The sequence below is a fragment of the Kogia breviceps genome, chromosome 5, assembly GCF_026419965.1.
Source record: "Kogia breviceps isolate mKogBre1 chromosome 5, mKogBre1 haplotype 1, whole genome shotgun sequence".
Taxonomy (NCBI): Eukaryota; Metazoa; Chordata; class Mammalia; order Artiodactyla; family Physeteridae; genus Kogia; species Kogia breviceps.
This window is the reverse complement of record NC_081314.1, coordinates 68,380,581-68,442,786: the sequence shown is the minus strand read 5'-3', so window position 1 is coordinate 68,442,786 and position 62,206 is coordinate 68,380,581. Positions and strand designations below refer to the sequence as shown.

Genomic DNA, 62,206 nt, shown 5'->3' with positions numbered 1-62,206 from the left:
TAACTCCTGGGTGGGTGACTCACAAACTGGAGAACATATTCCACAGAAGACCACCCACTAGATTAAAGGTTCTGAGCCCACATCAGGCTTCCGAACTTGGAGGTCTGGCAATGGGAGGAGGAATTCCTAGAGAATCAGACTTTGAAGGCTAGTGGGATTTGATTGTAGGACTATGACAGGACTGGGGGAAAGAGAGACTCCACTCTTGGAGGGCACACACAAAGTAATGTGTGCATTGGGACCCAGGGGAAGGAGCAGTGACCCCATAGAGACTGAACCAGACCTACCTGCTAATGTTGGAGGGTCTCCTGAAGAGGCGGGGTGTGGCTGTGTCTCACCGAGAAGACAAGGACACTGGCAGCAGAAGTTCTGGGAAGTACTCCTTGGTGTGAGCCCTCCCAGAGTCCTCCATTATCCCCACCAAAGAGCCCGGGTAGGCTCCAGTTTTGGGTCACCTCAGGCCAAACAACCAACAGGGAGGGGACCCACCCAGCCCCACCCATCAGCAGACAAGCAGATTAAAGTTTTACTGAGCTCTGCCAACCAGAGCAACACCCAGCTCTACCCACCACTGGTCCCTCCCATCAGGAAACTTTCATAAGTCTCTTAGATAACCTCATCCACAAGAGGGCAGACAGCAGAAGCAAGAAGAACTACAATCCTGGGCTTCCCTGGTGGCACAGTAGTTGAGAATCTGCCTGCCGGTGCAGGGGACATGGGTTCATGCCCCGGTCTGGGAAGATCCCACATGCTGCGGAGCGGCTGGGCCCATGAGCCATGGCCACTGAGCCTGTGTGTCCGGAGCGTGTGCTCCGCAACGGGAGAGGCCACAACAGTGAGAGGCCCGCGTACCACAAAAAATAAAATAAAATAAAAAGAACTACAATCCTGCAGTCTGTGGAACAAAAACCACATTCACAGAGAGATAGACAAGATGAAAAGGCAGAGGACTATGTACCAGATGAAGGAACAAGATAAAACCCCAGAAAAACAACAAAATGAAGTGGAGATAGGCAACATTCCAGAAAAAGAATTCAGAAAAGAGATAGCAAAGATGATCCAGGACCTTGGAAAAAGAATGGAGGCAAAGATCGAGAAGATGCAAGAAATGTTTAACAAAGATCTAGAAGAATTAAAGAACAAACAAACAGAGATGAACAATACAATAACAAATGAAAAATACACTAGAAGGAATCAATTGCAGAATAACTGTGGCAGAAGGACTGATAAGTGACTTGGAAGACAGAATGGTGGAATTCACTGCTGCGGAACAGAATACAGAAAAAAGAATGAAAAGACCTGAAGACAGCTTAAGAGACCTCTGGGAAAACATTTAAACACAACAACATTCGCATAATAGGTGTCCCAGAAGGAGAAGAGAGAGAGAAAGGACGTGAGAAATATTTGAAGAGATTATAGTTGAAAATTTCCCTAACGTGGGAAAAGAAATAGCTACCCAAGACCAGGAAGCACAGAGAGTCCCATACAGGAGAAACCCAAGGAGAAACACACCAAGACACATAGTAATCAAATTGGGAAAAATTAAAGACAAATAAAAATTATTGGGCTTCCCTGGTGGCGCAGTGGTTGAGAATCCGCCTGCCGATGCAGGAGACACGGATTCGTGCCCTGGTCCGGGAAGATCCCACATGCCGCGGAGCAACTAAGCCCGTGAGCTATGGCCGCTGAGCCTGTGCGTCCGGAGCCTGTGCTCCGCAACGGGAGAGGCCACAACAGTGAGAGGCCCGCATACCGCAAAAAAAAAAAAAAAAAAAATTATTGAAAGGAGCAAGGGAAAAATGACAAATAACATACAAGGGAACTCCCATTAAGTTAACAGCTGATTTCTCAGCAGAAACTCTACAGCCAAGAAGGTAGTGGCATGGTATACTTAAAGTGATGAAAGTGAAGACCCTACAGCCAAGATTACTCTACCCAGCAAGGATCTCATTCAGATTCGATGGAGAAAGCAAAAGCTTTACATTCAAGCAAAAGCTAAGAGAATTCAGCACCACCAAACCAGCTCTACAAGAAATGCTAAAGGAACTTCTCTAAGTGGGAAACACAAGAGAAGAAAAGGACCTACAATAAACCTCCAAAACAATTAAGAAAATGGTAATAGGAACATACATATCAATAATTACCTTAAACGTGAATGGCTTAAATATTCCAACCAAAAGACACAGGTTCACTGAATGGATACAAAAACAAGACCCATATATATGCTGTCTACAAGAGACCCACCTCAGACCTACAGACACATACAGACTGAAAGTGAGAGGATGGAAAAAGATATTCCACGCAAATGTAAATAAAAAGAAAACTGGAATAGCAATACTCATATCAGATAAAATAGACTTTAACATAAAGAATGTTATAAGCGACAAGGAAGGACATTACATAATGATCAAGGGATCAATCCAAGAAGATATAACAATTATAAATATATATGCACCCAACACAGGAGCACCGCAATACATAAGGCAACTGCTAACAGCTCTGAAAGAGGAAATCGATAGTAACACAATAATAGTGGGGAACTTTAACACCTCACTTACACCAATGGACAGATCATCCAGACAGAAAATTAATAAGGAAACACAAGCTTTAAATGACACAATAGACCAGATAGATTTAATTGATATTTATAGGACATTCCATCCCCAAACAGCAGATTACACTTGCTTTGAAGTACACATGGACCGTTCTCCAGGACAGATCACATCTTGGGTCACAAATCAAGCCTCAGTAAATTTAAGAAAATTGAAATCATATCCGGCATCTTTTCTGACCACAATGCTATGACATTAGAAATCAATTACAGGGAAAAAAATGTAAAAACACAAACACATTGTGGCTAAACAATACGTTACTAAATAACCAAGAGATCACTGAAGAAATCAAAGAGGAAATCAAAAAATACCTAGAGACAAATGACAATGAAAACATGATGATCCAAAACCTATGGGATGTAGCAAAAGCAGTTCTAAGAGGGAAGTTTATAGCTATACAGGCCTACGTCAAGAAACAAGAAAAATCTCAAATAAACAATCTAATGTTACACCTAAAGGAACTAGGGAAAGGAGAACAAACAAAAACCAAAATTAGTAGAAGGAAGGAAATCATAAAGATCAGAGCAGAAATAAATGAAATAGAAACAACAAAAACAATAGCAAAGATCAATAAAACTGAAAGCTGGTTCTTTGAGAAGATAAACAAAATTGATAAACCTTTAGCCAGACTCATCAAGAAAAAGAGGGAGAGGACTCAAATCAATAAAATTAGAAGTGAAAAAGGAGAAGTTACAATGGACACCGCAGAAATACAAAGCATCCTAAGAGACTACTACAAGCAACTCTATGCCAATGAAATGGACAACCTGGAAGAAATGGACAAATTCTTAGAAAGGTATAAATTTCCAAGACTGAACCAGGAAGAAATGGAAAATATGAACAGACAAATCACAAGTAATGAAATTGAAACTGTGATTTAAAATCTTCCAACAAACAAAAATCCAGGACCAGATGGCGTCACAGGTGAATTCTATCAGACATTTAGAGAAGAGCTAATACCCATCCTTCTCAAACTCTTCCAAAAAATTGCAGAGGAAGGAACACTCCCAAACTCATTCTATGAGGCCACCATCACCCTGATACCAAAACCAGACAAAGATACTACAAAAAAAGAAAATTATAGACCAATATCACTGATGAATATAGATGCAAAAATCCTCTACAAAATACTAGCATACAGAATCCAACAACACACAAAAAGGGATCATACAACATGATCAAGTAGGATTTATCCCAGGGACGGAAGGATTCTTCAATATATGCAAATCAATCAATGTGATACACCATAGTAACAAATTGAAGAATAAAAACCATATATGATCATCTCAATAGATGCAGAAAAAGCTTTTGACAAAATTCAACACCCATATATGACAAAAAACTCTCCAGAAAGTGGGCATAGAGAGAACCTACCTCAACATAATAAAAGCCATATACAACAAACCCACAGCAACCATCATTCTCAATGGTGAAAAACTGAAAGCATTTCCTCTAAGGTCAGGAACAGGATAAGGATGTTCACTCTCGCCACTATTATTCAACATAATTTTGGAAGTCCTCGCCATGGCAATCAGAGAAGAAAAAGAAATAAAAGGCATACAGGTTGGAAAAGAAGAAGTGAAACTGTCACTGTTTGCGGATGACATGATACTATACATAGAGAATCCTAAAGATGCCACCAGAAAACTACTAGAGCTAATCAATGAATTTGGTAAAGTAGCAGGATACAAAATTAATGCACAGAAATCTCTTGCATTCCTATACACTAATGATGAAAAATCTGAAAGAGAAATTAAGTAAATACTCCCATTTACCATTGCAACAAAACGAATAAAATACCTAGGAATAAACCTACCTAGGGAGACAAAAGACCTGTATGCAGAAAACTATAAGACACTGATGAAAGAAATTAAAGATGATACCAACAAATCAAGAGATATACCATGTTCTTGGATTGGAAGAATCAATATTGTGAAAATGACTATACTATCCAATGCAATCTACAGATTCAATGCAATCCCTATCAAATTACCAATGGCATTTTCTGCAGAACTAGAACAAAAAGTCTTAAAATTTATATGGAGACACAAAAGACCCTGAATAGCCAAAGCAATATTTTATTTTTTTAAATTTTTGGCTGCATTGGGTCTTCGTTGCTGTGCGCGTGCTTTCTCTGGTTGTGGCGAGTGGGAGCTACTCTTTGTTGCAGTGTGCGGGCTTCTCATTGTAGTGGCCTCTCTTGTTGCAGAGGACAGGCTCTAGGCACACGGGCCTCAGTAGTTGTGGCATGTAGGCTCACTAGTTGTGTCACGTGAACTCTAGAGCACAGGCTCAGTAGCTGTGTTGCACGGGCTTACTCGCTCCACGGCATGTGTGATCTTCCTGGTCCAGGGTGCGAACCCATGTCCCCTGTATGGGCAGGCAGATTCTTAACCACTGTGCCACCAGGGAAGCCCCGCCAAAGCAATCTTGAGGGAAAAAAAATGGAGCTGGAGGAATCAGACTCCCTGACTTCATACTATACTACAAAGCTACAGTAATCAAGACAATGTACTGGCACAAAAACTGAAATATAGATCAATGGAATAGGATAGAAAACCCAGAGAGAAACCCATGCACCTATGGTCGACTAATCTATGACAAAGTAGGCAAGGATATACAATGTAGAAAAGACAGTCTCTTCAATAAGTGGTGCTGGGAAAACTGGACAGCTACATGTAAAAGAATGAAATTAGAACACTCCCTAACACCATACACAAAAATAAACTCCACATGGATGAAGGACCTAAGTGTAAGACTGGACACCATAAAACTCTTAGAGGGGACACAGCGGTGAGTCGGAATCTGTTTGCAAGCACAGAGAAGTTTCTCCATGTTACGTGGGTACAACAATGGACACCCAGAAGGACGTTCAACTCCCAAAGCAGCAGCCAGTGATATATATCTGTGGAGAATGTCACACAGAAAATGAAGTAAAATCAAGGGATCCAATCCGATACATAGAATGTGGATACAGAATAATGTACAAGAAAAGGACTAAAAGATTGTTGGTTTTTGATGCTTAATGAAACATGAAATTCAGAGGAATATCTTCATTTGTATTTGGATTTGCTGTTAATGTAGTATAGCTTTTGATTAGTATACTTTATGAATACAACTATACACACATGTTTTCATTTTAAAAGCCATATTGTATTTAGGTATCTACTAATAGTTTATATAATGATATTTTTTGTTCAGTTACATGGTTTGTAATTTAATTTTATCGTATATATAATCTGACACACAATGAAGGTTAAAAGTGCTTCCCCAAACTACACTTTAATCAAAATCTAGAATCATCTGGGACCCTTGCTAAAAATGAAGTTTGCTAGGGCCCTCTAAAGGTCTGATTAAGTAAGTTCTTAGGAAACCACTGTTTTACATCACCAATTGTTTGTATACTCTCCAGCATCATTTTGTATAGAGTATACCAACGCACTTACTGTCAGTGTGCATATCTCATTTTGAGTTATAATTTTCATTTGTTAACTTGGCATAGGCCTTTCTGTATTTGTATATAATGCTCGACTATTTTTAAAATCTTTGGCAAGGGAAAAGAAACTTTAATGGTTGCTTTCTGTAAGGCAAAGTCAACCCGAAGTAAAGTGGATGAAGCAGACTATTAAGGCAGGTGCAATTTCCCAGGTGTAATCATTCATTAAGGTAAAAAACTCTGCTTTCAGGATATTAAAAAAATGAGTTGGTTTACACTGAATTGTTGGATGACTGTTTAAAGCTTTTGCCTTGATCTTAGGTATATGGATGCTCAGATACTCCATCTGTTCCAGGATTCGATTAGATATATTTCAACTTTGTTAATAGCTTTGTATGTCTCTCACATTCAAAGTATTAACTGCACCATTTTTAAAAAAAGAGGTATTTCTACTACCATCCTCAAATAGTAAGTTCTATAAATTTATTATGTGCTATACAAAGTACTACCATACTCAAGATTTTTAAAGAGTGCTTCCTTGGTCCAGGTTTTCCTGAACCGTGGCTTTCATAATCTTGTAATTCTGCCATGTTCCTTCTTGAGCTTGTCCTTTCTATACAAAAGAGTCCCAGTAAATATCTCTTTACAACCACAACCACAACAACAACAAAACTCTTAGAGGAAAACATAGGAAGAACATTCTTTGACATAAATCACAGCAAGATCTTTTTTGACCCATCTTCTAGAGTAAGGGAAATAAAAAACAAAAATAAACCAATGGGACCTAATGAAACTTAAAAGCTTTTGCACAGCAAAGGAAACAGTAAACAAGATGAAAAGACAACCCTCAGAATGGGAGAAAATATTTACAAACGAAGCAACTGACAAAGGATTAATCTCCAAAATATACAAACAGCTCATTCAGCTCAATATGAAAAAAACAAACAACCCAATCAAAAAATGGGCAGAAGACCTAAATAGACATTTCTCCAAAGAAGACATACAGATGGCCAAGAGACACATGAAAAGCTGCTCAACATCACTAATTATTAGAGAAATGCAAATTAAAGCTACAATGAGGTATCACCTCACACTGGTTAGAATGGCATCATCAGCAAATCTATAAACAAGAAATGCTGGAGAGGGTGTGGAGAAAAGGCAACCCTCTTGCCCTGTTGGTGGGAATATAAATTGATACAGCCACTATGGAGAACAGTGTGGAAGTTCCCTAGAAAGTAAAAATATGACCCAGCAATCCCACTACTGGGCATATACCCAGAGAAAACCATAATTCAAAAAGACACATGCACCCCAGTGTTCATTGCAGCACTATTTACAATAGCCAGGTCATGGAAGCAACCTAAATGCCCATTTACAGATGAATGGATAAAGAAGATGTGGTTCATATATACAATGGAATATTATTCAGCCATAAAAAAGGAAAAAAACTGGGTCATTTGTAGAGACATGGATGGACCTAGAGACTGTCATACAGAGTGAAGTAAGTCAGAAAGAGGAAAACAAATATTGTATATTAACGCATATATGTGGAATCTAGAAAAATGGTACAGATGAACCAGTTTGCAAGAAATAGAGACACAGATGTAGAGAACAAACATGGATGCCAAGGAGGGAAAGTGGTGGGGTGGGGGTGGCGGTGGGGGTGGGATGAATTGGGAGATTGGGACTGACATGTATACACTAATGTGTATTAAATGGATGACTAATAAGAACCTGCTGTATAAATAAAATAAAATTCAAAAAATAAAACATTTCTATACAAAAACAATAATAAATATATTTTTTTAAAGTTGTGCACACATGTTGGGGAGGGGCCTGGGACCAGTCAGGTGTGAAAAAAGAAACAAGATAATTAGTCAAAGGTAAACAAAGACCTGGAAGGACTGTCCTATTTAAATATTAATTTAAATCACCTCTTTACTGCACTCTTTGTTCAGGGTGCCCATAAGCTTTCTCTCTGGGTATGTATTTCTGCCTAGTTTCTGTCTTAAATAAACAAACTGTTTATGGTCTGTGTGCTCTCCCTTGTACTGTGTCTCTAATAATAAACTTTGTACCTATTTTTACAGTTTTTGCCTCCTTGAAACATTCTTGCTTTCAACTGGGGGAAGGGGCCAGGGCCACTTTCTTCTAGCCTCTAGTCCCTGGTGGTCTAGTGGCTAGGATACCTGCTTTTCATCCAGTCTACCCAGGTCCAATTCCTGGGCAGGGAACTAAGATGTCTCTTTAGGACTGCTCACTGCTGACTCTCCAAGATCAATTAGACCAACTCAGTAACACAAACCCATCAAAATCATTGTCTTTCAGGGCCTGATCATTTTTCACACCGTTGCAATAGCTGCCTCTTCTTCTACCCTGTCCTTCTTCTATGTATTTTCAGGATGTCTCTTTTTCTGTTTTGTTTTTATTGTCATTGTTGTTCTTTTGTTGCCTTTTGTTGTTGTTGTTAAGAAAGGTAAATTTATATTGTTGTTTTAAAAAATTTTTTGTCTATTTATTTATTTATTTATTTATTTATTTATTTTTGGCCGCGTTGGGTCTTCATTGCTGCCCTCAGGCTTTCTCTAGTTTTGGCGAGCAGGGGCTACTCTTCGTTGGTGGTGCAGGCTTCTCATTGCAGTGGCTTCTCTTGTTGTTCAGCATGGGCTCTAGGCATGCAGGCTTCAGTAGTTGTAGCACGCAGGCTCAGTAGTTGTGGCTCGTGGGCTCTAGAGCACCGGCTCAGTAGTTGTGGCTCACAGGCTTAGTTGCTCCGTGGCATGTGGGATCTTCCCAGACCAGGGCTCAAACCCATGTCCCCTGTATTGGCAGGCGGATTCCTAACCACTGTGCCACCAGGGGAGCCCTGTTGTTCGTGTTTATTAAGGAAAGTAATTTATAAGTTACATTTCTAGTTTTCTGTTACTGAATCACTAAAAATGGTTTGGTTGACTTTCACCAAATTTGAGAGGTTTGTTTGGAGTAAGTCTGACTTAAAATATGTGGCAACGCTAAAATTTACTTTGGATGGCCTTAGGGAGAACCTGAAAAAGAGAGACAGGTATCTCTGGGAGCAGCTGAAACTGAGGTGCAGGCAGAAGAGGAGGAAACCACCTAGTAAGAAATACTCTCCTAATTTAGACAGCGTGAGCCCCTCAAATGGTTCACAATGGTTACAAATGGATGCCCAAGCCAAAAGTCACAAGAATAGACCTTCCAAATGCCAGGGGTGGACTTTTCCATAGAGTCTTGCACAGACAATTTTGTGTGCATGCTCCAGGGAAAAATTGTCCAATGAAGGTGCAGGATTCTCATGATGAATGCTTGGGAAGCCAGCTGAATAAAAGTAAAAACCTGACTCTAATATCAGTATTTTAAAACAAGTTTAAGGTCCAAGTAAATCTAAAAAACATGGTACCAATGGACTTTAAGTATTGAACATTCCCCTGAAATTTTTGTTGATCTTTTTTTTAAATGAAATTTTAGTAAGTAAAAAGCATTTTGCCTCTGTCTTGCCATTGTGCAAGGCCTTGCTAGAGCAGTCTCTCTTTGAAATGTTCTGAGCAGCACTCCAAAAACAAGCAGTTACTGAGAGCAGTGGACTTGCACTGATTTTGTTCAATACATTGTAAGGAAGTCATGCTTTCTAAAACAAAGTAGCTCTATTCAATGAAAAATACTTCTTAGGCCAGAAAAGTAGTATGTATACATTTTCTTTCTTGTTTTGTAATGAACTACCAAAAAAATTATTCACATAATAATGTTAATAAGTCAGCATAAATATATTATTTTATATTTATATTATTTATTACATTTATTATATATGATCATATAATATTTGTATTTGTATTATTATGTAATAGTAATACATTAACATATAAATAGGTGAACAAGAAAAAAATCTAGTTCCCATTGTCTTGAAGATAAAAAGCCAATATCCTAAGCATGACATAAAGTTCTTCACAACCTGTCTTCAAATTACTTTATCATTTTCTATTCATACACACTGAACTCTCAATCCACACTTCTTTTATGTCTCCAAGTTCATTCCCTCTGCCTGGAATGCCTTGCTTCCTCCTTCTTCACCTTGTAAACTGCTGCCTAGTCTTTGAAACTCAGCTCAAAAGGCTCTTCCTATGTGAAGCTTTTCCAATGGCTCCTCCCTAGGATTCCTAGCACCTCACTGCTTTCTCCTCATCAGTTCCCCTATGGAATGTATACCCAAATCTCTATATTATATTGCATTGTAGTAGTAATAGCAGCAGTGGTAGTAATAGCAGTAGAAGTAGTAGTAGTGGTAGTACTGTGTCTGTCTCCTTGAGGGAAGGAGCCATCTCCTACGTTTTCCTTATTTTATATATATATATATAAAATAAGGAAAACAGTGAGAGGCCCGCGCACTGCGTGCACACACACACACACGCAAATATATATATTATAATTTTTGTGTGTGCGGTGCGCGGGCCTCTCACTGTTGTGGCCTCTCCCGTTGCGGAGCACGGGCTCCGGACGCGTAGGCTCAGCGGCCATGGCTCACGGGCCCAGCCGCTCCGCGGCATGTGGGATCTTCCCGGACCGGGGCACGAACCCACGTCCCCTGAATCGGCAGGCGGACTCTCAACCACTGCACCACCAGGGAAGCCCTCCTTATTATATTTTTAATGTAAGCTCAAGAAATGTTCAATAAATGAAGGAATGAAGAAATGAAACAGGGACTTCCCTGATGGTCCAGCGTTTAAGACTCCGTGCTTTCAATGCAGGGGGCCCGGGTTCGATCCCTGGTCAGGGAACTAGATCCTACATCCACAACGAAAATCCTGCATGCTGCTACTAAGACTCAGTGCAGCCAAACAAATAAGCAAATGAATATATATATTTTTAATGAAATGAAACAAATACATAGATTTGGAGAAAGTTACCCTGATCTCCTTATAGACTATGACTCAAGGAAACAGACCTATCTTTCCAAACCTGGACCTCAAGTGAGAAATTGCAGGGTCACTGATGCAGATGAAAAGACAAAAGGACATTATAGTGAGTCATATACCAGCTTGGAGCCCTAGACCAGGGCGGGAGGGGACACAGTTCAACTTTTCTGACTGTTGCAGTCAAGGAGAGTTATAAAACCACCTCCCCTCAGTTCCATTACACTTCCATACCTGTTTTTCCTGTCCCTCCGTTTGGAAGCTTGCCTGCCTCTTTCTACTCTGCTCTCTGTAGCAAGTGATTTCTAGGTTAAAAAAAAAAAAAAAAAAAAAAAAGCCAGTACATAATACTAAACTGGAAATGAGGAAAATTCTAATGTTCTTGAGTTGTCATCAGGGTCATAGTACTCAGAAAACTGACCATTATTCATTCTTATCTAGCTGATAAGAAATGAAGAAATGGTTTTCCTTAGAATATCTTTGAATAAATAAATAAATAAATAAATAAATAAATAAATAAATAAATAAATAAATAATTCAAATGGTTGGGAGTTGGCAGATCATTTGGAATTTTTAAAACCTTTTATTTGGAAATAATTATCGGTTCATAGGAAGTTGAAAAATAGTATAGGGATGTCCCTTGTACACTCACCCAGTTTCCCACAATTGTAACATCTTATGTAAGATGTTACAAAACCAGAAAATCAAACTATCAAAAAACTATCAGAAATTGCACTATCAAAACCAGAAAATCGACTTTGGTACAATTCATAGACCTTACTTAGATTTTTACCACTTTTATATGCACTCATTTGTGTGTGTGTATTGGGGGGGGAGGGGTTCTAAGCAACCTTATCACACGTGTAGATTCCTGTAATCACCACTACAGTCAAGGGAAGGAAGTAATCCACCTCTCAAAGACTCCTTGTGCTACCCCTTTATCACACATTTTCTGTTCAGCCCTTCCTCACTCCTCCCCCAATCCTTTAGAATGTTTTACGTTTTTTTATATTTGATATTTTTCACTACCCAAAAAAGAGGGGATGAATTCTCCCACTGACTCTTGTGCTGTCCTGAATGCTGGAAGTAGAAGGGAGCACACAGCTAGGAAGTTAGGGGACTTTCTGTGCCCCCAGCAGGACAATCATTAATAGTAACACAAAGAGGCCTCCCAACGGAAATGATTCTTATTCCTATAATTGGCTAGTTTCCAGAAAAAATGTACATTGGCTCTGTCTAGATAAACACTTGGCATGGTACTAAAACTGATAGGAATTCAACAAATTTTATCAGGCAAGTACACTGAGCCAACAGGGGCAATGCATTCCATAACACGTTCCTAAGAGAATGTGAAACAATTCTCCATTTGTTCCAGAGGGCAGTTGTTTTCAAATTAGTAAAGCTTACTGCAAATGGAAAAAAAAAACAAACTAACAGGCCACCTATTTGTTTTTCTTATTTATGTATCCTTAATTTATTTCTCCAAGCAGAAGACAAAATACCAAAACAGACAAGTGCTGGCTAAAATTATTCACCTGAAACATCACTGCTAAAAGGTCCTCTCCATTCCTACATTCCCACAAAGCTTGTCCACCTAATCCTCCTTAGTACTGTGTGGCTCACCTTCTGAGGGGAGGGAAAGGTGCAGACTGTGTGACCAGTTAGGTAATAACAATAGTTACCAAGTGGTGAGTGCACTTACCCTTGGTAGTAGGCACAGTGCCAAGAACTTGACTTACAATATCTCATTTAATCCATACAACAACCTGGTGAGATGTGTAGTTTTATCATCTTCATTCTACAGTGGAGAAAACGAAGAGTTAGAGAACTTAAATGTTTTGGTTAAGGCCACTCAACTAGTGAGTAGAAGACATGGGATTTGAACCCAGGTCAGTGGACCACTGGTAGGGAGTCTTGGCATTCATTAGGTCTGAGGTGTGACATAGAAATCCATATACGATATTTTTAAAGTTCCCCCAGTGATTCTGATGTACTGATTACTTGGAGAGCATTGCTAGAATTTACTTTCTACAAGGAATGGGGTCAGGCGCAGAGAATGTTATGAGTATAATTTCTCAAACTTATATGAAAAAACTGATAAACTTACATGAGAGATGCTGTCACTTCATAAACAATGCTAAATGACTAGTGAATTTTGCCTATGCTTTGGATGAAAATGTATTCTTAAGTTGTTTCTGTATTTCTTCATCTATTTTTCAGCTCTTCGGACCATCATCACAAGCCTGAGTAAGTGTTGCAAGTACTTCTACCAGAGAGAGAATTAAATTACCATGTAGCTATGGAGTACAAATTTAGTTACTTCCAAATCTGAGGTGGATGGATTCTGGCCTAGTTCTCTATTTAAAGCTTTTTCATCTATTTTTCCTTGAAGAAGAAGAAGAAGAATGAGAAGGAGAAGAAGGGGAGGAGGAAGAGGGAGGGGAGGGGGAGGGAAGGGGGATGGGAGGGGGAGGGGAGGGGGAGAAAGGGGAGGGGGAGGAGGAAGAAGAAGGAAGAACAAAGAGAGAGATGGGAAAAAATAAAGATATATAGTACCATTTTAAAAGTTGCCTTTAATCTGAAGCATATTTTTACAAATATAGGTACTTGATTAGACTTAAAATGCTCTTAATAAAACCTGAAGACTGCCCTCTGAGAAATAAGTGTGTAAATAAACACAAAAAGTAGTTTTGTATATACAGGTCAACAGAAGACTAACTGGATTTGTTTCATTCACAAAAACAAGAGGGGAAAATATCTCAAATCACACTTGATTTCAACACACCAAGCCAAACGGCTAATAAACCGCCCACAATGAATGAAACTATTTTGAACTCATCGTTCTGCACATACATAATATCAAGATACGCATAAAATTGTGTAAGCAGAAATGTACCTGACCTTTTATTGAAAAGGGGAGGAGTCACAAATCCTGAAAGGGTTGGGACCCGCCTGCAGTCTCTTGGGAGCTTCCTGTTGTCACCACACCTCTGGCTTAGTTATCTGAGCTCTCTCTGAGGGAAAAGTCTAAGACTGTGGGAAGGAAATCATTCTTCTTGTGAATGCGACACACACTGTCTCCAGTTTCCATATGCTGAGATTATACTTCATCATCAGTTTGATGCGCTTGGTGAGATCAGGTTGGTCATTTATTGCATGGTTTTCTTAATTATTTAAAAAATATTTAGTATAACTGTCATTTTATCATCCCAGTTCCTTCACTGGACTTTTTAAGTTTCACACAGCGATTTTTCAGGAAAGAAGATATGGATTAAATGAAGTTTTGAATTCTGAAAAAACTTTATTTTTCCTCAGTGTAAAAGAAACTATTATTCCTTTGAATTAACCTGTTCTTCTGATGTACAAAACTTAAATATGCTGAAAAATCTAGTATTTTTTCTTTCATAGTTCATTTTTCTGTGCCGTTCCACTTCTATGAAATAAGATCATTTATTTTCTGAGAATTTAAAATTTTATTTTACTATAATATCTAATACAGAGAGGACAGGTTTTTACAGCTTTCATGCATCGTGTTTCTTTAAATTATTTTTATTTAAAAAACCATGATTTTATATGTGTAAACCTCTTGGAATGGTGCCTGGCATATTGATTACTTAAAGTTGTTAATCATAATGAGGAAATAAAAATTAAAACTAATGTACACAGCAAGGTAATAAAAATAATATGAAATGCTTTTTTTTTTTTTTAAAGAAAAGCTCAACACTTCTCAGCTTTTTAGGAATCCAGTACTTTTTCACATAGTTTATTGTAATGAAGACTGGTACAATTTTTCTGAAGGGAAGTATGTTATATATTAGGACCCATAAAAATGTTCATGCCCTTTGAAACTAGTAAAACCATTGCTAGGAATTTGTTCTAAAGAAATATCTTGCAAAAGATAAACAAAGAACCTATATACAAAGAATGATTCTAACTCTTATTTATAATAAGTTAAAACTAGATACAGCAGAAATGTTCCTACATACAGGAATGGATCAAGTACAGTGTAACAACTTTTAAAAATATGTAGCCTTTAAAATAATTCTGAACTATGCAGAAATGTGCAAACATGTTTATAACATAATGCAAAGTCAAAAAATCAGAACTCAGTTTTGTAGATAAACTAAGATTACACCTATGCAAAAATCACGTGTGTATGCCTGTAAATAAAGTTTAGAAGGGAAATGGAAAATTAATATAGTTGTATTAGGATTTCCGGCTTATAAATAACTTTTTCTTAATTTGTGCTTTTGAAGTTGATTTAATAGTAAGTTAAAATTAAACTAGTGATGATATTTTAAATTGAGTATTCAACGTTTTAAAAATGTGTGTATTATCACTTAAAAAAATTTTTTTAAGGGAGGGAGACGCAAGAGGGAAGAGATATGGGAACATATGTATATATATAACTGATTCACTTTGTTGTAAAGCGGAAACTGACACACCATTGTAAAGCAATTATATTACAATAAAGATGTTTAAAAAAAAGGTTTTTTTTGGTCACGAGGCATGGGGGATCCCCGGCCCCTGAGGGGACCAGGGATCGAACCCTTGTCCCCTGCAGTGGAAGCACGGAGTCTTAACTACTGGACTGCCAGGGAAGTCCCTAAAATTTTAAAAAAGAAAATAAATTTAGAGATAGCTTAAGGGGAGTGGGAACTAACCTTAACACAAAAACCTGATGGTAATTTGTGAGTACTTTCTTCCAGTCTCCCATTATATATCTCACTTTACAAAGCTGGAACTTAATTTTTTGTGACCCGCCTTTTTAAAAAAAATGTATTTTAAAATTAATTTAAAAATTTGAAGTATAGTTGATTTACAATGATTCAGGTGTACAGCAAAGTGATTGAGTTCATATATATATATATACATATATATGTGTATATATATATGTATATATATATATTCTTTTTCAGATTCTTTTCCATTGTAGGTTATTACAAGATACTGAATATAGTTCCCTGTGCTATACAATAGATCCTTGTTTATCTATTTTATATATAGTAGTGTGTATCAGTTAATCTCAAATTCCCAATTTATCCCTCCCCAACCTTTCCCATGGTAACCATTGACCTGCCTTTTTACTTAATGTTATCTCATCAGTAAAGTCGTGTTTTAAGTCATTCCATAGACCCACTGCTGCATGATAGAATCTAAGCAGATAGATATACATCACAATAAACTTCCATAGCTAGAAAGAAAAAATATAAAAAACATAATTATAGCTGTAAGCTAAATCCGTACTTCTCAGTATCTGCAAAACCGTGAACTGAGAACTTTCTTGGGTGAGGGTGTTGAATAATATGCAGAAATTATCGATCACAAATACATTGACTTTTTTTGTTTTTCCCTTCCTTGGCTTGCAGTCCAAAAATTAGCAAGTGATTAAGATGTGACTCTGAAATCCCAAGAATACAAGTCACTTACTTTCAGAGATTTTAATTTTGTTGTTCTAACCTTTGTGAAATCATGATAGGAACGTTTGCCGTACTCTTACTAGTGTACAAAGCAATGGCTAGCAAACTCTAGTGTGCCCTGGAATCATTTGGGAAATTTGCTAAAAATGCAGAGACTCTCTCTCCAGAGATACAAACTCTGGGTCTGGGGTGAGGTCCTGGAATCTGCATTTCAAACAAACTCGCAAGGTTTTTCAGTTTGTAGGTGGTTCAAGGAACACAGGCTGATAAGTATTCTTCTAAATTAAGGCTGCTTGTCATACGTATTTTATTTATTTATTTAAATTTTATTTATTTATTTTCGGCTGCGTTGGGTCTTCGTTGCTGCGTGCGGGCTTTCTCTAGTTGCAGCAAGCGGGGGCTATTCTTCGTTGCAGTGTGTGGGCTTCTCATTGCGGTGGCTTCCCTTGTTGCGGAGCACGGGCTCTAGGCGTGCGGGCTTCAGTAGTTGTGGCACGCGGGCTCAGTAGCTGTGGCTTGTGGGCTCTAGAGTGCAGGCTCAGTAGTTGTGGTGCGCGGGCTTAGTTGCTCTGAGGCTTGAACTGGTGTCCCCTGCATTGGCAGGTGAATTCTTAACCACTGCATCACCAGGGTAGTCCCTGTCATAAGTATTTTTAAAAGTTACTCTGCCATCGATATTTTGTCCTGTGGCAACTTATATAAAACTAGGTAGATATTTTCCTAGAGAAAATAGCTCAGTGTCAAAATTAGAGAGAGAATTGTTTCCTCGGATATTGGAAGCTCTCTTCAGATTGATTTATAACTCTGTGTGTGTGTGTGTGTGACTCATCCTTCTCCAACACAGAGGAGACAAAGGTGAGTGAGGGAGTGGAGTGTGAATGTGCATATTTATGCACATGATTAAGAGGTGAGAGTGAGGAAATCAGGCATCTCATTTGTTTTCTGGGTTATATCCTAAAGAAATACAAGCTGGTGGTTAAAAGCAAAGATGTCCTTCCAACCAAGAGGGCATTTGGCTCATACGCTTCTTGCCTGTCTCTGCCTTGGGTAAAAGAGAAACAAAGATATTCCAGCAGTTTTGGCTCTGGCCAACTGTGAACCTGTCACAATCTGGCTCAGGATGGATTTTTAGTGCCAAATTCAGTGTGGTTCTCTGCATTAAAAAAATAAACTTTTCAGATTAAAAAAAAAATCAGTAGAATTTCATTGTAGGGACATGTCACCTCCCCCTTCTCCTTCTCTCTTCAAAGTAGGAGTCTAGCTCATTTTCTAATCTCTCCAAGTCAAAGTTTCTGGGCTAAAGAGATGTTTATTTCCGAGACTTTTGCAATTTCCTGCAGAACAGTGTTTTCAGGCAAGCCTAAGAGTGTGCTCAAACGTGGGTTTCTGGAAAGCTCCTAACTCCATCAGTTAACATGTGGTGAGCTGTGTGTCCTGGACACTGACTTGCATCCACCACTCAGCAGGCAAAATACTCAACAGTGTATCCCTTAATCTAGGTCTGAATCTCAGTAAATATATTCAGGCTGCATCAAGTCAATATACCTGTCTGTGGACCTCTGTTCTAAAGAAGTTATTCATACACATTTGCGTCATGTTTGGAGGTGGGGAGAATGAAAGCTTGAGCCCGCCTCGGAGTCCAAAACTTGACATGAAAGAAGTGTGAGTCAGGGCCCCACCTGTTTTACTTCCTGACTGGATACCAGGCAGCAAGATGAAATTAGGTGGAATTTCACCGCTGTCACTGGGGGTTGGAGATTAGTAGACTAAACTTCACCAGCCATGGGTCTGACAGAAACTGATACTTTCATTTTTAATAAACGGACTCGGCCATATTGAGAGGTTTTCCTCATTGACTCTCATAGAATCTCAGAACCATCTCTCTTCTTGCCCCACTCACAATTGCTTCATTGGTGGCTTACTTCTATCTACAATTCCATCTTCTCTCTTCACAGACACCTCTTTGGATATGAATGAGGAGTTCCCTCTTTCTGCAGGAGTTTTCCCCCAATCAGAGTTGTGGGAGCTGAAATCAGTTCCTCCAAAGGCAGGTAGAAGCTAAAAAGCCAGAACTGAGCATGACTCTGAGATAGCATGGGCAGCTTTATTTAGCTGCAGGGCAGTGTGTCTTGCGAATACAGAGCCAAAGGATCCCTTGGAAGTTTCATCAGAAAGGAAGGAGGTTGTCAGTGATCAGTCTGAGGAAATCACACTTTTCTATCCAACTGGGACTCATTAAAATAAGTCAGTCTAAGGAAACAAATGCCTCCCTGTTTTCTTGGTTGTAGCCTAAAGAAACAGCTAGTGGATAAGAGCTAGGGATAATCTTTCCAACCAAGAGGGCATTTTGTCTAACCAACCCAATTTTATGTGGTAAAGGTAAAACAAAATAACAGCTATATTAATCCTTAAGTCTGAGAATAAGGGTGATTTGTTTTGCACAGGAACAGCTACAATCCCCTCCCTCACAGCCAATAGATTTACCAGAGTGGGTGGCGGAGGGGCAGGGGTGCTTTATTTAGCCTGCAGTGGTAGAAAATGAAGGTCTATCAACCTCAGTTTCCAAGGGGAAAGAAAAAAATTGGAAAACTGGGAGCCTGATTTGACTACGACAGAAAAAGGGAAACTTCAGCCCAGTCACCTCCAAAAGATTTTTCGTCCTTTTTTTTTCACTCTTTCCATGAAAGCATGAAATTACAAGAGCCATTTGTAAGAAACAGTTTTATTGAGATATAATACACATACCATACAATTCACCCACTTAAAGTGTTTTTTAATATATTCACAGATATGTGCAACTGTCACCAATTTTAGAACACATTTATGACTCCAAAAAGGAACCCAGTAACCTTTGACTATTGTACCCCATCTCTCCATCTCCTCCCATCCCCCAGCCCTAAGCAACCACTAATCTACTTTCTGTCTCTATAGATTTCCCTATTCTGGACATTTCATATGAATAGAGTCATATAATATGTGGTCTTTTGTGACTGGCATCTTTCATTTATTGTATTGTTTTCAAGACTCATCCTTACTGTAGCATGTGGAACCATGTTTGTTAACTAACAGGTATTTAATAGCAAAAAAACCCTGCTTGATATAAAGGTGAGAAAACACCTATCTGACCAACATTCTAATTACAAGAGTAAAGTATGGTTATTTTCAGGTCTTTTAATTAAAATTTAAGAAAAAGGAAATTTCTTGATATATTAATTTTTTTAGATTAGGTTGTCTTTGGTTCATAAGAAAGTCCTGGAAATTTGTTTTCTTAAGTAGATGCAAGAGGCATCCTTTCAAATAAGTTAGTTTTCAGATCTTAGAATTTCATTTCTAAAAGGAATGCTAGAGTTAGCTAAATGGCTAAGGAATGAGGAACCAACATCTCATTTTAATATGAGAAAACTGATGACCCAAATAGATTGTTTTACCTTGTTAATGACACAGACAGAAACAAACACAGTTCTTTGGCCAGGGAGAAGCACTGTCACCTGTATACTGGCTAATAAAGCTTCCCTTTTCCAAATCCTTCGTTGGATTAAGGAAACTAAAATGTTGGAAGGGGGACTTCCCTGGTGGCACAGCGGTTAAGAATCCACCTGCCAATGCAGGGAACATGGGTTCAGGCCCTGGTCCAGGAAGATCCCACATGCCACAGAGCAATTAAGCCCGTGTGCCACAACTACTGAGCCTGCGCTCTAGAGCCCATGAGCCACAACTACTGAAGCCCACGTGCCTAGAGCCCATGCTTCGCAACAAGAGAAGTCACCACAATGAGAAGCCCGAAGCCCGTGCACTGCAGCAGAGTAATCCCCTGCTCTCTGCAACTAGAGAAAGTCCACGCGCAGCAACAAAGACCCAACACAACCAAAAAAAAAATGATGGAAGGAAGGAATTTATTGAGCACTTATTTTATATCAAATCCCACACTGTGATTTACTTATTTTATTTAGTCTTCATAACAACCCCATAAGATCGATACTATTAACCCAATTTATTATCAACATCATCATCAATTACTAGTTTTTTGGCATCTATTATGCATCATGTAATGCTTTAGATACTTCACAGGCATTTTCTCTCATTCTCACATCAGTCCTGACGGCAGGGCTGGGATTACAGTGAGGCGAGTGAGGCACTCACTAGGTGCAAAATTTAAGGGTGGAAGGGACACCAAAGTAGTCATCAAAATCAGTAATATTTATGATTTTTTTTTTTTTTTTTTTTTTTTGCGGTATGCGGGCCTCTCACTGTTGTGGCCTCTCCCGTTGCAGAGCACAGGCTCCGGATGCACAGGCTCAGCGGCCATGGCTCACGGGCCTAGCTGCTCTGCGGCATGTGGGATCTTCCCGGACCGGGGCACGAACCCGCGTCCCCTGCATCGGCAGGCGGACTCTCAACCACTGTGCCACCAGGGAAGCCCATTTATGACTTTTTAATGCAATAAAAATATTTTATTTTTGTGATATTTTAATGCAACATTTAAGTGATATTTTAATATATAAATAATATTTTACTATCATTTAATGTTTAATGCAAACAATAATCTGCATATCATTAATAATGCATATTATAATGCATAGATGATATTTTAATGCAATATTTTTAAGAGATCAAAAATCAATGCAAATATATGATGAACAAAATGTCAAAAATTTTAATAAGATATACTATTGATTGTTTTACAAGTCTGTGTTATTGTACAACAGGAAAAATCATCTCCACTTGGCTGGAATTCCTGGGTCCATGACAACTCACTTCGTTGCTAGGTGGTTTATAAGGGTTGACAATGGTGTATGAACAGATTAAATAATGAAGGTCTATTTTTCACTTGTTTCAAAATATGGGAGGATATTTTGATAAATATATATTTATGTAAATATGTATATTTATATGGTGTGGTTTTTCTTTTGCCTTGGGCTCAATATGGCTCTGCAAAGCACTGCCTGACAGATTGGCACTATTATGATCATTTTACACATGCAAAACTGAGACCTAGAGAGGCTGGGTAATTAATTACCAGAGGTCACATAGCTAGTAGGCAGTAGAATTGAACCACAAACCTAGGTCTGTCTCCAAAACCCAAGCTCTTTCCAAAATTGTGTTGTGTTTTTGTTTATGACATTAGACCAGGGTTGGCAAACTTCTTCTGTAGAGAGCCGGATAGTAAATATTTTCAGCTTTGTGGACCAGTGGTCACTGTTAAACTACTCATCTTTGCCTTATAGTAGGAAAAGCGCTATAGGCAATACGCTAATGAGCATGGCTGGATTTGGCCTGTGGGCAGTCATGCATTGCATTATAAGAAAATATCTCAGGCAAAAATATGTTATATCTGAAGATGCTATAGCCAGATTTCCCTGACATCCTACTTGAATATGTTTCTTTTAATTTAACAGAGGGAAGACAGTAAATGATAATCAGGCCTGCCCTACATAGGGGTCTGAATTCATCACTGGATGGCAGACATCACCCATCCAATTGTAATTTTCCAGTTGTCAACAGGAAACAGCATTTCAGAGGGATTGAATTTCAAAGTAGTCTGAAGAAGAAAGGCAGAGTTTCTCCTGTTTCAAATAAACTCTAGTAGAAGAGGTTAAGGATTAGAAACCAGTTTAACACGTTCTGTGGTTCTTGATTGGGCTGTTAATACTACCTCTAAGCAAACTTGACTTTGTAACAAAACAACAAAATAACCAACAAGAGGTTTGCTTTCTGAAGGCATACATAGTAGTTAATCATTTTAGTAATACCAACATAAAGTAAAATGTAAAGAACTATATTTACGAGGGTGAAGCAATTTAACAAATTTGCTACTCACATATATCTAGTCCTTGCATGTTCTCCAAATTGCCTGAGAATTTCAGGCCCAAGACAAGACAAGTTCCTAAGCTTGGTGCTGAGGACGCAATACTAGACTAAAAACAATACAGTGCTTGCCCTCAGAGGAGCTTAAACTAACTTGTAGCATGGTCCAAAATAAGATAAATGTAATGTTTTCTTTTTAAAATGTTATTAATTCTGAGAGGAAAAGGGTTAATAACCTGAGGCAATTTTAAACAAAGAACATTGGAAGTGGAGTGTATGACCCATTGTTGTTTGCATATGATTTTCCAGGCCTTGTCACCTGCAGATATATTTTTACATAGTTTCAGTCATAATGCATGTGTCATTTCATACTTCATTTATTTTATAAACATTACATCATACACTCCTTGTAGTATTTATATGGCTCATTCTTTTTTTTTCTTTTTGTGGTACGTGGGCCTCTCACTGTTGTGGCCTCTCCCATTGCGGAGCACAGGCTCCAGACGCGCAGGCTCAGCGGCCATGGCGCACGGGCCCAGGAGCTCCGCGGCATGAACCCGTGTCCCCTGCATTGGCAGACGGACTCTCAACCACTGCGCCACCAGGGAAGCCCTATATGGCTCATTCTGAATGGCTGAATAATATGTTAACAGGTTGAGATTCATTTATTCAGGAAACATTTATTGAAGCCAACTCTGAGCCAGGTCCTGTTCTTGGCACTGGGAACATAAGAATGGATAAATGGACAAATAGATCAGACATCTTGGAGCTTCTGTGCTAGTGGGGGAAGTTATTTCAGAAAAGGAAAGAATGCTTCAAGTTTGTGGTAGGAAAAAGACAAGTAACATTTAAGGGGAAAAGTTCTCTGGAGTGGAATTCAACACAAGAAGGAAGTAGGAAAGCATATTATTTAAAGCCAGGCCATCATTTAGGCCAAGGAATTCATTTACAGATAAGAATAAACTTAGCAACTATATTACCCACTAACTGCTTTTTTTTTAATTGAAGAAAAAAGAAAAGAGTCAACTTTAATTATAACTAACCAAACTGCATCCAGGAATGTCTCCAAACAATCAAACAAAAGAAAAATGATAAAACTGTCCTACTGAAGAAACCAAGAGTTTCTACCAGCCCCAGAGCTTCTGAGGGTTAAGCCAAGAGCAGCTCATTCCTGAGGCTGGTTCTGTCCCCCACTCAAGTTTCTCATCCCATGAGCAGAGTTGGGGATGGGTGAAGGACCATCCACTAGCCCATCTTGAAAAGACAACAAGAGCCCAGGGGTGAATGGAGAAGGCTAGGAAAAGGACTCACTGTGAGCAATAATCTCGTATATTATAGAACTAAAACTACATAGCCAGGGAAATATGGGCCCAGAAGATAATTTTTATATACACTTCATCTTTATTCATAGTAGTTCATGTTCTGTAAAGGCACTACAAGCACTGAAGTAGCAGTTACTGAAGCATTGCTCTTAGAGGGAATATAGGGTTAGGTTCCTGTGAGCCTCTGCTTATGACATTTTAGTTGACTGATCAATATATAATCTTATTTTATGTGTGTTTCTGTTTAAAGATACCTTATTTAATATATATTGTTTTTGTTTTGTTTTTTTAAATATTTATTTATTTATTTATTCATTTATCTACTTAATTTATTTATTTTGGTTGTTCCGGGTCTTAGTTGTGGCTCACGGGATCTTTGCTGCAGCATGCGGGCCCTTAGTTGTGGCATGCGAACTCTTAGTTGCGGCATGCATGCAGGATCTTGTTCCCTGACCAGGGATCAAACCAGAGCCCCCTGCATTGGGAGCATGGAGTCCTACCCACTGGACCACCAGGAAAGTCCCAATACATAGTGTTGATTTGCTAACATTGAACTCATGGCCAGCACTATAACTCATACCTGAACAAAGCTTATCTCACACTCACATTTTCTCTGTAAGGTACATCACAGCCTTCATGAGTTTAGAAATGCCAGCCAGCACTTGAGGACTATGTCTGGGGGATTTTGAACAGTGAAATCACCAAGAAAATGCGCAACAAGCAAAAAACATGGCAGTAAGAGGCCAGGTAAAGGACATTTGCTATGAGAGCTGAAACAAGAAGGCAGAGTGTCGCCGTGTTTGACCTCAGCTGAGAGTGATGTGTGGGGCAACTCAGATTTTTGCCACTCAGCACCTAGCCATGAATAACTGCAAAAGCCCCTCAAGTATTGATTTTGGGGGTTACAAATACATTTGGGTTTTATTTTAGTTCTAAGGTAGAGTGTTTATTGCTGTGCTTTATCACAGATATTCTGCATTCTTCTTTTAATGTATTAAATATTATGTAATTTTTTTATTTATTAAAAATAAGAAAGGTTTGGCCTTCAAGGGCTCCCAGTCTGCTGCTGAGGTCTGAGTGGCAATCACACTCCTCTTCCATCTGGGTTTCAACCAATTGAGAAATTGACCCAGGGCTAAAAGTATCGGCTTTATTGTTGGCATAGTTGGATTTGAGAAAAGTGGAGGTCAAATCAGTTTTCTCCTCCTAATGCAAACCAGAGATCCCCTGCTGACCTCTCCCCAAGTGGCAGGGTGTACCTGCCACCAGAGAGGAAGAGGAGGGAGAGAAACCACAGAAGGCAAAAGGAGAGAGGGGGCGGCCCTCCTTCCTGGGGAGTGGAGTGGATGTCCCTTGGATGAGGCTCACCCAAACTACCGGGATGCCGAGCAGGGGTGACAAATTCTTGTTTGGGGGTGTTACAAATAAATTTTAATGAGTAGGTGAATTCACAAGTATGAAATTCACGAATAAAGAGGATTGACTGTATTTTGACAGTGTTTGTGTGAGTGTGTGTGTATGTATGTGTTCTGAAGAAGAGGTGAAGGAGGATAAACAATACAGGAGGCAATACAAGTGCAGTGACTTTCTTGTCTTTCTTGGCAGGGAATGAGGAACTAGAAGAGATACAGTAAATAGAATAGAAGCTCTCTGTGATTGATACACTAGGAAATAGAGGCTTAAATTTTATTTTTAAACTAAAAAAGGAATCACCAGATGAACTAAAAGTAATTTTATAACTAATAAAAATCAGGAGGTAGAGGAGAGAAGTATTGAGTGTGCCAATGCCCTCATCATTTATAACAGAGGGTCATTAGATACTGTCTCAAGTTACTAAAGCAAGGACTAGAGCAGAATAAGGAAAGACAACTGTTCTGACAAAGGTCAGCAGCAGGACACATGGCAGAAGTTAAAAATATGCCCTACAACAGTCTGAAATACAGTTTCCAGGTGCCCAAAACTCCTTTCCAGGAGTTTACGTTGGAGGATAAATAAATCTGAATAAATATTGCTAAGTCTGGAGCACTTCTGCATGTAGTCTATTTCTGACCTACAGGATACACATTGACATCCCATGAAATAGAGATTTAAGTGTTTCATATAAAGTTATAAAGGTCAATGCCAGAAAAAATTAAAGCGGGCTATAAACATCCCAGTATGAGAAAGAAAATATAAACAGAATAAAACAAAGAAAAGAGAGACAGGGCAATCCGCATAGCAAAAGCAATGGCCTTTTCCAGAGCACAATGCTGTTATAAAAATAACTAAGAAAGGGGGCTTCCCTGGTGGTGCAGTGGTTGGGGGTCCGCCTGCCGATGTAGGGGACGCGGGTTTGTGCCCGGGTCCAGGAAGATGCCACATGCCTCAGAGCGGCTGGGCCCGTGAGCCGTGGCCACTGGGCCTGCGCGTCCGGAGCCTGTGCTCTGTGGTGGGAGGGGCCACGGCAGTGAGAGGCCCGCGTAGCGAAAAAAACAAAACACAAAACAAAACAAAAAACTAAGACATTTACAAACACTTGAAGTCACATTGGTTCTTTCAAATGAAAAATAAAAATCCATTTGTTCTGTTCTCTTGCCTTTCTGTAACTGTCAATTTTAAGGGCTTCTAGTAAGGACTCAGCAAGCCAAAAAGATCGGTTGAACCATTCCATAGTCATTAAAGTTGGCAGTTTCTGCCGAAAAATAGCTCTGGCCCCAAACTTCAGGATGCATCTCTGAGCCTTCCAAGTACTCAGACACATGGTTTATGACACATTGACATAATATTGCTGAATTGGCTCAAAATGAACAAACCCTAGTAATTAAGCAGTCCCCCTCTTTGGAAAGGGATCTCTGTCTTTTCCAGTACGACCTCATTCATAATTAATCTCCGCTGCATAAATTTCTTGGGCAGGTAGGTAGCAAGTGAAAGATGAAATAATTTTCCCAGGCCACCTTGTGAGTCAGTCACACAACCAGGAACAAGACCCAGTTTTACTGATGGCCAAGACCTAGAGGCTCAGCCCTACCCTGTGACTCTTCCTGTCCAATAAAATGACTAATTGAACAGTCAATTATTTACTCTGGGACTTGCTCTACAAGCACCAGATAAGTTTCAGTCCGTGTTCACCTGGGGCAAGTGATCTACAGGAAGAGAAAAATGAAAGGGGCCAACAGATGGAGAAAACATTTACATAGCTGAATAAGTCCTGGGCATCTAATGCACAGCATGGTGACTATAGTTAACAATACTGTATTGTATATTTGAAATTTGCTAAGGCAGTAGATCTTAAATGTTCTCCTCTCACACACATAGACATACACACACACACACACACACACACACAAGTTAACTATGTGAGGTGAATGTGTTAACTAACCTTGTTGTAATCATTTCTTAATATATATATAAAATCATCACATTGTACACCGTAAACTTACACAATTTATTTGTCAATTATATCTCAATAAAGCTGGGGAGAAAAAGACAGTATTTACATTGTGAGCATGCTTTACTGCACAATCTACTGGACAGTACAGAGTAAAAGGAGGAATGTATGACTTTGGGGCTCAATTTTTAGCCACATCTTTTCTAGGGTGAGGCATTTCAAAGCCTCCTTAATTTCTAACCTTCTATTTGAGCTTCTTTTGCTCATTCTATTTTGGAAGTTCACTCACTCCTAAGTACCAGAGCCTTTGCAAGAAGTTTCAAGTAAAAGTATCCATGAATGGACCCAGGTTGTGAAGGAAAGGCAGAGCCCCCAGGATGAAGGCCACTCTGAGGCTCAGAATAAGGGAGGAGTGATTCCTGGGTGTGCAAGTGCAGATTCACTGAGAATAGGGGCCCAGGGCAAATGGTCCCTAAATTCTTATTGGAAGAAGTCAGAACAGATGTTTCCCAAGGCACTCTTGTCTTTTTTTGGGCCAGTTGCAAGTCAACTGTCTTCCCAGTCTGTTCCCTCTCCTGAAGAATGGTCATGGTTAGGGCCTTGCCCCCTCTCCTGAAAATCCTAAAAGGCCATTTCCAGCTTGGAGCTAGGGATTGTCTGCTGCTCCAGTTCACCTCATACTTGGCTGTTCTCGCTCAATCAAGCAGGATGTGTGTGTGTGTGGGGGGGGGTGGTGTCACAATAATAGTAATAATAATAATTATTATTAAAAAAATAGTCCTCTCAATCATCATATTATTGTGTCTGGATACCAATGTCGATCAGAGGTTTACTTTTTTTTTTTCATTTATTTTTAGCTGCGTTGGGTCTTCCTTGCTGCACACATACTTTCTCTAGTTGTGGTGAGCGGAAGCTATTCTTTGTTGCAGTGGGCAGGCTTCTCACTGTGGTGGCTTCTCTTGTTGCGGAGCATGGGCTCTAGGCGTGCAAGCTTCTGTGGTTGCAGCACACGGGCTCTAGAGCGCAGGTTCAGTAGTTGTGGCCCGTGGGCTTAGCTGCTCTGCAGCATGTGGGATCTCCCTGGACCAGGGCTCGAACCTGTGTCCCTTGCATTGGCAGGCGGATTCTTAACCACTGCACCACCAAGGAAGCCTTAGTCTCCTTTAATGTAGAACATTTCTGGTCTTTCTTTGTCATTTATGACATTTACTTTTTTTTTTTTTTAAGAATACAGGTTCTTTTTTTAAAATAGAATATTCCTCATTTTATGTTTGTCTGATTTTTCCTCATGGTTAGATTCCAGCTATGCATTCCCTACTAGAACACTTCACAGGTGAAGCTGTGTCCTTCCCAGTGCATTACAGCTATAGGCACATGATATCCATCTGTTCCTCATTGGTGATGTCAAGTTTGATAACCTTGTCAAGGTATTGTTCACTTTCTCAATCTTACAGTTACTATTTCTTCCCTAATCTCTAATGAGCAATCTGTGGGAGACACTTTATTTTTTTAAAATATTTATTTATTTATTTATTTTGGTTGTGCTGGGTCTTAGTTGCAGCATGTGGGATCTTTAGTTGTCGCGTGAGGACTTCCTAGTTGTGGTATGCGTGTGGGATCTAGTTCCCCGACAAGGGAACGAACCTGGGCCCCCTGCATTGGGAGCAGGGAGTTTTACCCACTGAACCACCAGGGAAGTCCCTGTGGGAGACACTTTAAAACCGTACAAATACCATGCTCCTCCTCAAGATCCACATCCCCACCCCAACCTCAGTTTAGCATCCATTGATGATTCTTGCCTAACCAATCTTTGTTATGATGGTTGCAAAATGATGAATTTCAACTCCAGCATGCATTCCACATTTATCAGTTTGCATTCAGCATTATATTGAAGAGTCCTCCTCTCTTCTCCATTTAGGTATTGTTTCTTTGTTTATTTATGTATTTATTTGTTATGGAATCATGGATTCCTGGTTTTCAAAGGCCTATCATTTATTACTCTCCTTAATTATTTTGTCCTCAAGTTATCCCAAATCTGGCCAGCAGAAGCCCCTTCAAGCTGGTTCCTGTGTCCCTATAACATGTTTTTAAACACTCTCTTACTTTCTGCCATAAAACATTCTCTTACTTTCAGCTCATCTTAAGCTGTTCCCATTACATCCCCAGCCTTTCCATTCTTAGAGCCTGGTCAGCAGGACATATGCTTGAAGGTGGTGCTTGAGCAAAGAAGGAGAGAGAGAGAGAGAGAGCCCAAGAAAGGCCACCATGGTTAACAGTTTCAGATGCTTCTGAAAGGTGCAGGGCAAGGCACATCATGTTCTCTACCACCGTCCCAGGTGGGTGCTATAGACAAGGAAGGAGATGCTTGGACCCCACAGATTCTGTTATTGAGTCCTCTACCATATGCTGGGCCCTGTGAGGGATACACAAGATTATAAGACACCATTTCAAGGAGACTGTGGTCTAGTGGGATAGACACATATGTACAGAAATACCCATAATACATCCCTGAAAATGCTGTCAGTGTGGCACATAAAGGGGTTTGGGGAGTTCTGGGTTGAAAGACAGACAGTAATTATGGCTGGGACAGTCGGAGAAGGCTTCGTTGAGGTGACTTTTGGGTTAGACCTTGAAAGAGGGTAGGATTTGGAAAAATGGTTTTATTAGTGAAAAAGAAGTTACTACTTATGAACTCTGAATCAGGTCTGACTTTGCAACTTCATTCAACTAGATTCAGCCTCTTGCTAGGTGCCGTGAGGCACAAAGAAAGAACTCCAAAGAGTGTAGGACAGCACTTTTGCTTGATGCCCACCTAAGGAAAGAACTGTCACAATGCCATCTAATTTTTATTTTCAGACACAGATGAAACATGTCCTTCATTTACCAAACTGAGTTTTCACAGTGCAGTGGTTGGAACGGGACTAAATGTGAAGCTGATGCTCTACACAAGGAGAAACCCGACCTGCGCAGAAGCCATCAACTCCACAGTTTTGGGGAACTTGAACGTGACCAAGAAAACCATCTTCGCTGTCCATGGATTCAGGCCGACAGGCTCTACTCCAGTTTGGATGGAGGACTTAGTAGAGGGTTTGCTCTCTGTAGATGACATGAATGTGGTTGTTGTTGATTGGAATCAAGGAGCTACAACTGTAATATACAACCATGCCTCTAGAAAGACCAGAAAAGTAGCAATAGTCTTGAAGGAATTTATCGACCAAATGCTGGTAAGGGAGAATTCTCTTAGATGATTCAGGGCCAAATTGAGACTGGCTCATTATCTGGATATTTAAAGCCAAGAGATAACTACAGTGACCAGAAAGACTATTGCAATGTTTTGCAAATCTGAATAAGCCCCAGCGAAGGTGAAGGGACGGGCCCGAGGCAACGCCCATGCGCGTGGTTGTGCAGGTTGTGCACTGCACAGGGCACCCATCTAAGAGAGCACCGTTGTCATTGTAGACATTGTAGATTTATATATCTATTATGATAATGTTCTAGTGAATGACAGCAAAGTGTCCTGAGGAAGGGGCAGCTTTTTCTAACTCACATAAAGGTGTCTAATGGGTATGAGAGGTTCTGTCTAGGGGTTTCCTGGCTTCAATGCCTAGAGTTTCCTCAATTTCTATAGCTCTTCCTTTTCTTAGAAATGCCAAAAGTTTAGTGACCAGATTATCCAAAACCAAAACTGATACACATGGTCTGATGAACGATTTGTGTGTATGATTTATGTTTTCAGAAGACTTACAAAGATGAAATAAATCTTAAATTTAATTTAATTTAATCTATCTCATGAACTGTCCTTTTTATGAAAAAAAAAGTGACTTGACATCAGGACACTTCAGAGAGTCACATCTGGTGGCCACTGTGGCCAGGGGTGACATAAATTTTACATGAGCTTCCTACTTAAGCCACAGACTTTGGGAAAGTGAATATTAAAATGACTCATGACTGGCTGGCCCAGGACTATGGTCAGTGTGCCCCGCCCCTTTCTTTCCTTCCTTCCCTTTCCATGGTGACTTCATTAACTGAGCCAGCATGGACATAAAGGAGTTCATCAAAATGTTTGGTTGCCCTTCTCAGATGGGAAGGTTGTAAGGATGTCTCAGCTTGTTTTCTAGCAGAAGCATGAATGGAGACACCACAGCATAAAGGTGAAGGCATAAGTGTGGAGTTGGACAGACAGGTTTGAATTCTGCCCTGTGCCCTCCCTGCCTGACCTTTTGGGCAGATGACTTCAACCCTGGGCTCAGTCTCCTCATCTGTATAATCAAAGGAATAGCATTTAGTTTGTCGGGGTGTTGTGATATTTCAATAAGATAATGGATATAAGGTGCCTAGAAATGTTTCTCCAAAGTCAACAGTTAGGAAATTTCTCCAGATGTTGTCAACTCCTTGGCCCCTCATAATTTATAATGATGGACCTCTTGAAATTGCAGGCAAAAGGAGCTTCTCTGGATGACATTTACGTGATTGGAGTAAGTCTAGGAGCCCACGTAGCTGGGTTTGTTGGAAAGATGTACCATGGCCAGCTGGGAAGAATTACAGGTAAGGCTTCCTGTGAATGGGCACAGGGTAACCAGACTGCTCAGGGCGTTCCCTGGGGGAGCATATGATGCAGGCAATCCTAGTCCTTGGGTTCAAAGGCAGCTCTTCCAATTACTTAACCTCTCTGAGCAAATGTCCTCTTGGGCAAAGGGAAGACCATAGTAGTAATTGACCTTAGCAATATTAATTTTATTATTTAATAAAATAGGTGCAAAGCACTTCGTAAATTGTATATGCCATAGGAAAGATTGGTGGTGACTTTATTTCTCTTATGGCTAGAAAAACAGCTACATCCCATGGGGATTTTGCCCCAAGCAGATAGCCTTCTTCCTTTCATTTAATCCAAGATAGTTTGAACTATACACCTAATATATCCCCAGGCATAGCTGGAGCCTCATGATAGGAAAATGAGATGGGATTACTTGTCTGGAGTTTACTCTGTGAATATCGGCTTTCAGGCCAAAGCTGAATAAAAACCCTCAGAAACAATAGCAGGTGAAACTCCAAACAAAGATTCCATTGCTGGGTTCATTTGCCTAGTGTTCTGTAACTTTCCATAGATACAGATGAAGGGCTGATGGAGGCTTTCTCTTTCAGAGACTCAAGGCTTCCATACCTTTCCCAGAATCGATCCTTGCATTGAGATAGCCATTCCAAATCTAGGAAATCTGGAAGGTAGATGTGAACAGAGGGAGGGAGGGGAGAGGTAAATGATTCAAACCAACTACATTTGGGAGGTAACCTTTTAGAGCCACAGGTCTGAATGTGCTACTTAATTTGACATGTGGCCCTGGGCATGTCCCCACCACCACCCCCTGCCCTAAATCTCTCTGTCACTCTTACATACACACACACACACACACACACACACACACACACACACACACACACACACACACACACACACACACACACTGGCCGGTGTCTCTTCTAACCCTGGTACTTGAGGTCACATTCTTTTTCCTGGCTATTTTTTTTCTCACTTTCACCCCAAAGGCCAAGGTTGCCCTTATCTTATTTACTTGCTTTCCTAGGGAAGCAAAGCTCTTTTTCAATTTTTAAAAATTATTACTATAATGTTTTAGAAAGCAGTATGTATTTACTTTTTAAAAATTCATTTTCCCTTATGGGTACAAAGGACAGATGGCTCAAATGTGCTTGTTTTCCTTGTCTATTGGGAACTTCTCCTCTGGGAGCTGGGACTTTTCCCAGTGGTGTGTTTAGAAGCTGATCAGCTCTCAAAAAAAAAAAAAAGATTTATAGCATTTGCTGATTTCCACGATGTAAATGCTCCCACTGTGGCTGATTTCAAGCTACTGACCTGACATCACTGACCACACAGTTTGGGAAGAGATAAGAAAAATGTGCTCCCCAGTGCTGGTGCTGGGGGGCTCTAGCCCACCACTGCCTTATTCTATCTACCCCCTAATTTTGCTCCTCAGCCTCCCAGTGAAATTGTTCCCACGGCTACTTTGGATGGGAATGCAGTGTAACCTGGCCTCTGATCCTGGAAATTCCCTGAGCCAACCTCCCTTTCACCCTGGGCCCACGTGGCCCTGCTCTGTGACCTGGACTCAGCCAACGGTCTGCAGCTCAATTTTCTGTCTCCTCTGACGAACCCATGTTCTCCCAACTCCTCATCCTCTCTGAGCCCCAAGGTCAATCTCACCTGTTACTGAGAGCTATTTCAGGGGTAAAGCATTTCCCTTCTTCACTCACCTTCCACTGCCCTGCCAGAGTGGGATCACTGGATTGAGAGGTGGGAATTTGGCCTGTTACCCAAGGCCATAATTCACTCCCAACTCCCAAGAACTGGGTGATTCTGCTTGTTAATTATCTAGACCAGAATGGCTGCTTCATCTCTTCCATTTCCCTTTTCTTCTTCTGCTCTTCCTTCTCCTTTTGCTCTCCAGGCACATCTCCTGGTATTACTTTTCATTAATTTCTTCAACAGAAGATGGCAGAAATGAATGGGTTTAAAAACATTTCAAGTACCTACATCGCTTGATAATACATTAAATTTGATTCTTGCAAAAATCACCTTGGGGTGCTGGATACAAAGCCGACTTGCTGAATTGGAATCTCTGGGCTTCGGGTCCAGGAGTCTGTACCTCCCTTATTATTATTATTTTTTCGGCCATGCTGCGGGGCATGTGGGATCTTAGTTCCCCAACCAGGGATCAAACCCATGCCCCCTGTACTGGAAGCGTGGAGTCCTAACCACTGGAGCACCAGGGAATTCCTGGCGGTCTGTACTTTTAACCAGAAGATGCAGGTGGTCTGAACACCATACTTTAAGAAATGACCACAAAGCTGTGTTGTCCAATATAGTAGCCACAAGCCGCATGTGCCACTGAGCACCTGAAATGTTGTTAATGCAAATCGAGATGTGCTGTAAATGCAAAACACACACTGGAATTTGAAGACTAGGTACAAAAGAAGGGTACTAAAAATTTTCAAATTTTTTTTATTGACTACATGTTGAAATAATTTTCTGCTATACTGGGTTAAATAAAATGTATTATTAAAGTCAATTTTTCTTGTTTCTTTTTACTTTTTAAAGTGGTTGCTAGAAAATTTTAAATTATATATGTGGCTCACATTATATTTCTATTGGACAGCACTGCCTTGGAGAGTTAGTTCATGGTGACCTTGGGAATGGGAGTAAGAGGCCCCTGAAAACGCATGCAAAATGTTTGATGGCTGTCCTGGGGAGAGGTCCAGAGCTTTTATCGAATTCTCAAAATGGTTAATCTTGTAATCAAAGCCAGGGATCACTAGCTAGACACTTTTCTGGCGATCACAGAGCAACAAGAGCTCCATTTTGTCATTTTTGTTTCTATTCTATAATAATTTCAATATTCTGGATTCAGACCCCAGAGTGCTTTGGTAAGTCTTCTGAAGTAGCAATTAATTCTACCTCTATTTTTCAGATAAGGAAACTGAGGTTCAGAGAAGTAAAGTAACTTGCTTAAGATCACACAGCTGGTTAATGCTAGGTTTAGGGTTTCATGTCACATCCATCTGACTCCAATGGTCTCTGCTCACACAAAATATGCAGCTTTTTTTAGGGCAGTTTGTGATTTTTGGCTGACAGTTTAAGCTGATCTTTTGCTATGACTTATCTCTAAGGAGATCATATGTCCAAGTTTACTGTGACAGTCATTTGTGTCTTCTGCCCTGGCATAATTATTAATAGCAGCCTTATCACTTTCAAAATTGCCCTGGTTTGGATTTTATATGGTAAGCCAATATATCTGCTGTGGATCTGGAGGTTGCTATAAACTGAGGCTCTCACTGTTCATTTTTTCAGACTGGAAATGGTGCTGTTTCATGTGAGGAGGGGGAGGCTTCCACAGCAAGGTCTTTCCAAGGTTATGAGTTTCTCATTCTGTGCAGAGAATATCCTGTGGAATTGGGTACCTGGGTGTTGATCCACCTCCTCCCCACATCAGTTTCAGTTGGGAGCAGACAGAAGAGAAAGAAAAGCTGGGGGGTGGGGTGGGTAGGGGAAACAGAGGGAGATAAAATAAGGAGGCAGATAAAGACGTGCCTCAAGGAAGCAAGGGTGTTGGCCAGGGAGAAATGGAGAGATTGGGGCTAGAACTCGGACTGCTGAGGCAAAGATGCTATCTCTTGGATTTTATACCACGGAGTGGGGGCGGGGGGTATAGGGGATGTCATTTAAAATGATCTTCATAGATTAAAAACTCGGAGACATCCCTTGAAACCTTTTTCACTCCAGGTAAGTTAGCAAGGTCTTTGGGATCTTCTGGTGTTTTGTTTTTAGTTTGTGGTTACATCATCATAGGAGCTGCTCTCTTGGTTTTTTTTTTTTTTTGCGGTATGCGGGCCTCTCACTGTTGTGGCCTCTCGCGCAGCGGAGCACAGGCTCCGGACGCGCAGGCTAAGTGGCCATGGCTCACGGGCCCAGCAGCCCCGCGGCACGTGGGATCCTCCCAGACCCGGGCACGAACTCCCAACCACTGCGCCACCAGGGAAGCCCTGCTCTCTTGTTTTTGCAGATGTTTCATAATAATGGTGAAGAATGTCCAGCTAACAGACCAAGAGCAAGAAATCAGTTCAGGCATTTATGGGGTGGGTTAATTCTGCAGGAACTGGCACCCACTTAATTTCCCTCTTTCATACCTAGTCTAATACCTGGCCTGACCAGTGAGTCTCACACTTTCCCACTCAGTTTGCCAAACCCAGTTCAATGAAACCAAAAGCTTAACAGAGAGAGGTGGTTGCATTGCGAGGCTGTGGTTGCATTGTGAGGCTGTGGCCCTGGCTAAGACACTTGACCTCCCTGAACCTCAGTTCATTCATCTGTAAAATGAGAATGACAATAGCTTCCTTTCCTCCTTTGTGATGTGGACCAGGTGAGCTGGTACATGTGAATAAAAATGGAAACAATAAAGGAGTTTTTTTAAATAACAAGAAAGAAAAGTTGAGTGAAGTTTCTGGATTATTTAAACTGAGATAAAGATAAGTACAGTGTCTGCTTTTTATATGTACCCTTAGATACTTTTTTCCTGAGGAACCAGTTTATCCCTGTCCCTGGTCCCCACATGTCTGTGCACTCCCTGCCGTGGAGCCCTGCACAAGGTATAGAACACCTCCAGATGGAGTCTGGATGAGTTCTCAGGGGGCGCTGTGAGGGTAACCACCTTTAGCGTGGGAAAAGACTATACAGGGCTGTGGAAAGGAGCCGGACACAGCAGGATGGGAATGTGAGTGCTTGCCCACTCGAGGATGCCCCACAGCCTGTGAGCCATCTTCGTGGGGAGGGATCCAAAGCCCGGCTGCAGGTGACTCATGGCGTGGGGCTGCCAAGCCGACTCTGTTTTCCTTCCAGGTCTGGACCCTGCAGGCCCTTTATTCAATGGGAGACCTCCAGAGGACAGATTAGATCCTGGTGACGCACAGTTCGTTGACGTGATCCATTCTGACATTGATGGTAACATTCCTTATGGGTCAGTGACCACCCACACCCTCAACCCCAGACTCCCAAAGAGTCTCCCCCTAGGGGGATCGTCATGCAGGGGTGGATCGGGTTCCTCTAGATTCCCTCTTTTCCTACCGGGCAAGTTTCCAAATCCACAAGAATACTGAAGGGAAGCTGCTTTAATGCAGGCACCCAGGATCTCCTGATGGAGTAGAGGTACGTTTCCCATTATCTCCTATTATTTTAAAAGTGATCATCTTGACCGGTCAAGGACAGGCTGATTTGCACACCATGTGGACAAATGTTTCCTTAAGTACAACTGAGTTTGGATGCATGATTCCCTGTTTTTGTTGGTTCTTTGTCATTACTTCCTTAAGCTGAAAGATACGTTTAAGTGTTGTATCTCTCCACACAGAGCATTTCTGAACCACCTATAGGTCTCTAGCTCTCTGTGGATCTTCCTGGCTATTTCTATGTTTCATGGTGTTGATTTCATTTCTGGGATTGGGTACATGGCTTGGGGGTTGGGCTGATGTTACAGATGGGTCTTTATATCCAGATGTCTGGGAGAAGAGCTAGAGTAGGAACTTGGGGGAAGGCTGAGGGGACAGACCATAGCGGACATTTAACAGTACATCTCCTTTGTGATACAACCACCTGAAACACCCTTGACTGCCTATTGTGGGCACTCTGGTGTGGTATTCAGCAATTGTTTGCCTTAGAAGAAGTGTCTCTGTGAAATAGCTGTGTTCTTACCATGCAGTTTGCAAAGTATTACCTTATGTAGGTGCAGTACCTCAATGCTATTTTAATGCCTGATGGCATAGAGTAATTTATTTTTTTGTTCTTGGATAGGGCAAATTTTGAAGGAAAAATATAAGCTTTGCAGTCAAGGCAGAGGTGGACTCAAATCTCAGGTTTGGTTCTTTCTGGTGGTATCATGTTTGGTCCATAAGTCCTCCAAGCCGTAGAATCTTCATCTGTAACTTACTTCATCTGAATTTACCAATGGCTAGTTTTCAGACATTGTGAAAATTAGAAGAAATCTGTGTAAAACCCCTAGTGTCACACCCCCAGACACATGTATTTTCCTGAACATATAATAGCTATTATCATTATTGCAATGATATACTATATATGTGTGTATACATATATATACATACATACATATGTATAATCTTTTTTTTTTTGGCCACACTATACAGCATGTGGGATCTTAGTTCCCTGACCAGGGATTGAACCAATGCTCCCTGCAGTGGAAGCACAGAGTCTTAACCATTGGACCACCAGGGAAGTCCCTGTATAGTCTTTTAATCAAGCATTTTACTGATTACTTTGGAGTTACAAGGTTAAAGAGAATAAGCAATTATTAAATCTATAATTTTCTAGGTCCCCATTTTCTAGAAGAGTTTCCAACCTTTTAACCATCCTAGATCCCCAAATTTTAAAGGTTTCTCCTACTAAGTAAAGGTTCATTTTTTCCTGTTTCTTATTCATTAAAGACTTACACAAATGTAATTAGAGGCTCAGGAAGCACCTAGCAATGAGTGTTCCAGCCAAATATAAACATGAAACATGTCATTTTATCAGCCATGCAGTGAATGAGAGACCAAACTCTCTCACATTTTCAGAAATATGGGAAATAAATTCTGTTACCAGCTTCATGGTTTCCTACTTAGAAATCACTGCTTTCTAACTAACTATCTGGCTAACTTTGGACAAAATATTTAAATAGGTTTAACGACAACAACAGCAGCAAAGACAAGAATGAGACAATCTCTGCCTATATCCTAAACAGGCAAATGAGCTATGAGATGGGAAAAGTTCAAAGCAGTATAAAAGCATAGCATATTGTCTTTTAGCACTGGGCTACAGGGAACCATTAGGAAACATAGACTTCTACCCAAATGGAGGATTGGATCAACCTGGTTGCCCCCAAACAATATTTGGAGGTAAGTGTAGATACTTTATATTTTGTAAAATAGTGGTTTAAAAAAGGCATATTTAAAAAATCTGATATTATTCTATGTGAAAGCGTTTTTAATCATATACACACTACCAAATGTAAATTAGATAGCTAGTGGGAAGCTACAGCATAGCACAGGGAGTTCACCTCTGTGCTTTGTGACCACCTAGAGGGGTGGGATAGGGAGGGTGGGAGGGAGGGTGACAAAAGAGGGAAGAGTTATGGGAACATATGTATATGTATAACTGATTCACTTTGTTGTAAAGGAGAAACTAACACACTATTGTAAAACAGTTATACTCAAATAAAGATGTTAAAAAAAAAAAGATTAAAAAAAAAAAAAACAACAAATTTCCTGAGAAGATAGAGGTGGTATAAATATAAATTAAACATTATTACTCAAATATACTATTTAAAAAAATAACCATATGATTAAAAGCGATTTTGAATTATTTCTTTCTCTTGAAAAGGTGTGTCTTTGGCCTAGAAATTACACATTTGGAAATCTCTCCTAGAGAAATAATGGAAAATGTAGACAAAAATCAGAGTGAAGATATTCAACATGGCATTGTTTATAACAGTTAAATTTTTAGAAATAATCTAAATGTCCAACATAGGAAAATTATTAAATAGTATGGTGCATCCTACACAAAGGAATGTAATTCTTAAAAACCATATTGTCAGATTAATGAAAATGCTTACAATATGATGTTAAGTGAAAAATACACAAATTATACAGTATAATCCCAATTTTTTTAAAATGTATATTTGTACATGTGTAAGTGTAGAAAAAAACACTAAACATAAGTGTTCCAAATAATTATTAGTGGTGATCTCTGAATGTTGGATTTCTAGGTAATTTTTGCATCATAATTTGCTGTTATTTTTTATTTTCTAAATGAGCATGCATTAGTTTTATAACGAGAAAAAACTCACAAAACAAAAATGGGTAGTTGGAGGGCAACATTAAAGTGTGGTGCGGGACAGAATTTAAAAAACGCACCCTGGGCTTGCTTCCCTGGTGGTGCAGTGGTTAAGAATCCGCCTGCCAATGCAGGGGACACGGGTTCGAGCCTTGGTCCGGGAAGATCCCACATGCTGCAGAGCAACTAAGTCTGTGAGCCACAACTACTGAGCCCGTGTATCACAACTACTGAGCCCACGTGCCACAACTGCTTAAGTCTGTGCGCCTAGAGCCCAGGCTCCGCAACAAGAGAAGCCACTGCAATGAGAAGCCTGCGCACCGCAACAAAGAGTAGCCCCCACTCGCCCAAACTAGAGAAGGCCTGTGCGCAGCAACAAAAACACAACGCAGCCAAAAATTTAAAAAAACCCCAAAACAACCTCCACCAAGTGCTCTGAATCTGTATTTCACCATTGTTAGAGAAAATTAAACAATCATGGAAATAATTCTAGAAAAAGATGATCTTGTTACAAAATGGTAGCTGTATATGGCTCCATGGGAATGATGTAGTGTTTGAAAATGATCCAGATGAAATGGCATAAGTAGGGCCAATCGTATTGTACCATAAACGGGGTGTATTCAAATCCCATCCTGTGTGCTGTAATGTAACTACATCCATGAGCAGCCAAAGATAATGTGCTTTGCTTACAAAGGACATCCTCTGTAATATTATTAACTTCACTGTTTCTGCAAATGGAAGTTCCAGGAACAATAATTAAATGTCGACTTGTCAGATTTTACTCCAGTCCGGCTTGGACTCCTCTTCTCCTCTCTTGCCCAGTTTATTTCTTTATGTCCTCCACTGATTTCTTCTATGGGCATATGTGGACTCCGGAGAAAGAAGAAACATTGATCTGACTCCAGCTCCCAAGTGCCTCTCCAAACTACTAGCTCATAATCACAACTTCTCTTTCCATGGGGTTCAATGTCTGCTATTGAGATCCTTACCTCCTTTGATTACCCATCTTTGGGACCCAGCTCCTGTTTCTGAATGACTTCATTGTCTGACCCATCAACCTTCTGATGAACCTCTCTGATGTTTTGTACTGTAGTCCTTCATCAGCTCCAACTCTTCTGATGGCCACCTCTGTGCCTCATCAGCCTCCTCTCTCACCATCACATCACATGGCACCCACCAAGAATTAACTTGAGGCTTGGGTCTCACCTCTTCTTGCCCACTTACTGCTTCCAGTGTCGCCTCCTGTTGTTCACCTCCTCTCACTTCACCCTTCAGCTTTGGAGCAGAAATGGAGCCCCTGCCACTTGTCTGCTCTCATGAATGCCCTGTGCACCCCCAGGCCCTTAGGTCTCTACCATGTCAGCCCCTATCTTTGCCTGGGCACATTCTGGAGAAGTCATGAAGTCTTGTTGATCAAGTACAAGGTCCAGGCAAACTTGTTAACTTCTCCATGGCCCCCAATAATGCCAGAAAAGCCTCATACGTATCTCTTGCTGACTCCCTATGATCACTCCTCATGCTTCTATTCCAAATACCGCCCCAGCTATAAACCCTCACCTCTTAGAGGTGAACTAGATTTGACTTTTGTACCTAGATCAAGGTCCCACCTGAAGGAGCCATTTTATCTGTCCTAACCTTAGATCACAAAGTTGGTCTTTACATTCATTTCTCCATCTGACCCAAGGTGGAAGCATCCCCCATCCTTTTTCACAACTATCTCCTCTTCTTGCCCTCATTGGGGATCTTCCTCTACAAATTTCTCCCCAATGCTGTCTTTCTCTCATGTATTTACTGGTTTAAATGTGCTTGCCTTCTGCTGAAAAACCTCCGGGGGATCTCTGACTACCACTGACATTTCCTCTTCCTTTCACTGACAAAGGAAGGACAAAGTCAAGTCCTTTAACCTCTCTGAGTCTCAATGTCCTGCTAGGTAAAATGTGGGTAATCATGCCTATCTTCTTGTCTCCTGCCATTTGTCAGCATGAATCCTGATCTGTTGGTTTTATAAGGATTAAATGGCATCAAGTACATTGAAGCTGTTAGCACAGTGCCTGGTATGTAGGAGACATGATAAATTATGTGTATAAACAATATGCGAGGCACTATTTATTACTAAATGCTACAACTGCTCTACTCTTTGATCATTCCTTTTACAACCCAGGAATGCAGTATTTTAAGTGTGACCACCAGAGGTCCGTGCACCTGTACCTTTCTTCGCTGAGAGAGAACTGCACCATCACCACATATCCCTGTGACTCCTACCGGGATTATAGGAACGGCAAGTGTGTCAACTGTGGCATATCACAGACGGAGTCCTGCCCCCTTCTGGGTAAGTCCAGCAAGCAGTTTCCCCCTCTGATTAATAAAGAGCTAATTTCTGGTAGAATCCTAGCACCATTTTACCATCTAAAATGGGCCTGAAAATCCTGTTTTTAAAAAACTTAGTTTTTCTAGCCAATTTGTTCTGTGAAGTACTCTGGGGTCTCCTAATAATAAAGAACGTTAGAAAGGCAATCTATATGGGATTTCATCCAGATGGTAGTGCCACCTCCCTGGACACTTTATTTTAGCAAGAAAAAGAAGGTTCCAGAAGAGTTTCCAAGCTCACCCAGGCACAGTCACCTTACGTAGTCTGCTCCTGTGGGGACAGGAGCACCCTCTCCAGGCACACAATCTCTCTGCTGGGGGAGGGTTTGGCAAAGCGACCCCTCTAACAAATTGTGTCTGTAAATGCCCTCATGCCACACTCTGGTTGCTGTGTGCATGGACACATACAGGGGTGGGGTGGGGTAACAGACACCGTGGAGGCTGCTTTGATATTTGCTAAGGGTTAGTGGAAATATTCCGGGTGGTGGAGACTTTGCAACTGGATGGTCATGAGGATTCTCTAATTGTGCCCAAAGGAAAGACTCAAGTTAACATCAGGGCATGCTGTAGACAAGGGGCTCTCAGACTTGACTGTGCATTTGAATCATCTATGGAGCTTTTAAAAAATACTGATGCCTGGGTTCCACTCCAGATCAGTTAAGTTAGAATGTGGAGGCCACTCCCTAGCAGTGGGAACAGAGGAGAGAGAGAGGCCCCAGGGATGGCCCTCAGCCTCATTCCTGTAGGCACGTCATGAAGGAGGACATTTCCCTGCCTGTTGACAGAGTAAGACAGCAATTCCAAGTTCTCTGCACTTCAGGGGCCCAATCACAGTTCTTCAAGAAAGCACATCGCTTTCCAAAAGTGATGCTGTTCTAGGTATAAACCTGAATCTGTTTTAAATAATCTAGAAAATGAATGTATTGCTGGAAAATATCAGTGCTATTTTTAGTCTACCCAGTGTGTGTCACTCCCCACAATCCCACCCCTGCTACTGAGGACCAGGGCTGGTGATGTAATGTCAACAGATAGGGGGAAAAGCCACTGGAGGGTCCTTTGGCAATTGGGTATGAGGGGGATTGTCTCGATGGTGGTGGCAGTCAAACCCGCTGTTCTCACTATCTCCTCCGTTGCTTTTACATTTATATAATACATGTTAATGTTACACTTTTCTGACTTATTTTATAGGCTACTATGCTGATAATTGGAAAGACTATTTAAGGGAGAGGGATCCTCCTATGACTAAAGCGTTCTTTGACACAGCTGAGGAGAAACCCTTCTGCAGTGAGTGGTGAATGTGCTTGCTGTTGCTCAACTCTTTTACTTTTGGAATGGCTGAGTCTCAGCTTCCTGGCTACTTCTTGGCAAATGAAGGCCATGGTGAAGCATGGACTTTGGAGTTGGAAGGACCTAGGTTGAATCCTGACTCTCCTACATAACAGCTGTGTGACCAAGACATTTAACCTCTCTGAGTCTCAATGTCCTGCTTGGTAAAAGGGGGATCATGCCTATCTTCTGAGTTATAAGGATTAAAATCTCAACAAATCATAGTTGTTAGCTTCACTGGATGGCCATTCTAATCACTAAGATCTTCCAGAAAATTTGCGTGAGCCCCAAGAGACGTGAAATTGTGGTTAGGAAAAATCAGGTGTCAGCCACATCTATGGGCCAGTTCCAGCTCCAAAACAAAAACAATGGCCTTCTAAAGACATTGAGAGGTTGGGTATTCAAGATGGGAGCTAAATAGGGCAGCAGATGATCAGATGTCCCAGGAAACAAGAAGGACTTTTCCTGGGCAGATGTACATCTTACAATCTTATCCCCCTTTTCACTTTTCTTGGGGGCAACCCTTATAAAAGAGGTTGCAGATCATCAGGTTTCCCTCCTCCTTTGGAGCCATGAGTGGCAGCCCAGGGTTTGGTGTCTGCCCAATCCAAATGGGGCAAGCCCCTGAGTAATAATGGGCCATGAAAAACCCCATGGCTGACCTTATTCCCTAGTGGGACTGTCATTTCCCTGAGCCTCTTTCCCCTTCTCTGCAAGTCTGACCAAGAGATAACACATCTGACTATCATGGTGGGATCCCCATCTTCCCAGAGCGTCCTTGACCTTGAGGAGCAGAGAGCAGGGAGGAAGAATAGTTCTCTGGATACGTTATGTGCTCTCGTTTATTTAGTAGGAATTAATGGATATCCATAGGTATTACTGCTGGGATTACAAAGAGGAATAACCATCCCTTCCTAGTTATCATTGTAGTATATTTTAGCTTTTTTTGAAATCCCATAAGACATTATACAGGCAATGTTTGCATAGATGTACACATATGTTTACCACTTTTTGGTTATCATTTTTCTTGCATTTTGTAAATAAAGGGTGTTAACTAATGATGAGAGAATACCAGAGCATGATAAGAACTCTGAGGGAGACCTGACTTAGTCTGAGGGTCAGCGAAGGCCTTCTGGAGAGAGTGCATTCAGCTGGAATCTGAAGGATGAATTGGCAAAGGGGGCAAAGTAAGAGTGTCCAAGTTGGGGAAAGGCCCAGAAGCAAGAGAGAGCATGGCAGTGCAGGTGGTGTGGCATGACTGGGGAAGAGATGAGGGAGGCTGGGTAGGCTGGTGGACATGGCCTAGATTGAGGAAGATCTTGTCAGCTGTGGAGGATCTCTACATGGCCCCCTATTTGGTTTATTCTAAAACGGGCAGGGATTGAAGTGAACCAATCATACTTGGCAGTAGGCCATAAGATTTCAGTCGATAAGGTGGAAACACTGATCCAAGAGTGATGCCTACACATGGCAACTGTATACCACTGAGTTCTGCCATCACTCAGGCCATCTTTACCAAAGAGAATAGAAAAAAATATTAGAAAATTCTGGCCTGGATCTTTGCAGAAAAACTAGAGGAAGAGAAAAGGAGACTCAGTTATTAGGGAGGTTGGGTTTTTACTAATTGAACCTTCAGGAAAGCAGTTGGTAATATTCTTCTCTTACCATGTTCTCTCCCTGTTTTGTAGTATATCATTACTTTGTGGATATTATAACTTGGAACAAGAACATAAGAAGAGGATCCATTACAATCAAATTGAGAGACATAGGTGGAAACACCACAGAATCCAAAATCAATCAGTAAGTTGGGCTGGGATTCTTTGCAGCTTGCTCTTTCCTTTTTTGTTCAGAGAATTAAATCCCAAACATACCTACTTTTTAATTATAGGTCTGAATGCATCTTTGTCCTATAAAATATATAAAGGGATATATTGCTTAGTTACTTCTTGTGGCTCTTGATCTTTCAGGCTCTTTACAAATGGAATTGGTACAGGAATTTTTTTCCTTCTTCTTTCTTTCTTTCCTTCTTTCCCTCCCTCCCTTCCTTCCTTCTTTCTCCCTTCCCCCTCCCTCCTTTCCTCCTCCTTCCTTCATTTTCATAAACATTTAATTTCAAAAGTCATCCCTGCTAGCTATAAATGATTTAAACAGTAAAGAAGTATGTAACATAAAAACACAAACCTTGCCCCATCCCAACAATCCCATGCCAAAAGGCACCCACTCACATACACACGTTTCTATTCTTTTCTGAGCTCATAATATACGTATATACATAAAAAACATATATATATTTCTGAAAATCCAATTTGCAATAGAAAATTGGAAACACCCTAAAAATCCAGTGATGGGGAAATTGTTAGTTCCCATATAATAAAATAGTATTAAAACATTGAAGTTATTTATAAAACATATTAAATGAAATGCTTATAATGTACTAAGTGAAAAAAATGCAGATTATAAAATTATATAAAAGTATATAAAAGTATAAAATTAGCTCAACACTGTAAAAATAATGAAAAAGAAACATGACAAAATATGTTAGATTGCCCCTTGGGTGGTAGGAATATGTGTGCTTTTTAAAGTTTCTCTTTACTTTTTAATTTGCTGTGCTGTTGTATATATATAGTTTTAAAATAACGAATAATTTTTTTCATCTGTTACTTTTATAATCAGGAAAAAGGGGAAAAAGCCCCAAACCCCTTAGTGTAAGGAAAGGAATTTGAGGCTCCTTTCATTCATTTACTTAGGAGATGTTTCCTGGGTCCTATTATCTACTAGACACTTGGGTTGTCTCTTGGCCTCATCCATAGAGTACCATGTAGATTGTCATCTGAAACTGGCGATCACCTTATGGGCTCACTGTGTAGATAAATAGGGAAGGTGTGGGTGTGGGGTTTGGATGTGACTTTTTTTTTTTTTTTGGCTGCACCGAACGGCTTGGGGGATCTTAGTTCCCTGACCAGGGATTGAACCTGGGCCCTCAGCAGTGAAAGCGCAGAGTCCTAACTATAGGACCGCCAGGGAATTCCCTGGAAGTGACTTTTAAAAATGCATCCTTGGGCTTCCCTGGTGGCGCAGTGGTTGAGAATCCGCCTGCCGATGCAGGAGACACGGGTTCGTGCCCTGGTCCGGGAAGATCCCACATGCCGCAGAGCGGCTGGGCCCGTGAGCCATGGCCGCTGACCCTGCGCGTCCGCAGCCTGTGCTCCGCATTGGGAGAGGCCACAACAGTGAGAGGCCCGCATACCGCAAAAAAATAAATAAATAAATAAAATAAAAATGCATCCTTGGATCATAATAATAACAGCCTTTGTTTATTGAACCAAGCACATTACAGACATTGGTTAATGTAATTCTCACTAAAACCCTGTGAAGTGGTATTACCATCCCTTTTTTTTTTTTTTTTTTTTTTTTTTGTGGTGCGCGGGCCTCTCACTGTTGTGGCCTCTCCCGTTGCGGAGCACAGGCTCCGGATGCGCAGGCTCAGCGGCCATGGCTCACAGGCCTAGCCACTCCGCGGCATGTGGGATCTTCCCGGACTGGGGCACGAACCCGTGTCCCCTGCATCGGTGGGCGGACTCTCAACCACTGCGCCACCAGGGAAGCCCAACCATCCCTATTTTTAAAATATTTATTTATTTTATTTATTTTTATTTGTGGCTGTGTTGTGTCTTCGTTGCGGTGTGCAGGCTTCTCATTGAGGTGGCTTCTCTTGTTGTGGAGCACGGGCTCTAGGTGCGTGGGCTCAGTAGTTGTGGCTCACGGGCTTCAGTAGTTGTGGCTCTCAGGCACTAGAGCGCAGGCTCAGTAGTTGTGGTGCATGGGCTTAGTTGCTCTGCAGCATGTGGGATCTTCCGGGACTAGGGATCGAACCCGTGTCCCCTGCGTTGGCAGGCGGATTCTTAACCACTGCGCCACCAGGGAAGCCCCTATCATCCCTATTTTGTAAATGAGGAAACTGAGGCTCACAGAGGGCAAGCGGTTTGGCTGATATCACACTCCCTTCAGCGCCGATGTCCCCAAACCCATAGTGGGGTGGCATTTTCAGGGAGGGAACCACTAAGGGGCCGCATCTTGAGAAACCAGCCTCAGGTAGTTTATAGGCATCAATGAGGAAGGTGGGCAGAGACCTCATCTGGAGAGTCTAAGAAACAGCAGGGGAGATTGTGCAGTTATATGAGGAGCACTCACTCAGCAAAATTTGGGTATTCGTGCCAATAATTGGTTACATATTTGCTTTACATATGTCTTAGAAATTTGAATTTCATATAGCGAATTTCTCCTAAGTAGGAATTCCTACAGTTGGAGGCTTGTTTCTTGATTAAGATAGAGACCATAACATCTTTATTTTAGTCATGTTTAGTCATTCCTATTTTAGTCATGTTTGTGAAAAAGTTATCACCGATCAGAGAATATATGGGAGAAAAGGAAATAGTTGTTCTATTTCGTGGTAAGATTATGGATACTTTTCTCTTTTTTGCCAAGTAAACTTTAACATTTTAGTATTTAGTATTTTTATGATTTAAGAAAAGGAAAATAATAATATTAGAATATGTACCCTGAGCTTATTCAGTCTTACCAGTCTATGGGTTACAAATGAAGTCACATTCAAGGATATTATCTGCCTGTTGACTCTCCCTGTATATGTGTTTTAGATATATTTCTTTTTTTTAACCTTAAAAAAATTGAGATATAATTCATATACCATAAAATTCACCTTTTTAGAGTTTATAATTCAGAGGTTTTTAGTATATTTACAAAATGTGAAACCATTAGTACTATCTAATTTCAGAACATTTTCGTTAACTCAGAAAGAAACCCCATACTTATTAGTAGTAATTCCCCATTCCTCCCTCCTGTCCAGCCCCTGCCAACCACTATTTTGCTTTCTGTCTCTAAAGATGTACCTATTCTGGGCATGTCATATAAATGGAATCATACAATATGTGGTCTTTTGTGTCTGGCTTTCTTTAAAATTTTTATTTATTTATTTATTTATGGCTCTGTTGGGTCTTTGTTGCTGCACGCGGGCTTTCTCTAGTTGCAGCGAGCAGGGGCTACTCTTCATTGAGGTGTGCGGGCTTCTCATTGTCGTGGCTTCTCGTTGCGGAGCACAGGCTCTAGGCACGCAGGCTTCAGTAGTTGTGGCATGTGGGCTCAGTAGTGTGGCTCACGGGCTCTAGAGCGCAGGCTCAGTAGTTGTGGCACACAGGCTTAGTTGCTCTGCAGCATGTGGGATCTTCCTGGACCAGGGATCAAACCCGTGTCCCCTGCATTGGCAGGTGGATTCTTAACCACTGCACCACCAGGGAAGCCCTTGTGCCTGGCTTTTTTTTTTGATTTGCATGTTTTCAAGATCCATCCATGTGTAGCATTCATCAGTACTTCATTCCTTTTTATGGCTGAATAATATTCCATCGTATGAATATTCTACACTGTATTTTGATCCACTAACCTCTGGCCCAGATGCACCACTGTGCTCCCACATACCACATTTTAAATATCCATTCACCAGTTGATGGATATTTGTTTTTTTTCCACTTTTTGGCTATTATGAATAATGCTACTATGAACATATATGTACACGTTTTTGTGTGGACATATGCTTTCATTTCTCTTGGGTATATACCTAGGAGTGGAATTTCTGGATCATAGAGGACTTTGTGTTTAACCTTTTTAAGGAACTCCTTGCCAAGTTGTTTTCCAAAAAGACTGTACCATTTTACATTCCCTCCAGCGATGTAAGAGAGTTCCAGTTTCTTCACATGCTTGCCAACACTGTTACTGTCAGTCTTGAAAAGTTTTTTTTCTTTTTAAATATGATAAAGAAGCATATGATAAAAAACCCCATAAAGTTTACCATCTTAACATTGTTGTGAAACAGCTCTCCAGAACTTTTTCATCTTGCAAAATCTGAAACTCTATATCTATTCAATAACAATTCCCATTTCCCCCACCCCCTATCCCCTAGCAACCACTATTCTACTGTTTTTATGAATTTGACTACTTTAGATACATCATATGAGTAGAATCATACAGTATTTGTCTTTTTGTGATTGGCTTATTTCACCTAGCATAATGTCCTCAAGTTTTGTCCATGTTATAGCATGTGACAGGATTTCTTTCCTTTTTAAGACTGAATAATATTCTATTGTATGTATATATCACATTTTGATTATCCATTCATACATGTCTGTCTTTTGTTACAGCCATTCTTATGGGCATTACATGATATCTCACTGTGGTTCTGATTTGTAATTTCCTAATGATTAACGATGCTGAGTATCTTTCATGTCCTTGTAGACCATTTGTAGAGCTTTTTGGAGAAATGTCTATTCAGATCCCTTAACCATTTCTTTTCCTTTTAAACAGACTTTATTTTTTAGAGCAGTTTTAAGTTCACAGCAAAATTGAGCACAAAGTACACAACTTTCCCACATACTCCCTGCCCCACATAGGCACAGTCTCCCTCAGTACCAAAATCTGGTACCAGAGTAGTACGTTAGTTACAGTTGAAGAATCTACATTGATATGTCATTATTACCTTAAGTCCATAGTTTACATTAGGGTTCACTTTTGGTGGTGTGCATTTTCTGAGTTTTGTCAAATGTATAATGACATATGTCTACCATTATAGGATCACGGAGTAGTTTCACTGCTCTAAAAATCTGTGCTCCCTCCCTATTCAAATCTATTCATTCCTCCCTCCCCCCAACCCCTGGCAACAACATATTTTTTTTTTTACTGTTTCATAGTTTTGCCTTTTCCAGAATGTCATGTAATTGGAATCATACAGTATATAACCTTTTCAGATTGGCTTCTTTCACTTAGTAATATAAGCATTTAGAGTTCCTCCTTTTCTTTTCCTTTTTTTTTAATGGCTTGACAGCTCATTTTCTTTTAGCACTAAATAATATTCCACTGTCTGATGTATCACAGTTTATTTATCCGTTCACCTACAAAAGACATCTTGGTTGCTTCCAAGTCTTGGCAGTTTTGAATAAAGCTGTTATAGACAACTGGGTGCAGGTTTTTGTGTGCCTTACCCATTTTTAAACTAAGTTAATTATCTTTTTATTGTTGAATTGCGAGAGTTCTGTGTATATTCTGGATACAAGTCCTTTATAGTTTTAGGTCTCACATTTAGGTCTTTGATCCATTTGGAGTTAATTTTTGCATGTGATGTGAGGTAGGGGGCTTCCACTTCATTCCTTTGCCTGTGAACATCCAGTTGTCACAGCATCATTTATTGAAAAAATTCTTCTTTCTCCATGAATTGTCTTGAGACCCTTGTCTAAATCAATTGACCGGGAACACCCAGGTGGTCCAGTGGTTAGGACTCTGTGCTCTCACTGCCGAGGGCCCAGGTTCAATCCCTGGTCGGGGAACTAAGATCCCACAAACTGCGCGGCATTGTCAAAAAAAAAAATTCCATCCACCATAAATGTAAGAGTTTACTTCTGGACTCTCAATCTATTCCATTGACTGATATATCTTATCTTTATGCAGGTACCACATTGTCTTGTAGCTTACTGTAGCATTACTGTAGCTTTGTAACAAATTTTGAAATCAGGAAGTATAAATCTCCCAACTTTGGTAATTTTCAGAACTGTTTTGCTATCCTGTGTCTCTTGAATTTCCATATAGATTTGAGGATCAGTTTGTCAATTTCTGTGAAAAAACAAGAGGCAGCTGGGACTTTGAGAGGGGTTGTCTTGCATCTGCAAATCAATTTAGGGAGTATTGCTGTATTAACAATAGTAAGTCTTCCAATCCATGAACATGGACATGGTATCTTTCATTTATTTAGGTCTTACTTAACTTCTTTCAGTGATGTTTTATAATTTTCAGTGTACAAGTCTTGCACTTTTGTTAAATTTAATCCAAGTATTTTACTCTTTTTTATGTTACTGTAAATTGAATTCTTTCCATAATTTCATTTTAGATTATTCATTGATACTGTACAGAATTACAACTGACTGATCTTGTATCCTGCAACCTTGCTAACTCATTAGAGGACTCAGTAAGATGTTCTATGTACAATATCAGATCATCTGCAAATAGATAGTTTTACTACTTTCTTTCCAATCTGAATGTCTCCCCCCCACACCTTTTCTTGTCTAACTGACCTGGCTAGAACTTCTTTCTAAGCTGAATAGAAGCAGCAAGAAACATCCTTGAAAACTAAAGATCAATATGTCTTATGAATATAAATTCAAAAAAACTCAAATAAAACTAGCAAACCAAACCCAGGAAAATATAAAAATGATTATATACCTTAACCAAGTGGGATTTATCCCAGAATGCAAAGTGGATTTAACATGCAAAAATCAATTATTATAATACACCATATCAATAGAATTAAGGACAAAAACAAATGGTTATCTCAATACATGCAGAAAAAGCATTTGACAAAATCCAATATCCCTTCAGTATAAAAATACTCAACAAACTAGGAATTGAAGGAAATTCCCTAACCTGATAAAAGGCATCTACAAAAAAAAAGTTAATATGTACTTAATATTAAAAGACTGAATGTTTTCTCCCAAAGCCCTGATGTCTGGTTTTGATATCAGGATAATACTGGTGTCACAGATGAGTTGAGAAGTGTTTCCTCCTCTTCTATTCTTTTTTTTTTTTTGGAAGAGCTTGTGAAGAATTTGGTGTTAATTCTTCTTTAAATATTTGAAAGAGGGGCTTCCCTGGTGGCACAGTAGTTAAGAATCCACCTGCCAATGCAAGGGACATGGGTTCGAGCCCTGGCCCCGGAAGATCCCAAATGCCGCGGAGCAACTAAGCCCCTGCGCCACAACTACTGAGTCTGAGCTCTAGAGCCCGTGAGCCACAACTACTGAGCCCATGGGCCACAACTACTGAAGCCTGCGTGCCTAGAGCCCGTGCTCCTCAACAAGAGAAGCCACGACAATAAGAAGCCCGCGCACCACAAGGAAGTCCCAACACAACCAAAGATAAATAAATATATATATATTTTAAAAGTGTTAAAAAAATTTGGTAGAGGGGCTTCCCTGGTGGCGCAGTGGTTAAGAATCCGCCTGCCAATGCAGGGGATACGGGTTCGAGCTCTGGTCCGGGAAGATCCCACATGCTGCAGAGCAACTAAGCCCATGCGCCACAACTACTGAGCCTGCACTATAGAGCTCATGAGCTACAACCACTGAAGCCTGAGCGCCTAGAGCCCGTGCTCTGCCACAAGAGAAGCCACCACAGTGAGAAGCCCGCGCACCTCAATGAAGAGTAGCCCATGCTTGTTGCAACTAGAGAAAGCCTGCATGCAGCAACAAAGACCCAACACAGCCAAAAATAAATAAATAAATAAAATTTAAAAAATATATATATTTGGTAGAATTCACCCATGAAGCCATCTTGGCCTGGGCTTTTCTTTGTAGGTTTGCTTTTTGTTTTTAATTGCTAATTCAATCTCTTTATTATAGGTCTGTTCAGATTTTCTATTTCTTCTTTTTAAAATTTATTCATTTTAGTTATTTTATTTTTGGCCGCATTGGGTCTTCATTGCTGTGCCCGGGCTTTCTCTAGTCGTGGTGAGCGGGAGCTACTCTTCGTTGTGGTGCGCGGGCTTCTCATTGTGGTGGCTTCTCTTGTTGCGGAGCACGGGCTCTAGGCGCGTAGGCTTCAGTAGTTGTGGCTTGCGGGCTCTACAGCACAGGCTCAGTAGTTGTGGTGCATGGACTTTGTTACTCTGGGGCATGTGGGATCTTCTGGGACCAGGTATCGAACCCACGTCCCCTCTCCCACTGCGGAGCACAGGCTCCGGACGCGCAGGCTCAGCGGCCATGGCCCATGGGCCCAGCCGCTCCGCAGCACACGGGATCTTCCCAGAGCGGGTCACGAACCCCTGTCCCCTGCATCGGCAGGCGGACTCTCAACCACTGTGCCACCAGGGAAGTCCCTGTCGTGTCTCTTTTAAAAATCCCTTTCTTGAGAGATTTTGTTCCTGTCGTTTTTATTGGTTGTTATCCAGACAGGTGAACACAAGCCTTCAGTTTGAGAGGCCCCCTCAAGCACCAGAATGGACTTTTCCTCCTCATGACAATTTTCAATTTGAAACAGCAAAACACTCTTGGGCTGCAGCATCAGGGTGATATTCTGGCTCTTCTTGAGGACACTATGGGAAGTCAGGCTGTCTGGACACATGTCCCCCTTCCCTAGAACAGGAGTACTCAGTGGTGGACTTCCTTTTCTTCTCTTTCCTTTTATGGGCCATTATTTCTGAGGTTGGTGCCTTAATCTTTTCCCACACCCCTAGGCAGTTTGAAATTCCACAGTGAAACCTGAGAGTGACAGTCACCAGCAAGTGCTTGACAGGTTGCTTGAGTGTGGTAGTCCCCGCATCACATTTTTTACATGTAAGCACATATTTGTATGCTCTTTGAGAATTCTGAGAAGTCTTTGGTAGGTTTTAATCGTTCCAATCTTTTGCATTTTTCCGTTTCTTTTTGCCGTTAGCAATCTGGGTCCCATCAGGGTCTGGTGCAGCGGGGAGGCGGCTGCCTGCTCCCTGCCTGCAGAGCAGGGGTGCCCCAGGCACGCGGCTCCGCTGGGAAGGTCGCTTTGGTGGTCCCATGTCCCAGCACTCAGTCCTGCGGGCCTCCTCACTCGCACCCAGCCCGGGCAGGAGGTGCCCCTTCCCTGCAGCTACTGCACAGGCGCCGTGTGGACCCGGCAGCTGCACTGCCCCACCAGCCAGAATCCGTCCTCCCGCCCGCAGCTGGCGGCCATAAAGCCTGCAACCCGCAGCTTCCCCCCACCCCCCTTACAAATGCCTTTATTATTATTATAATTATTTCACTCTGTGCCGGAATTCTTTGAGGATATGAGCGGTCGATTTCTCCAGAAAGATTTTGCGTTTGCCTGTCAAGTTCCTGGAGATACCATCCATCTGAGACCACTTTAATTTTTAAACTTGAGGTTTCTCAGACCACAAGTAGTTTGAATTTAGCTGCTGACCCATGTGAAGGGCACTCAGCCCCTAGCTCCTCACAATGCCAAGATTCGAGGTGGGGGATTTTCTGTCACCTGAGGTGGTAGAAGGTTGTTTACTTCAAATTCATGTTTAGTTCACTCTTCCCCCAGAGTCAGACATCCTTCTAGGAGGAAGAGAGCATCTTACCTCTACTCATGCACAACCCTGATCAGCTCCCGATCTCCTTTTTCTTCTGCCGCCTTCCTAGTACCTGCACTGGGTTCTGCCATCTGCAGGTGGCATCACCTTCTGGAGTCCCTGCCCTTTCCTGATTCCATAGCTGCCCTTGGAGAAGTGGGAAGGGATCCCTTTTTCTCTTGCTACACTCTGATCAAGAGAGGACCAGAGTGGTGCTTATAACCCTCTTTAGTTAAACCACTCCTTTCCTATTAGCTTTTTTTTTTCTCTTTACTGTGAAAAATTAAAGTTTACAGAAAAGTTGCAATAGTACTAAGAGCCTTGTCTTTTTCTGAACCATTCTACAGTAATTTCCAACATGCTGCCTCATCAACCCTAAGTATTTTAATGTGTATTTTCTACAAACAAGGATATTCTCCTACATAACTACAACTGACCATCAAAATAAGAGGAATGATATTGATACATTATTACCGTCTGATCCTGAGACCCCATGCTAGTCTTACTAATTGTCCTGATAATGTCCTTTGTAGCAAAGGGATTCAATTCAGGATCACTGGCTGCATTTGGTTTTCCTGCTTCTTTAGTCTTCACTTTGGAACAGTTCTTCCGCCTTTCCTCGACTCTTTTGACTTTGACACTTTTGAAGATTACAGGTCAATTATTTTTTAGCATGTCTTCAGTTTGGGTTTGCCTGATGTTTCCTCACGATTAGATTCAGATCATGCATCTTTGGCAAAGACACCACAAAGGTGACATAATGTTTGCCTCAGTGCATCCTATTAGGAGGCTCACAATTTCGATTGTTTCATTAATGTGGATCAAATAATTAAAGTGATTTCTGCCAAGTTTCTCCACTTTAAGGTTACTATTTTTCCCTTTGTAATTAACTAGTATTTTGTGGGTAGGTACTTTGAGACCATGTAAATGGTCCATTACCTCTCAAACTTTTACCCACTGGTTTTAATGTTTTGTGGTTGAATTATTACTCTGCTGAATTTTTCTAATTCAACATTTAGGAAAGGCATATTTTTTCTCATTTATTTATTCATTTATTTGTTTTATGTCCAAATATATCAATACAGACTCCCAAGATTTTTATATTTTATCAATGGGGAATTATAATCAGTTACTATCATTATTTATTTATTTTGATATTCAAATTGTCCCAAATCTGGCCAGTGCCTTTTTTAAATGCATTTTTAATTGTAGTTTAAAAAAACATAAGATTTACCATTTTAATAATTTTCCAGTGTACAATTCAGTAGCGTTAAGTATATTCACATTATTGTGAAACAGATCTCCAGAACTTTAAAAAAAAATTTATTTATTTGGCTGTGCCAGGTCTTAGTTGCGGCACGCGGGATCTTCTCTGTGGCATGTGGGATCTTTTTTTATAGTTGAGGCATGTGGGATCTAGTTCCCTGACCAGGGACTGAACCCAGGTCCCCTGCATTGGGAGTGTGGAGTCTTAACCATTGGACCACCAGGGAAGTCCCTCCAGAACTTTTTCATCTTGCAAAACTGAAACTCTATACCCATTACGTAACAACATCCATTTCTCCCTTCCCCCACTCCCTGGCAACCACCATTCTACTTTCTATTTCTATGAATTTGAATACTTTAGATATGTCATATAAGCGGAATCAAACAATATTTATCTTTTTGTGACTGGTTTATTTCATTTAGCATAATGTCCTCATCCATGTTGTAGCATGTGATAGGATTTCCTTTCTTTTTAAGGCTGAATAATATTCTATTGTAGGTACAAATCACATTTGTTTAATCCATTCATCCATTGATGGACATTTGGGTTGCTTTCACCTCTTGCCTATTGTAATAATGCTGCTATGAACATGGGTGTGCAAATATCTTTTGGAGACCTCGCTTTCAATTCTTTTTAGTATATACCTAGAAGTAGAATTGCTGGATCATGTGGTTCTATTTTAAATTTTTTGAGGAGCCTTCATACTGTTTGCCATAGTGGCGGTACCATTTTACATTCCCACCAACAGTGTACAAGGGTTCCAATTTTTCAATATCCTTGTCAACACCTGTTTTCTGTTTTTGTTTTTTTTCACAGTAGCCACCCTAATGGGCATGATTCTATATTCTTTTGAACATCTCCATCACTCTTTGAGTGTTTCCTTACTTTTGGCACACATGTTGTTCCAGGATCACTTTGTACTTTCCCTGCCCTAGCCCTGGAATCAACCATTTCTCCAGGGAGCCCTAGTTCCATTTTGTGGAGATGGTATTTAGAAACCAAAATCTGGGCAACCTTTTGGATTAGTTTTACTTGTGGCACTACTGCTCTGCATAGTGAGGCTGGGGTGACAGGTACCTCCTCACCTCCATCCCGACCTCCAAACTAAGGATTCATTCCTAGAGCAATCATTTCTCCACAGCCTATTCTTGCAGCTCCCCAGAGGGACAGTACCCAGGTGAATCTCCCTAGTGGATACACCTTAGGCTCAATTTGGGATTCCAATTGTAGGAAACATCTCCACACACTTGGGAAAAAAAAGTATTGGATCCTGGGTTGTAGCTGTTTTAAGGTTTCTCTTGAGGGCAGAACTGAAAAAATATATGCTTAAGCACAACTTCTAAATTAGTATCTAGGGACTTCCCTGGTGGTCCAGTGGTTAAGACTCCATGCTCCCAATGCAGGGGGCCTGGGTTCGAACCCTGGTCAGGGAACTAGATCCCACATGCCACAACTAAGAGCCCTCATGCAGCAACAAAGATCCTGCATGCCTCAAGTAAGACCCAGCACAGCCAAATAAGTAAATAAATATTTAAAAATAAATAAAAAAGAACTTATAAGGCTGCTTGCATTAAAAAAATAAGTTAGTATCTAGTGTGGCTAAAAAATATACCTATGCATCTAGCAATGCAGTTTAATGGAAAGACCACAACTTTGAGCTCAGCCAGAACTGGGTTTTAATCACTGCACTGCTACAGAGAAGCCCTGTGACCCAGGTGAGCTTTAGCTTTGCAAGCACCTGTTTCCTTGTTTGTAAAATGAAGACAATAATACCTTGCAGAATTTTTCAGGGGATTGGAGAAATGTGTCAAGAGATGAGAATGCTGTCTGGCCTATAGTAGGCAGCGCATACCTTTCCAGTGTCACAGCATCTCATCAGTCCTGGGGTCAGCAACTTCACTTATGCAGTCCCTTGGAATCCAACGGACTTTGCCCATGTAAGTCGGCTAGTGCAGGCTACGGGGTCAAATGGCTACTTGCTGATGAGTGATTTTTGTATGCTTCAAAACTGTTTTCTTTCGGGCTTCCCTGGTGGTGCAGTGGTTGAGAGTCCACCTGCCAATGCAGGGGGACAAGGGTTCGTGCCCCGGTCCGGGAAGATCCCACATGCCGCGGAGCGGCTGGGCCCGTGAGCCATGGCCACTGAGCCTGCACGTCCGGAGCCTGTGCTCCACAACAGGAGAGGCCACAACAGTGAGGCCCGCATACCGCAAAAACAACAACAACAACAGCAACAACAAAAAACTGTTTTCTTTCATTGGTAATTCATATCCACTTAAAAATATATTATTTCTTCCTTCCAGTGAACCCACAACATTTCAGAAATACCACCAAGTGAGTCTGCTTGCAAGATTCAATCAAGATCTGGATAAAGTGGCAGCCATTTCCTTGGTGTTCTCCACAGGATCTGTAATAGGCCCAAGGTACAAGCTCAGGATTCTCCGAATGAAGTTAAGGTCACTTGCCCATCCAGAGAGGTGAGCTGAGGCAACGTCTGACAAGCCCCTGTTTTCCAAAGATGTTATTGGTTCCTGTCCAATCTGCTTGGTCTTACGTTTTAACAGGAATTCATCAATCACAATGAAAGAAGTGAGGGGTTTTCCAAAACTAGACTTGATAAAAATAAATTGCCCAGTAATCCAAGAAAAATTTACTGGTATGCACTTAAAGACAAATGGTCCAATGATCCAAAGAAACAATGTTGTTATATGCTTAGAGTTACACGATTCCTCCTTAATCACTCTACCCACGCTGCTTGCAAGCTGGTAATTTGTTGTAGAAAAGAAACCCTCATATAATTTGGCAAACTGATAAAACACAGCCTAGCATTAATAAGGTACAGAAAATTTGGAATATTTTATTCCATTGATACAGGATACAACTACTATATCAATGTTAAATTTGATAACTGCACTGAGAATGTGCTTATTCTTAGGAAATACACACTGAAGTGTTAAGGGGGTAAACAACCTATTCTCAATTGGTAAAGAAAAAATAAACTGCATGTGTGTGTGTAGAAAGAGAGAGAGGCAGAGACAAAAAGGGGGAGAAAGAACAAAGCTGTGATGGTATGTGTGTTTTGTGAGTAATGCCACTCCTACATATATTCCTAGTGTTCAATCTGTGGACAGAGACAGGAAACGATGTGAGCAGTTACTACTTTATAAACTCCTTTTTCCTGAAGGTTTAGGATACCTCAAAACATTTAATAATACAAGTTTTTTTTTTCCTAAGAGGATAGTCATTACATCGTTTTTCTTTTTCCTTTGATTTATTTATTTTTGGCTGCATTGGGTCTTCGTTGCTGTGCGCAGGCTTTCTCTAGTTGCAGTGAGCGGGAGCTACTCTTCGTTGCAGTGCGCAGGCTTCTCGTTGCGGTGGCTTCTCTTGTTGCGGAGCACGGGCTCTAGGCACGTAGGCTTCAATAGTTGTAGCAGGTGGACTCAGTAGCTGTGGCTCGCGGGCTCTAGAGCGCAGGCTTAGTAGTTGTGGTGCACGGGCTTAGTTGCTCCGCAGCATGTGGGATCTTCCCAGACCAGGGCTCGAATCCGTGTCCCCTGCATTGGCAGGCGGATTCTTAACCAACCACTGTGCCACCAGGGAAGCCCAGTCATTACATCTTAAAACTGGGACTTTTTAATACTTCTTTCCCTGATTATCAAAGGAATACATATTCATTTTATAAAATCTAGAAAGTACAGAAAGTGTTAGGAGGAAGAAGAAGAATACCATGGGTAATGTCATTATTCAGAGGCAACCACTGTTAAAATTTTTGGTTATTTCCTTCTAATCTTCTTTCTATTTTTTAAAATCATTTATTTATTTATGGCTGCATTGGGTCTTCATTGCTGTGCGTGGGCTTTGTCTAGTTGCAGTGAGCGGGGGCTGCTCTGTTGGGGTGCCCAGGCTTCTCATTGTGGTGGCTTCTCTTGTGGAGCACGGGCTCTAGGTGCATGGGCTTCAGTCGTTGTGGCTCGCGGGCTCTAGAGCGCAGGCTCAGTAGTGGCGCACGGGCTTAGTTACTCTGAGGCATGTGGAACCTTCCCGAACCAGGCCTTGAACCCATGTTCCCTGCATTGGCAGGTGGATTCTTAACCACTGCGCCACCAGGGAAGTCCCTTTCTATTTGTTTTTAAACCTAGTTGAAGTTATATGGTAAATAAAATTTTACACCCTGATTTTTTTGCGGTTGTTGATGTGGCTTTGCTTATTTAGCACAAGCATTTCCCTAGAACATTAAAAATAATTGCTAAATAATTTTATATCTGAAAGAGATGATATAATTTACTCTACTAGAATGGGGTATTTTTATTATTGTATTGACAAGCATATTTCATCTTATTTTCACAGGCCCCAGTTGTGTCGGTATGATCTTGTACTAATGGAAAATGTTGAAACAGTCTTCCAACCTATTCTTTGCCCAGAGTTGCAAATGTAACTGTTGTCAGGACACCTGGGTACCAGTAACATCAAGAATGCTACAACTACAGGATTTTTAAAGCTTCAACTCGCCTTCTTCTCAAGGCATAAAAAGTACGGAATAACCAGGGGGTTTTTTGTTTTGTTTTTTTACAGTCATGTCCTGTGGATGTCATACTGCAAAATGTCAAGTGACCCTGGATTATGAAACAGTTCTGGGAAGGGAGCCCCTAAATAGGGCAAGTCAGAAATAGCCAGGCTCCTGACAGCCCAGCACCTTGTTAGGCTGTGTCCTGGGGCCTCATTTGTTCTGAACTGACGATTCTGCTGCCTGTCATTCGGGCATTTCTGCCAACCACAGTGGCCAGCCAAGCATCTTAAGGGAAGGACTGGCTGGAGACATCACTTTGGATTCGACTCCATGTTCCCTGTGCCAGATCCCTCCAGGTTCTGCACAGAGAGGGAATGGCTTTCGGCCTTGTTTAAAGTGGGGCTGGTGCAGTAGGAGGTGGGGACAGACCAACAGCCAAGAAGGCAGCTGCTGGGACTAGTGGATGAGGGAAGAAGGGCAGATGAAGCAGTGGGGCAGCCTTGCTCACAGGGACAAGGGATAGAGTGAGAGGCAGGAGAGAAAACGCAGAGCTTGTTTCTCACTTAAAGTGAAGAAGAATCACTTTACATCAACCCTCATTTTAAGCAGTACTTAAGAAATGTTTTGTTTTTCTTCTTACCAATGTAATATGTAATTATTGAAGGAAATATTAAAAATGCACAGATGCAAAATGAAAATATGCTATCCATAATCCCACCTGTTAGAGGTAATTAATGTTAACCTTTTGGAGTGATGCTAAATAACTTGTTTTGCTAACATGTGAATTCAAAGCACTAACCGGTCTGCTCCTGGAGCACCTGAAGCTCCCAGTTTGAGGAATTCTGAGGCTTCCCTAGGAAGAGGTGCGATCCATGAATCTGAAATGACAACAGCAGGCAAGTCAAGAGGCCCTCCCAAGGGCCAAGGTCAGAGAGGTTAGAACCACTTGAGGTCAGATGCTCAGGGTGGAGACAGAGCCAAAGGGGTGGACACCACCCACCCCCCAGCTGTGGTCACTGCAGGAAGGTTCCTGGGATTCCTGAGAGTCATAGGTCCAACCTCCTCCCCATCCAAGTGACTGCTCTTCTACTGCTTTCTGTGTGGAGAGCAGTATTTTAAAGGAACAGACTATGTTTCATAAATGATGGAACTCTGTAAATGTAATCCAGTGTGGCATACTTTATTTATACCTATATAGCAAATCCAGAGTCTATTCCACTTAAGTGAGGGATGCCTGCAGCGAATGTCTGAACCCTGAAAAGGGAGTAAGGCTCAGCGATGCTCCTGCCCACTTGGACTTTTTTTTTTTTTTTTTTTTTTTTTTTTTTCTGGTACGCGGGCCTCTTATTGTTGTGGCCTCTCCTATCGTTGCGGAGCACAGGCTCCGGACGTGCAGGCTCAGCGGTCATGGCTCACAGGCCCAGCCGCTCCGCCGCATGTGGGATCCTCCCGGACCGGGGCACGAACCCGTGTCCCCTGCATCGGCAGGCGGACCCTCAACCACTGCACCACCAGGGAAGCCCCCACTTGGACATCTTTTCAGCCTTCCTCCTGCCCACGTTTCCTCAGCAGTGGTGGATACAGAGATCCCGGTGCTGATAGGTCCTGATTTCTTTTTTAGAGTTTTATTGGTCCTGTATTTTGATTAGCACAGTCACTTCTTTGTGCTCTTTGCCTTCCTTGGTAAGCAGGGGATCAAAACAACATCAAGAAAATGCCAGGAATAGCATTTCTATCCATGTATAAGCTCCTCAGGCCAGTGGGTGTCTCTGAGCTTCTTCTCCTGGCGTCTCCTAGCACGGTGCCCAGCTCACTTGGGAGTGGGTGTGTGGGTGCGTAGTGAACAAATAGATACATGAAAGGAGTAAAGGAAGGAAGTTTGTGGCCTGGAGTGGAGGTGAATTTAATGCATTTCATGTAACAGTGATCAGGTGAAATGAAGGCAGTTACAGGTGTGGCCACTCTCTTCTCACAATCTTTCTCCCAAGGCCCCTGGAACTTTCCTCTCTGTCTCATTACCCTTGCCTCTCTTCCCTTCCTTTTGTCAATGTATTTGTCTGAATACCCAGCCCAAGATGAAATGAAACTGCAGCCTACCCTGTTCCCTCCTGTCTTCACCAATACCTCCCACTCCATGTTTGGACCTTAGCTGTATGGTCATTTCCTCATGGGAGTCTTCCTGGCCCTCATTTCTCCACAGAGTCCACTGGACCTGTCCTCCCATAGCACTGTTCACTGTTTAAGCTGCATTTTTTTCCATTTATGTGTATGATTATTTGATTACTGTCTGTCTTCTCCACTAGGCTGCTCTGCCAGGCAGAGGCCGT

General features: G+C 41.0%; 1 protein-coding gene and 1 pseudogene across 1 annotated transcript; both read left to right on the top strand.

The window, feature by feature from the left end:
- The first annotated feature begins 5,464 nt into the window (after nt 1-5,464).
- LOC131756711 (DNA-directed RNA polymerases I, II, and III subunit RPABC4 pseudogene) lies at nt 5,465-5,638 on the top strand (annotated as a pseudogene).
- Nucleotides 5,639-13,938: 8,300 nt separating this feature from the next.
- On the top strand, nt 13,939-61,040 carry LIPH (lipase H). Its single transcript, XM_059063736.2, has 10 exons — nt 13,939-14,113; nt 29,744-30,111; nt 31,324-31,432; nt 36,291-36,392; nt 38,243-38,332; nt 41,431-41,598; nt 42,825-42,920; nt 44,651-44,762; nt 57,673-57,846; nt 59,720-61,040. Exons 1-10 carry the CDS (start codon nt 14,065-14,067, stop codon nt 59,805-59,807), a joined length of 1,356 nt encoding a protein of 451 aa, XP_058919719.1. The 5' UTR covers nt 13,939-14,064; the 3' UTR covers nt 59,808-61,040.
- The last annotated feature ends 1,166 nt before the right edge of the window (nt 61,041-62,206 follow it).

What these genes read in the sequence shown, in the direction of transcription:
- LIPH (XM_059063736.2), top strand. Translation starts at nt 14,065, where the DNA reads ATGCTGAGATTATACTTCATCATCAGTTTGATGCGCTTGGTGAGATCA. An exon ending in CCCCCAAACAATATTTGGAG is followed by an intron (nt 38,333 to 41,430) that starts GTAAGTGTAGAT and finishes TTTACAACCCAG; the next exon opens with GAATGCAGTATTTTAAGTGT. An exon ending in GGAGTCCTGCCCCCTTCTGG is followed by an intron (nt 41,599 to 42,824) that starts GTAAGTCCAGCA and finishes CTTATTTTATAG; the next exon opens with GCTACTATGCTGATAATTGG.